General features: G+C 35.5%; 1 protein-coding gene, 5 long non-coding RNA genes and 2 pseudogenes across 16 annotated transcripts in view; 5 read left to right on the top strand and 3 right to left on the bottom strand.

Annotated features, from left to right (window-relative positions):
- The window catches only part of LOC146905763 (uncharacterized), a 13,426-nt gene extending 12,532 nt beyond the window's left edge, over positions 1-894 (bottom strand). The window contains exon 1 of the long non-coding RNA XR_015017510.1: positions 1-894. This exon is cut by the window's left edge and continues 1,162 nt beyond it. This is a non-coding gene — a long non-coding RNA (uncharacterized LOC146905763).
- A 17,929-nt stretch (positions 895-18,823) lies between these two features.
- LOC146905765 (uncharacterized) lies at positions 18,824-29,772 on the bottom strand. The gene is made up of 3 exons (XR_015017512.1): positions 29,632-29,772; positions 19,942-20,027; positions 18,824-19,124 (listed from the first exon to the last, which is right to left on the bottom strand). It is a non-coding gene; the product is annotated as an uncharacterized LOC146905765 (long non-coding RNA).
- LOC146905766 (uncharacterized) lies at positions 21,693-24,196 on the top strand (annotated as a pseudogene).
- LOC146905767 (secreted RxLR effector protein 161 pseudogene) lies at positions 25,708-26,492 on the top strand (annotated as a pseudogene).
- Positions 29,773-31,942: 2,170 nt separating the features above from the next.
- On the top strand, positions 31,943-40,256 carry LOC146905768 (uncharacterized). Its single transcript, XR_015017524.1, has 2 exons — positions 31,943-32,365; positions 40,059-40,256. It is a non-coding gene; the product is annotated as an uncharacterized LOC146905768 (long non-coding RNA).
- On the bottom strand, positions 33,059-37,970 carry LOC146905769 (uncharacterized). Of its 11 annotated transcripts, none has more exons than XR_015017517.1 (6): positions 37,633-37,958; positions 37,399-37,477; positions 36,504-36,586; positions 35,090-35,163; positions 33,819-33,953; positions 33,059-33,395 (listed from the first exon to the last, which is right to left on the bottom strand). XR_015017517.1 is itself a non-coding variant. In XM_085722603.1 (4 exons), exons 1-4 carry the CDS (start codon positions 36,055-36,057, stop codon positions 33,261-33,263), a joined length of 372 nt encoding a protein of 123 aa, XP_085578729.1. In that variant the 5' UTR covers positions 36,058-36,095; the 3' UTR covers positions 33,059-33,260. The 11 variants fall into 11 exon arrangements, 1 of the variants encoding a protein (XP_085578729.1); XR_015017515.1 differs by having other exon boundaries at positions 33,059-33,708; positions 37,633-37,957; XR_015017522.1 differs by lacking the exon at positions 35,090-35,163 and having other exon boundaries at positions 33,059-33,285; positions 37,633-37,968.
- Positions 40,257-43,047: 2,791 nt separating the features above from the next.
- Positions 43,048-46,341, top strand: LOC146905770 (uncharacterized). The gene is made up of 2 exons (XR_015017525.1): positions 43,048-44,370; positions 46,144-46,341. It is a non-coding gene; the product is annotated as an uncharacterized LOC146905770 (long non-coding RNA).
- Positions 46,342-55,627: 9,286 nt separating this feature from the next.
- LOC146905771 (uncharacterized) lies at positions 55,628-57,898 on the top strand. Its single transcript, XR_015018357.1, has 3 exons — positions 55,628-55,841; positions 56,012-56,123; positions 57,688-57,898. It is a non-coding gene; the product is annotated as an uncharacterized LOC146905771 (long non-coding RNA).
- The last annotated feature ends 14,191 nt before the right edge of the window (positions 57,899-72,089 follow it).

The raw sequence follows: 72,089 nt of genomic DNA on the forward strand, positions 1-72,089 counted from the left end.
GATTGAATGTTTCAAAACAAATAACATGTTTATAAAAAATTCACAAAATTTAAAAACTATATGATATTTAATCACATCATCTTATTTTAACATACAATACACTAGTTATAACATATGTAACTATCTACTATCGAAGCATATACCAACCAATGTTTAGATTATTTCAAAATGTTTACACACAATCATTGATGATCGGCTTTAAGCATGTCTACCAAATCGTTTATTAAGTAATAAAGTGATAAGTAGAGTATCATATTCACAGGGATTGTCGTTTCAACAAAACGATTCACGTTACTTATTTGGGAACAATAAAATAAATAAAATATAATAGGTTTGAAGGTTTGGAATAAAGTTTGATCTGTATGGATTGCAAGTCATGGCGATACCTTTAAATTTACGAGATAAGAAGACACTATAAATTAAACTCTTTTCTTTCTTATTTCATTTTAATGTCACCATCTTAGAGTACAAAAATATAACTTCAAGGTACATGAAATTTCTCAAACAAACAAAAAAAAAGGTATGTGAAATTAGGAATAAAATTATTTGGTGCACGCACAGTAACTATTCATCTCAGTAGAATATTTCAGACCCCTACACAATAACCTTTACGACATTTACCAACATACCCGTTTTTTTTAGGACAATCCTTATCTGTCATACAAGGAATTGGCATTAAGGGAAATGAAGAAGTGGGTACTATCATGGCAAGAAATATTGAAAGAAATACAATCAAAACATAAACAAACTTTAGAGTTTCAACCATATCTTTCCCTTTATAATTTGTATATAATAGATAGTATATGATTTTATCTCTTTATAGTGTATAAATTTCATGGTCTCGTAAAAATGATCAAATATTATAAGATTTTTTAATAACCCATCATAAAATTAGAACAATCATCAAGTGTCCCTTAGGTATATCATATGTTGTTTTTGTCCCTTTATCACTGATAGGAAAGAGCCCTTAGGTATATCATATGTTGTTTTTGTCCCTTTATCACTGATAGGAAAGAGGCAAGATAATAAACTTAATATATATTATATATAAAGAAAATAATCACTTTCGACTCTTTTGAGTTGGCTTTTTCTCCTTCCAAAATTACTCTCAACTTTCAAACAAATAGATAAGAGTAAATTCAAATATTAAAACAAAATGTAACAAATTGTATATGTCCAATTTATTTCTTTATCATTTAAAAAAGATAATTTATGAGAGTGAATTCAAATATTAAAAAAAGTATAACAAACACAATATTTTTTTATTACCACACAAAATATATCGCGTAACAAACACCATATGAGTATATTTCCAAGTTTTTCCTTTATCATTAAAAAAAGTGTAACAAACTAGATCAAAAATATGTCACTGTAAATATAATAAATAAGAAAAGGAAAATTATCATCGATATGCTGAGATAAAATAATTTCAAAGGAGAAATTAGAGAGTAAAATAGTGACTCTTATCATATTCATCCTCTCAAAGTTAAGTCCTCTTAACATATGTGAGATAAACTAATTATTGTTGGATCATTGATTATGGAATCAAGTTGTCAAAACAACTTGATTCATGTTCTCTTCATCGCTGTCATTATAAAATCCCAAAATAAAAAATATAATTATAGAATAAACAATAGATGATCATTATTTTAATTTTAATTTATATACATGCAAATCAAGATACGTCGAGTTGATAAATAATTTCGTTACAAGCTTTGACAATAATTTGTAGATAAATTGATGTACGAATAATTTCCATTAATATTTAAAAATATAAAAATTTTGATTTCAATTTTTATATTTTTTTCCTAAAAAAAAATATAAAAATTGAAATCAAAATTTTACAAACACACATAATAAAATATACAGACATGTCCTCTAGTTAGGCATTTATGTTTATTGTCATTTATCCGTTGTTGGATTTTATTTGTTGAGACTATGGTTATGTATTTGAAATCTAAGATATGATATTGATATTTTATTACTCATGTATTTGAGGATTATTACATGTTGATGAGATATTATGTATGTTGAGTTTCCGCTCCGAGTTTTATGAAACTAAAATAATGCATATCTTGAGAAAACGCAGTTGTAGTATCTTAAGCTCTTTGATTCAATATAATTAATTGCATGATTTATTCAGCCACGCAGGGCCAAGGGCAATTAAATACCATGCTAGCGACGAGAAAGATAGTTGAATTAAAGAAACCATTAGAGAAAGATACATCGTGAGAAGAATGAATATCGTGAACAATCACCAAATTTCTAAACACAGAATGCGAATCAAGTGTGATTAACAATTGGAATTTTGTTGGAAACAGTGCGAACAACACAAAGTGAGAAAAAATAAAGTGAAACCCATTTGATAAGATCCCTATCAAATCAACACCGTTCAAAAAATGAAACACACAATGACAATTTCTTATGAATGATAAAATTAACGTAAGAACAATGATCAATTGTTTTTGAGTGATAAAAAGTGACTTGAGGATTGAACAATGGCAGCGGCGACGCTAATCATGCTGAGAAAACATTAGCAGAGAGCACATTCTCTTTTTTTCTCAACAATAACATACATTACGTTTATTTAATACATACTTTTTATTTTATTTAAACATTGGATCATAAAGAATGTGTATTTAAAAATTATTATTGCATAGTTGATTCCACTATCTCGTTCACTTCAATTATGTTATTCGTATTTATTTAGAAAGTAAAGTGGTATTAAATGTAAACCATAACTAGTTGATTCATATTTATGTGATTCATTGCCTCTCATGTGCTTAGGGAAGGGAATCAATGTGCTGAAACTTTGACTAATGTAGGTCTAGTGTAACAGCCCGATTTTCAAAACAAGAGTGCATTTTTTTTTAAATAACTCAATGCCATACACTAAAGGATTTAGGATCGTCTTTAATTTATAATCAGGGTAAGTAAAACATTTTGAAAGCATTACCAACAATACAATATGAATCAAATGTCACATTTTATAAAACAATATTAGGCAACGAGCTTTTAATATCAAATCATGCACTGCGAAAGTATAAATTAGTGTTCGAGTATTCATTTCCCATGGTAGTATCATTTACAGCGGTGCCCAAACAAAAGAAGTAAAAATACATAAACATAAGACACCACAAGTAAAACATCTAAGCTGATCCTTAACTCTGAACTGGGATGACATGGTACAAGATCCCACCAATGGCATCGAGCTTGACTTCCAAACTGCTACACCTCCAAAGCCTTTGATATTCCCGCAAAGCACACTCCCTATTTGTATATGGGGCAAAGCCCGATCCATGGATTAATGTAAAGGGTCACGATCTAAAAATAATATAATTACAAAAATACTGCAGGCATAACATACTAGCATGGTAAATTACGTCAGCATAAACATTCTTCACATAAAATATAATGATGCACAATTAGCCTAGAAAATGCAGACTCTACATGTGTGATACAACCTCCACTGGCTTATCACATGCAAATGATTCCGGAATAATCCACTCCGCAGAGGGTAAGAAATTCATGATTCTCATACTGACACATCTGAGGTAAACCCCCCACAATGGTCGAGCAATCATGTGGTTCTCTTTCTGACACATCTGAGATAAACCTCCCACAATGGTCGAGCAACCAAGACTCAATAATCTCATATATTTAAGGTGGGTTCCTTCACGGCAGTCCACACCCCGCGCGTCCGTGCGTCTCCACGGACTACCGCGTACTATAAGACCCGTGCGTCCAACTGACTAACACGTACCATGAAGTGCATGAGCATATATTGTCCACTCAATATGTGCAAATTCAACTCTTACACATCATTCAACATATGTAGTATAAAAACATGCCTCAAACGGCAGTTCACATGTTATCTTTCAATTCATATCAAACAACATTTCATATATTTATTCACAAATCATATGAAAGCAACGCACATCAACATATCATAGTCACATTGATTGCAAACAAATCCCACACTGGGCAAACACATTCACAATACACACAATAGCACATAAACCATCCAGGCATTTAGGTAACTATGATGTTTCAAGAAAGTGCCCTTACCTGAGCAAAGCATTCCTTACAACGTACTGCTCTACACTCGTAAGCATCTACAATAGGAACGTATCTAAACCCTCGAGCTAAGTATCCTAGCAGATACAGTGACTTAGGTAAATATCGGCTCTAAAGCATTCTACCCATTCTAGGCGAAATTCAACTCACTCGGAAATATGATCAACTTCAATAATTCCAAAAAAAAACTTAAATAAAATGTTTTCCAAAAGAGCCTTCGTCTCAAAACCTCTCAAAACACTTAATCACCATAACTTTGACAAAAGTAACTATGGAGAACTCTCTCTCTCATCAGAGACTTTTCTTTCGAAAATTTATCTACTCAAAACATTTTGTTCTTTCGATCGCATTGCGATCTCCTTGCACCCGAATCAAAGGGTAACTCATATAGCTTGACATGAAGAAGTGAAATCAAAATACCCATTCGTTATTGCATTGAACACTCTCAACACAAATCCGTGCGTCCCGTATGATATTGGTACCATACGGACATTATTGTTTCCATAACGTGTGCATACTTTCAAGTGCCACTTGTTAAATGATAACGATACGTGTTCTAGCATCTTGCTTTAAGAAATTTCTTAAACATTGGTATACGGGTTCTTGGAATGAATAAATACATGACTAAAAAGATTTATCATTCCAAAACTGAATCTGTAATGGTACCACAGAACCACAGGACGAGTCTCTATATTTTGAAAAAGATTTTACAACTCGCCCCAAACTTGTCCAAAACAAGTTGGTCCTGAAGTTCGTACATCTTAAGTGAGTTTACTTACTTACGACGTATCTCTTCAGTTTTGATAATGTAAAATTTCATGTTTTAAAATAAGCATCGTTCCCAAGTTCCTTAATACCAATTTTAGCTTTAAAAGTTACAAAACCATGGCTTGACATATCTTATCAAGTATCGTTTTCACTCAACAAGTGTTGCATACGAGGGTATGAATTTCATTACACAAAACTCAAGAGTTGCTTCTCCTTTCGTGATAACATGCTTAACTTCGAAGATGGGTTCTTCCCTTTTTAACCGATATACATACTCGCAACCCCGCTTACATATCCGTAGGAAATCCTTGGACCTCTCGACATTAACTTGTTCCTCTTCTTCGGAACACTAAACTTGATTCTCCACATCATCTCATTCGGTTATCGCTTGGGCGTTAATACCTTTTCCGAAAACCGGTCATCATTCTTGATGCTTTGATTCTTTACTTGAGTCACGAAAGGTAACCTTCTGAACCTTACATACTTTCCATTATCATCTTTCGTGCATCCTGACCAATTCATATACGGCAATTCTTGTCCTTTTCATCTTACTTAGGTGACGGCACATACTTAAAACTTTTACCTTAGCCAATGCTGACTATATAAACATCTATATATACTTATCACATCGAGAACTCTTCGCTTGTCTTATGATGCTTCTTGTTAAACTTGTGTTACCAACCGAATATTCTTTCATACTAAACTTCCATGTTTCATGATTAATCGATTAGCTTCCGTGGCGTTACTCTGATTCCCACCGGTTGGCTTAAATTAATACTCTAATCCATTAGAACGATTGAGACATCACATTCCGACTTACCACTTGAATACTAATTTCTTGAACTGTTCTCAAAATCTTCCATGTTGCAACCAACATCACAACCTTACACTTGTCTTGTAAATTTCAAACTCATGATAACTTATCTTATGCTCATAATACTTAACTTGGGGGTAAACCTTACGTCTTTGCTGGTTGGATTTACCTGCTGAGTTATACATAACATACTTGAACTTGTTTCCAAGCAAACTCGTATCCCTTTGACAAACTCAACTAGCACTTAAACATATCTTTCTTGAACCTCTAGCCTTGTACCTACGCATTCTCGTATACTATATTTTGCTTAATCATACCAATGCTTGCTCGTTAAATTTTTCTTTTAAAGAAAACTTCGTAAACTAGCGCACGGGTCATTGACGTTGATGATTTTCTACTATATACAAATACTGAGTTTAGGCCCCGGTCGTTACTCTAAAATCATAGAACGAGTTGATAACACATACGTGTCATCAAATCTAGACCCTAATAAGTCTAGCCCGCTCTACGAGTGTCGTAGCAAACCGGTTCTTAGAAAATCTCGTGAATTTTCAAAATGTCAACTTCAATCACCCATACGCGTAAATCTTTCTAAAATTATTTAAACTTATGATTCAACATCATATCGAGCCTTAGCAAGTCTATTATGCAAAACATAGGTTCGAGAGATACGTCATATTTCCACATAATCCGTGAACCTTGTGATTTCTTATAACTTTGCACCGCTTTGACTTCTTACTTCATACCTCATGCGAAAACATCGGTGACTTTCCTTCTAAATGACGGAACTCATATACCCTTGATCTTGGCTCGTTCTTGACTCTTAACAGTTTAACTTCCATAGCTACCTTAAACTGTATTGATTTCGTTGATGGTTGCCCATGCCCCTTGGAAACTTTAGGATATGATATGCATTCGTTACTTGATGTCATAAAAGATTTTCGTCACATAAAAGTTTATTGTGAAGACATCTCTCCAATAGTCATTGCAAACCATTGAGATGAACTAATAGTTTTCGTAAACACAGAAAGTTTCATCTTAGGTTCGCTATTGGTGAGCTTCTCCAATTTCTATTTTTCAGAAAACATTCTTTGCATGATTTTTTTTTCTCAAGCATCCAATGCACATCATTCATTCCTATCATCGTGAAATATTCTATAACATATGCATGACAACATCAACCTTTTTCGATACAATTCTTGGCACATCGGTAATCAATGCCTTATTCCTGATAACATAAAACTTTCTCTTGAATCCTTAACTTCCTCCACTACGAATAGCTTACCTCATTACGTTGCCACTTACACAACTTTCCGAACATACATGTCCTTAACTTCACTCACATATAATGTTATTCCTGAGAGCCCGCTGACTCCGTCAACATATGTCAACTTCTCACTATCTTGTAGCCTTGTTCTGACATTCCAGAATATCATAAATCCGTTCCAACCTCTCTTACCAAAACTTTCGGTCATGGTTAGATACATATATCCAACTTCTTCACTAACGGGTATGTGAAGTATCACTAACATCTTACCCGACATTGTCGAAACGTTTCTTCTTAACATGACTTTATATCCCCGGAGGATTCCCACTTCTACTTGCTTTGTTCACCGACCACCTTTTGGCACGATCGAACTTCTTCATCACATACTTCGTTCCTCCTGGGTCCTATTCAGCTCTCAGGCATCCGTTCTATTTGTCGAATGTTAAATTGAGTTGATCAGGCTCAACTAACATCAACAAATAGAACATTTACCCGGAACCCAATGGTCCCACTACCTTTGTTGTAACTTAATGACCCAAGGTACGGTCTGAATCGACCTGCTCTGATACCAAATGTAAAACCCATACCAGACGTATGTAGAAAGTCTAGCATGTGAGTTAGTTTAGTACTGGATACATTAAAAATTTACAACATAAAACTTCGAATGAATATATTATACAACAAAACGAGTTCGTACATTATCCATACAACATAACTTGTCTAAACTGTAATAATGACATCCTTGAGATCCATGATCATCATGCTGCGAATACGAACTAGTTCTTGTTGAATTATCCATCCGGCTACCACCTTGACGTCTAACCTGATATCTGAAACAAATAAGGATTGGGATGAGACATAATGTATCAGTGAGTTCCCCTAAATCCTAGGCTATAGGTAACCTCAGGGGAAACCTACGGTCACCACGTGTCTACAATACAACCTGACGGTTGATTATACGTGTGTGGTCATGCTTTCCTAGACGGTAGTGCATGCTAGACCCGTCATAGGCTTATCTTACTTGTTATAGGCTTCACTTCCTATACGTGTCATGGCGGTCAAGGGGGAATCTAAGACCGCATTGCCAAGAATACGCTCTACGTATCGAGGCCTAAACATATCATGATCATGGCACGATTCTAAACCGGACGATTAGGGGAAACCTACGATCGTCATCGGTATCATGTTCATTACTTGCTCTATTCATGACTTGCACTTGTCTTATAACATCTAATGCTCTTGTTCTTGAACCTATTCATGCATGGAATCATTCTTGCATATCATAACATAATCAGAGCATAAGCTACACTATCGTGCATAAGTTCATTCATTGTTATGTTAGCGTTGAACAAACAATTATTATCTTGGTTCATTTTACGGAGAGCCTCGGGTGGAGTAACCCCGAGAACAATCCCATCATGACCGATGTACGTACATCGGACTCCCTCGGTGTCGTGCGGGTCCCTTACGGCTTGAACCGTTCCCCTTGAGTCGAGAAACTCTCGCATCCCCCTGACGTGGATAACAAGAGACACGAGCACCGCCATGCGATTATAATCTTAGTCATATCATCGTGGAAGATTATACCTATTCATGCTTACATGTTTACCTAGGAACCTTGATCGAACCGATTAGCGGTAATTCATACTTGATCATATGCGAAGTGAACATACTTCGCGTCTTATCCTACATAGGATTCTTGCTTAACTTCTAGTTCTCGACAACTAGTCGAGGCTCTAGTTCATTCCCTTACTTATAGAATAACTTGCTACCCAATCGTGAATCGAATATTTCTCTCATATGTCATGCTTTCCAATATATATAAATACTTGCTTTGCTTTTGATAAAATATATATAAACCTATGCCTTGGAATCTGGTTATGAGGGATTTACTTGTGTAAAAAGACTGCATAAACGAAAACCGTACCAAAAGACGCCAAAAGGGATGAGACGAGCAAACAAGCAGAAGGCCATGTTTACTCGCCTCGCGAGTGAGATTACTCGCAGTGGCGAGCTTCAACTCGCAATGGCGAGCTAGGGGGCGAGCAACACCCCCAGTTCTGCCATCCTGCTCGCCTCGCGAGCTCCTTGCTCGCTGTGGCGAGTTGATGCATAACAGTATTGCACAAAACATATTTTGACCCAAAATCCTCAAATCCAAGTATCCTAAGGCATACCATGACTCTATGGATCATTTAGAACCTGCAAAACAGTCTTGGAACAAGTATTTACATATATTGTAAACATGACAAGAAAAGGGGTAACTAATCATAATACTTAAAAACATAGAATTTCATGTTATCCTTACAAGACATAAACATATCCCAAAAGGTAGGATAAACTATCTATGGAACTCACCTCTAATGATCATTTTTGGGAATCTTTAATCCTCATTGATGCTTCAGCTTAATCCCCGTAATCACTTCTGCATTCGTCTTCGCAAAACAACTCATTCTTCAAAAACATGCCAAAACCCGTAAGCTGTTTTTCTGCAGAATTTACCAACTTCAATGGCGTTTTCCGAACTCGTTTCAAAAAAGAATCATACAAAGTTTGTGTCCAAACTGTAAGGAATTGAATGAGGAATCCAAAACTTCAACAATCACTCTGATATGAGTTATACAGCAAAAGCAACGGCGTAAATACCACAGACAGTCCATACAGATTTTAACCATCATCTCATAAAGTTCAACATAAACACCTCTGCCATCTTCCAAACTACCTTATAACACCATTCCAGCAGCCACCAAAACCTCAACCTCTTAATCGTAAACCATCCCTAGCTTACATGATCACAACTCTCAAGAATCCAAAGTGAAGAAAGAGTTTTAATCCAAACCCTAGAACATATAACTTCTTTCAAAGAATATCAAGTCTTTGTAGAGGTTGGGGCTAAACCATTCTTGATAAAACTTCATGCATAAGTCTTCAATTGATCCACTACCAATCCAAACCCTAACCCTAGAATTTCCATAGCAACCTTAAAGCCTTAAATCCAAAGCCAAAGTTGTGTCTTGCTTACAAAATGGCTAACATCTAAGCTTGGTTCATCTCTTAAACAACTTGGAAGAAATGATGTTAAGGAGAGGAAGAGATGGAATGAGTTTTCTAGAGAGGAAGAGGAGAGGATTAAACCAAAACCCATCTTCCATAAACTTATTAAATCATGAGGAAGCAAGAAAATAAGCTTGCCATGGAAGGAGGAAAATTTGAGAAGGATGAAAGGAAAGGGAGAGATTGGCGTGAGAGAAGAGAAGAGAGAAGGAGGAGAATCCTTGCCAACATAGAGAGAGAGAAAGGATAAGGTAAATAAGATATTTTGGGACCAAACCCACTTAAATATCCTTTTCATGCGAAATTACTTGCATGCCCCTGCCTTAAACCTGTTAAATCCAACACTGATGTTTAACCCGTAAATAGCTGACATCACATGATAAATATTTCCATTAATCTTTCTTTCCGAAATATTAATCCTCTGGCACGATCGACTGGTAATATTTCGATACTGACATGCGGGATATTACAGTCTCCTTTGTGTTTACATTGTATACCAGATCCTCTGGCTCAGTCAACCTGTCATAAATTCACAGACAAAATATTTTAACCGCTAAGCAGTTGAAACAATTAAAATTTGGATTCTGAAAGTGTCAACAATCACTTCCAGCACTAGCTCAACACAAATTATTTTAAGAAAATCCAAATAAATTCATCCGTTGTTGAAACGTTGCGAACCATAGGTCCATTTCGACTGTCTCAACGACGCGAATCCATTGGTCAACTCATTTTCACATTTCAACAGTTTTAAAATGACGAAAATGCCCTTGTACGGTTCAGCCCTTTCATCCGGACAACATTTTTCAAAAACTAATCGGTTGAATCAACTCATTTACTCGTCTAAAGCATAAATATCAAATAAAATTCACAGTCCAACACTTTTCCAAAAACACAAAAATTTTAAAATGATCCGATCTTAAATTTTCTTTAAGATCTATACTCATACGGACTTACCCAACAACATTAATACATAACATCATGCAAGAAAACCAAAACTCGACACTCTTACCCTTACAAACATCAAAACCGTGATTTAAAAGAAGAAAAAGGAGAGGAATGCCTCATCAAGTGATAGTGAATCACGCAAAAGAAGGTAGGATTCGCCGCTAGCTTCGTTTTGATATCTCGTTTGCGCGATTCGGACAAGGAACGAAGAAGTTATGGCCAAAACAAGATGAAGATGGAGGAGGGAGAGTGGTTTGCGGATTTGGATAGAGAAGAGAGAGAAAATTGTGTTTTTGTGAGGTTTGGACCACAAGTTTACTATATATAGTAAGTAGATTGGTTCGGATTAAACCGGACCCGGTTCTTGCGGTTCAAGATACACGTAACTGACAAAGTTCTATCCTAACTCTGATGAACTTCTAACCAGTCCCAAACATCTTAGAATTTCCTCTTCACTCAAAAACCACTATTCATTCTCTAATATTTTCTTTTTTCCGAAATTTACTCAACTCACCGTCTAATATTGCTAAATTGCCAAAACGACTAGTAAATTCCCTGGATGAATATAATGACTCCCAATGTCCATTAATATTTCATTTGCAGGTGAATTCATAATTGATTATACTTGAATCAACAGACTCACAAAAATGATCAATAAGATTAAGAAAACACATACTTATGCATTCCCCTTAACTCAAGTCACAAAAACATAATCATTCTTAACAAACATCATGAAAATCATACTCAATCACCCAGAATAGAAAAACAATATATGTGAGTCAATCCTAGACCTCACATAACTAAATTGCTCTTCAAGTTTCCATTCAAAATAATAGTTTTGGAATCAAAATAATTTTTCGACAAAATGTCATTTATTAACAAAGAAAACATTAGAACAAAAGACAAAGCCCTAAATTTAGTCGCAGCTAAATTATGAGTCTTACATTACTACCCTCCAAAAAGAAGTTTCGTCCTCGAAACTAAGATAATAGTAACAACTTATCTAGTCATTACTACTACCAACAATGACATGACAATACACCTACTGTGACCCTTTACAAAGTCGTATAGACTTCAAACTCTAGACACACATCTAGACATCACAACTCGAGTACTCCACTCAGGATCATCTCAAATAAGCACAAACACGTCACTAGGTCCCTTGGGAGCCTAGGTCCACAATCAAAATTCTCAATGTCTCCACATCTACCCTCCAAAAATTTCACACTACAACACTGGGTAAGGTTGATTTGTTCCATTCAACATGGTGTTCACTTTCTATCAACAACACATTAAGGATGATCAGTTCCCCAATTTGTCAATAGATAGCTAGCAGTCATGATGATGGCGTAAACCATCTTAACCAAACTGTAATAGTGTTTCTTGCAACCTGCACTCAGGTCTATCCCGAGGCAGAAGGAATATAATCATTCCAACATAAACATCAATTTCCATTAGTTTCTATAGTCATCTTGCTTCTTGCCGGTGAAGGACAACCTCTAACACTCGACTAAGAACCTCGCAATATTCTCAAAATTGCTTTATCAAGCCTCATACATGGTTAAGATCCTCAATTCAAGCGCTATACTCCTTTAGCCTTCCATATCTATCATTTTAATCACATCTCTTAACGTAAATTCTCTCTTGAATTTTTCTTCAGGCCTCATCATCCATTAGTTTTCCTCTCAGTTGAGTCCTCCAAACTACATAAACCTCTCGAATGGCTATCAAGTGTAGAACATTCGCCACGTCCAAGACAAAATACACAAACATTCACTGCTACTCCGACCACGAAGTTGATACAAGAACCACGAAGTTGCCGCCTCTATATAGAGAGTTTTTATCCCTTATTAATATTCATACCTCTTTGACTTACTCCAGTCACACCACTGTACTGATATCAATCTCTTCACATAAGAATCCTATTAAAAATTCACAACTTGTTGACAAGTTTAAGCAACCGTCTTCAATGGATCAAAATGTTACGACCAACGTCTTGCTCAATGCATAACAATATTTGCATTGAATTCCCGCACAAGATTTTCAATACTCACATTGTAACAGCCCGATTTTTCGCTAGATTTATTTTATTATTTATTTATGTGTGTTATATGTGCTCTTATGTGATTAATTGCCTCTGTGTGTATTTTTGGTCGTGAATTGTAGAATTCAGTGTTAGAAGGGTATTTTAGTCATTTTGGACTTAAGGGTATTTGGTCATTTTGAGAGTAGGGGTAATTTAGTAATTGCGTTGAGAATTATTTTTAGTACTTAGTAAGAGTGATTATTTTACTAAGTGCTAGGGAGTTGTAGTAATTTATTTTTGATTACCGGTAGTTGACCGTTAGTGTTACATTTTACCGTTAAGTGAGTAGTAACATTTATGGGTTAGAATAGAAATGGGTTAGGCCCATTAAGGTGTTGTGAGTTAAGCCCAATTAGGTGAACCTATATAAGCTCTAGTTGGTAGAGGGAATAGGGTTTTGCCAACATTTTCATTTTCAATTGAGAAGAGATAGAGATAGAGATAGAGAGAAGACAGGGGTTTGAAGAGGAGATCTAGAGAAGGCTAGAGGCAGGTCAAGCTTCAAGGATTGGAGCTAGGATTGGAGCTAAAGTGAAGCCTTAGTGTTGATTGTGAAGAATTGAGGTAAGGGGGTTAGGCTTTAATCATAATCCTTTAGTTTAATTCTACCCTAATTCTTTGCATAATTGTGGTTAAGTGCTTAATTTGATTTTGGTTGTAGAATTTCGTGCTTAATTTTGTTGACATGATTATGTACATGAATTGAATGTTAATTGTGTTGTTGTTGTTGAATTTGTATGTCAAAATGGGTAGATATGAACATGATATGTTTTTGTATGAAATTGATGATGAATGAAGTTGTGGTTGTTGAATTGTTGATGAATTCATGTTCAAATGTTATTGTTGTTGTTTTAACTTGTGTTGTTAATGAATTGATGCATTGGGTATCATGAATTGATGAATTGGTGATGAGAATTGTTGTTGTTGAAAGTTGTGGAAGTTGGTGATTTGATGAATTTTGTTGTGTTGATGTTTTAATCTCAAAATTTGTGTATGTTTAAGTGTTTTGAATGTTATATAACTTATAAACATCTTTGGGGTTAAGTTTTGGGGTTTGGAATGATCAAAATTGGGATTTTTGAGTGAAAATGGGTTGAAACCCGAAAGTTTAATTTTCTGAACCAGTTCAGAAGCTGAACCAGTTCAGAAGCAGTTCAGAAGCTGAACCAGTTCAGAAGCTGAACCAGTTCAGGAGCTGATCCAGTTCAGAAGCTACTGTGCTGACAGCACGCCCTATTTTGCATTCTTGCTTCTTTTTCTCACATTTCTGTTTTGATTTGGCTTTTTACGTAAACATGAAAGTTGTAGATAATTTTGTTAGCTTTCCAAAGGCTTTTGTTTGACTTGAAAATGACTTTTGGTTTGTTAGTTATGAGGAAAATACTCCAAGGAGGTCTTAGGGAAATTTAACGAAAATTCCGCATAACTATTTCTAAGTCAACCCAAACTTTATGGAATGTTTCTTAACTTCAAACTTATGTTCTCTAAGTTCAATTAAGGTGTTTTAGAGTATTCAACTGATGGTGTGATGGATCTAACTTGTTTTGATTTGAAAATGGAAGTTTCTTGAAAAGTGATCAAGTGAGACGAATTTTGTGATTTTCTTGATTTCGTCGCATTTGGCCGGTGAAACGTAATTGTATCATCTACTGTACTTATAAGTAGCCTAGAGGTATACGTAGTTGAGGCATTGAATCTTGTTTACTTGGTTTTGGTTTAATTGCTTCAATCATTTTGAAATGGTGAAATTAGAGACGAACTTTGATGAAAATGGTTTTAGGAGCCGAATGCTTTATGAATCATTTATGGATAGTTTGATATGATGGTAAGAAGATGTTTGAGTGATTATTAGATGAAAGATATGATGTTTGTTATCATGTGTTGTATTGGAATGAAGTTGTTGATACTTTATGATAAAGTTAAATGTTGATATAGCCGTTGCTTACAGCCGTTGGTTATAGACGTTGATTATAGCCGTTGAATTGTTGTGAACATATGCATTGTGGATTGAGTCATATGTTCATGCATGATATGTCGTGTCGGATGTTATATCCATATTGCCGTTGACCGGATACTTGTATCCATATTGCTGTTGATTATAGCCGTTGATAATGATGTTTTTGTTGCATCATAAGGTGACGACCTTGGAGGAGTCTGGTACCACATGCATCTAGAAGAGTCTAGAACATTGCATGCATTTGATTAGTTGATGAGTCGTGTCATATTTGAATTTGTGACTTGGTGAATTGTGCATTGGTGAAATTTGGAGAATGTTGTGATTATATGGATTGGTGTATATGTGCATTAGTGGATTTTGTTGATGGTTGTGAATAAATGATCTATGCTCTAATTGCATGTCTTGCCTATTTGTGCTTATACACTTGGTGAATCAATTGATGATAATTATTTTAGCAATAATGATGAGGTGAGATTTGTATATGTATATATGTATATGATGTGGTGATTTTCTTTGATGATGATGATTGCTTGCTTATAACTTTGAAATGATGGATTGTACTTGTTGAGTTAAGCATGCTAGATGAGTAATGAGGTGAGTATTATTTTCATTGATTGATGTTGATAAATGACGAGCTTATGTCTATGACTTGTTTAGAGATTGAATATGTCTGTTATGCTATGGTGATAGTGTGATAGCTTGAGATGCAAGTAATGGGGGGTAATAATCATATGATGCTAGTATTCCAGGAGGGATGTTTTTGTTTATGTGATATGCTTGAATCCTTGAATGCTTATGTTTTCATATGTTAATTCTGATTAATGTAATGCTAACCTCGGGTGGTTTTGACCGCCTACCTGTCTGTATGGATGGGTAGACGTTGTGCAGGAGTAGTCGCTCGGTGAGTTGCTTGTGGATGTTTGGATAGCGGGAGCTATCTCCGCTATCATTTTGGCGTTGTAATCTAGAGCTCTGATTAGGTTGAGTCGGTGTCCTAGTCTTGTTAGATTATTTTATTTTGAGATGTACTCATTGTTGAGATTTGGAGAATTTTATGTTGATGTTATTTGACCATGACATATATATTTTTGGAGATGTATGAATTATATTCCGTTGTGACAGTTGAGATATTATTATATATGCATGCTGTTTGTTGTTTAGATGAGACGTAGCGTCTATTTCTTGAATATTTGTTATATTTGCGTGTTTTATCGCTTTAATAGAAATAGGACGTTACACACATCATGCCTTAGCATCTTAAATCTCCAGATCAACACCTAACTTGTAGCCACATACCTTAACCAAATATGTTTCCTTCATCGGATTAACATTTATCCTCACAGGAAATCGTTATACTCTCCTTCAATAACCATGTGATGTCCCAAACAAGTCTTTCCACCCGTAAACTTCTAGTCTCTTTTCAATAATCCATATCAATCTTAACCCATTTCAACTTTCAGGATTCTCATGAAATTCCATATCCAAAATATATGTTGAAACACTTCCATTTTCATCAATGTTCAACTATCAATTTTGCCCACATCTCAAATCATTGGTTTCTTAACGTGCTTACATCACGTCTTGGTATACTTCACTAATTGTTTCATCATAGACGAAATTCTCATAACTGTACTTAGAACTCCTTCATCCTACTTTTCTGAAACTCGTACGTACAACTTCAACATCCTCATGGATTTCCTGCAATCATTCCTTACCAAACTTAAATTCTTCCATCTAGTACTCATAACACATCATGAACCTTGGCGGAGTCCATCACCGTAGTCCTTTAAAATTCCTTTTGATTCCAACATTACCTAAATTCTTACACTGCCTTTACTCTTACGTCCATGCCGACCACTAATATTCCTAGTCACCACTTTTTAGGTATTACCCTCTTTGCAGATTCCCTAACTTCATACTTTTTGACTCCCTGGTGAAAATCCAACACATTAACGTTTGACAGTTATCTTGGGTTATTTCATAAACGTACATGATCCAAACTTCTCTTTTCTTAACGATTATTGTCATAGCGGAATAATCTTGTAATTTTCCAATTTCACTTGAGTCATCAAGACCTAACCAAAGATCATGGAATCATTTTATCCCAAAAGAATCATCTATTATGCATAGCTTTTGGTTACCATCATAGACACACTTCACCAATTGATGAGCTCCCATCTCATAAGCACAACTTTTGGTTACCATGACATATACACTTCTTCACTCATCGATGAGATTCCATCTTACTCTCATGACCTTCATCCAAAATTAGTTTCCTTATATTCCCAAATTTCAAGTACACACTTTCTTCCGTTACATCTCAAAATATTACTCGGTCCAATCTTGAATTTTGTCGCGTTCTCTTAAACTATTAGGTTCCTCTCAAAGCATACCTAACTCCAAAAATTTACTTTACGGCTTTACGTCAAAGTACCGCCGAAATCACATACTTCACTTATCTCACACACAATTGAAACACATAACCAAAATCCCAACAATTAACTTGTTCAAGAACAACTCATCCAATCACGAAACAATCTGATAAGTGAAACACATTGTTCACGCTTAGTCATGGAATAAATCCTATTTAAGTTCCCATAACATTCAATTCACTTCCATATAATCTAAGAAGAATCATTACATCTTAAGTCCAAGGTATCTCCTGGTTCACCACTCCAAATCTAGCTGATAAAATCTCTAACTTAAGATCCAACCATCTTAGGGTTATCAATTAACCATCACTCTAACACCACCCAAACATTCTGAATGTTCAGACTCTCCCGATGCTCAACAGTCTTAACAGTCTATAGACTTGGCACTACAAAAATTTACAAATATTTTCTTAATTAATACTTCCAATCCTTATCCAATAACCATAAGATAGCTCATAGATCCAGGGTTGACTCCTAAAGTTTATACAGCAACATCCAACAAGTTACACTCGCGCAACTGCACAATGCCCCAACGCTCATTCTCAAACAACTTCGATACTTCCTATTCTCTTAGATCGTACAGAGGTCAACACCCATCTGCACAACACTTAGTTTCAAACCTTTCTCCTCTAGATGTCCATCATTAAAACGCCAAGTCCCAAATCTAAACTAGCTTGGGCACCTTGTCTCACATTCCAAGGCAACTACTACCTTCAATCCTTTACTTCGTATTATGAAGTCCAATAACTTCAACATGCGGCACCCCTTTAGCTCCAAAACAAGCACCTTCGCTCATATCCAAGACTTCACATTTTTCACAAATGACAGCTTTGCTTAATGCACCACCATTGTGGTCACATCACCTCACCAATTACCAACTCCATTCTCTTTCATCTTGAAATTCACTGATCTCAACATAACACTCGTGGCTGTCAATCAAGGTAGCTCCTAAACCTTGGTACTGCTCTGAACTCTTCTAAGTAAAAACTTATTGCAAACTTATCCTCTCTGGACCATTGCATCTAAAAGGGATCGGAAACAATCGTCGACCACAATCGACTAATGCTTTAGGTTCTAGCTACTACTCCTACTAAGATGCTAAAACAAATTTCTCCACATCAAGGAATAAACAACTACATAAGCATATCATACTTGGCCCAAAGCAAAACACAAAGCACAAAAGGACACCAAGCACTTATGTGTACTAAACCCGACTCTTGATCAGCTTAGGACACCCGACTCACAGCCCTTGAAGTAAATCTACTACCATGCTCAGATACCACAATGTAACTGCCCGATTTTCAAAACAAGAGTGCATTTTTTTTTAAATAACCCAATGCCATGCACTATAGGATTCAGGATCGTCTTTAATTTAAAATCAGAGTAAGTAAAACATTTTGAAAGCATTACCAACAATACAATCTGAATCAAATGTCACATTTTATAAAACAATATTAGGCAATGAGCTTTTAATATCAAATCATGCACTGCGAAAGTATAAATTAGTGTTCGAGTATTCATTTCCCATGGTAGTATCATTTACAACGGTGCCCAAACAAAAGAAGTAAAAATACATAAACATAAGACACCACAAGTAAAACATCTAAGCTGATCCTTAACTCTGAACTGGGATGACATGGTACAAGATCCCACCAATGGCATCGAGCCTGACTTCCAAACTGCTACACCTCCAAAGCCTTTGCTATTCCCGCAAAGCACACTCCCTATTTGGATTTGGGGCAAAGCCCGATCCACAGATTAATGTAAAGGGTCACGATCTAAAAATAACATAATTACAAAGATACTGCAGGCATAACATACTAGCATGGTAAATTACGTCAGCATAAACATTCTTCACATAAAATATAATGATGCACAATTAGCCTAGAAAATGCAGACTCTACATGTGTGATACAACCTCCACTGGCTTATCACATGCAAATGATTCCGGAATAATCCACTCCGCAGAGGGTAAGAAATTCATGATTCTCATACTGACACATCTGAGGTAAACCCCCCACAATGGTCGAGCAATCATGTGGTTCTCTTTCTGACACATCTGAGATAAAGCTCCCACAATGTTCGAGCAACCAAGACTCAATAATCTCATATATTTAAGGTGGGTTCCTTCACGGTAGTCCACACCCCGCGCGTCCGTGCATCTCCACGGACTACCACGTACTATAAGACCCGTGCGTCCAACGGACTAACACGTAGCATGAAATGCATGAGCATATATTGTCCACTCAATATGTGCAAATGCAACTCTTACACATCATTCAACATATGTAGTATAAAAACATGCCTCAACCGGAAGTTCACATGTTATCTTTCAATTCATATCAAACAACATTTCATAAATCAACAAACTTTTCATATATTTATTCACAAATCATATGAAAGCAATGCACATCAACATATCATAGTCACATTGATTGCAAACAAATCCCACACTGGGCAAACACATTCACAGTACATACAATAGCACATAAACCATCCAGGCATTTAGGTAACTATGATGTTTCAAGAAAGTGGCCTTACCTGAGCAAAGCATTCCTTACAACGTACTACTCTACACTCGTAAGCATCTACAACAGGAACGTCTCTAAACCCTCGAGCTAAGTATCCTAGCAGATACAGTGACTTAGGTAAATATCGGCTCTAAACCATTCTACCCATTCTAGGCGAAATTCAACTCACTCGGAAATATGATCAACTTCAATAATTCCAAAAAAAAACTTAAATAAAATGTTTTCCAAAAGAGCCTTCGTCTCAAAACCTCTCAAAACACTTAATCACCATAACTTTGACAAAAGTAACTATGGAGAACTCTCTCTCTCATCAGAGACTTTTCTTTCGAAAATTTATCTACTCAAAACATTTTGTTCCTTAGACAATTTCAAAATAACAATGTTTCTAAAATATTCTCCAATACTTCGACGACATTGAATAAATAACTATTTTTCTTTAAAAGCACTCATGAAGACATTTTTCTCAAATACTTTAGGTCTATCAAAAGACCTTAAAAAAATCAAAACAATTCATAAAATGTTTATTATTTTCGAATGAATCTCAACTTATTTTCCGTTTTGAAACATCCTTTCAAAACCACCCCAAAACTAAGAAAATGATTCTGACGAATTTTCGACAGAGTCTCCTTTGTGTTTACATTGTATACCAGATCCTCTGGCTTAGTCAACCTAACACAAATTCACAGACAAAATATTTTTACCACTAAGCAGTTGTGTTGGGTATTTGTGTTGGCTGCATTGTTGCTAAAACAAATATCTTTGCTCTGTAAGTTGGAACCAATGTTCCAGCATGTGGTTAGGCAACTCTGTAAGATGTTGGATACAATGTTCCAACATCCTGGCACGGTTCAGTGTGCCTGGGTTTCTGCCTTATCTGTACGCGCGTATTTTATCGTTTAAGGAAACCATATTTCCTTTACTTACTGACCAAGTAACGTGCATATCTTATAAGAATCAGCTGTGGAATATTACTAAAATAGATATTTTATTTTAGGAAATATTTGTTACGATTTGGAATGTTTCTAAATACATTCCGACATATTAGGACTTTCCAGAATTGTTTCTGATTCTGTTTTGCAGGTTTGCTGAACCGATCTGCAAGTTTACTGAAGCCCAATGAATTATTTAGCCCAAGCTGCTTCAGTATAAAAGGAAGACTTCAAGACCTAATTGCTCATTCAAGCCGTCATACTAAAAAGTTTAGATCTTTAGGGTTTGAGTCTTCATGTATTTTGTTCTTGTATCGTTTGTGATGCAAGTCTAGAATCTATACTGTGTACCTTTCTTGTGTGGGTTTAGATACTTGTTTAGGACTGGTTTTGTGAGTATTGATACTCTTGTGCATCAAAACGAAGTTGTGAAACAAGGTTTGGTTGTTTGTGTTGGAAGGTAACTTCTATTTTGTTGTGTTTGAGGTCTGATAGGTCACTGGGGCAGTGACTGACCATTAGGATAGTGAGATGGGATCTCAAATCTAGGAGTTCCTAGGTTGAAGTCTTGATGGGTAGGTCCTAGGTCATATAGTGTAAACGAGGAGTTTGCCGAGAGCTATTGAATAAGGACTACACTAGTGGATTTCCTTCCTGGCTTGGTAGCCCCTAGATGTAAGCGTGTTGTGCTGAACTGGGTCAACAAACTCACTGTGTTATTTACTTTTCTGTCCTTTACTTTCTTGTTTTTATTTTTGTTTTATCGCTTGATGTTGAAACACTGACTGGAACATTGGAAACGTTAAAACATCTGACAGAACTTTTAAAAACAAGTGCACTAGAATTTCAATTGGTATCAGAGCAGGCACCCTGCCTGTTTTAGGGTGAGCTCCAGGGAGTACTATTCTAGCACTATGGACAAGGAAGGTGGTTTTGTAAACAGGCCCCCTCTGTTGGATGGGTCCAACTATGATTACTGGAAATCACGCATGAGTGCCTTCCTCAAATCTATTGACAGCAAAACATGGAAGGCAGTTCTGAGAGGTTGGGAACATCCTGTGCAACTTGATGCTGATGGCAACAGGACTGATGTGTTGAAACCTGAAGAAGAATGGAGTGCTGATGAAGATGAATTGGCTTTTGGAAACTCAAAAGCCTTAAATGCTCTGTTCAATGGTGTGGACAAAAATATGTTTAGACTAATCAAGCAATGCACTGTGGCTAAGGATGCTTGGGAGATTCTCAAAACTGCTCATGAAGGCACAACTAAGGTAAAAAAATGCTAAAATTGAACTTCTTACCACTAAATTTGAGAATCTGAAAATGTTAGAAGATGAGAGCATTCAGGATTATCACTTAAATATCCTAGACATTGCAAATTCTTTTGAGTCCCTTGGGGAGAAAATCTCTGATGAAAAGCTTGTAAGGAAAATTCTCAGATCTCTACCTAAGAGATTTGTCATGAAAGTTACAGCTATAGAAGAAGCTCAGGACATATCTAGTCTAAATGTTGATGAATTGATAGGATCCCTGCAAAATTTTGAATTAACTGTCAACAGCAAGTCTGACAAAAAGGGGAAAGGTATTGCCTTTACTTCTAGTGTGAATGCTGATAATGCACTAGTAGATGTTGAAGATGATGAAGACATGGCAGAGTCTCTGGCACTACTTGGGAGACAGTTCAAGAAGATCTTCAAAAGATTTGACAGAAGGTCCAGACCAAATGGGCAGAACATCCGACCCGACATTGACAGTCAACCAAGTAAAGAGAAGATGACAAGACCTGACGAAGTAGATTCTCACTACAAAGGGGTACAATGTCATGAATGTGAAGGCTATGGTCATATCAGAACAGAGTGTGCCACTTTTCTAAAGAAACAGAAGAAAAGTTTGGTTGTGTCTTGGTCAGATGGGGATGACTCAGATGATGAGGTGAAAGCTGAATCTGCTAATCATGTCTCTCCCTTAGCTGGTAGAATAATGTCAGACACTGAGTCTTGTGAGGAAGAAATGTCTTATGAAGAGCTTGCTATATCCTATCATGACCTGATGGCTAAAAACAGTGAACGAACTCAGAAACTTGAAGAGTAAGCAAGAGAGATTGCACAGCTGCAGGATGAAAGGTTTGATAATCTGGCTCATATCTCAAAACTTAATGATGAACTGGCAAGGTTGAACCTTCAACTGAACCAGATTATTGAACAGACTGGAATGAAGTCAACAGAGTCAATGTTCAAACATTCTGAGGAACATCTGACTAAGAAGAAATCAAAGATATGGGTTTGTGATCACTGTAGAGAGAAGGAACACATCAGACCCTACTGCTTCAAGCTAAAAGGTGAGTTCATGCACCTTCAACAGAATCTATCCAGGAATGGGTGGAACCACAGAAACACCAAGGCTGGTCTGATTGCTCATACATCCCTTAGAGCATCATCTAAAGAAGACTGGTATTTTGATAGTGGTTGTTCAAGACATATGACTGGTGTTGAAACTTATCTGGAGGATGTGAGACCTTATGTAACCAGTTATGTCACATTTGGTGATGGACCTAAAGGCAAGATTATGGGAATTGGAAAGCTGATAAACCATGGGTTACCAAGACTTGATGATGTGCTGCTAGTCAGAGGACTAACTGCAAACTTGATTAGCATTAGCCAGTTGTGTGATCTGGGTCTGAAAAAAAACTTCACAAAACCAGAATGTCAGATCTCAGATGAGAAAGGAGAAGTTCCTATGAGAGGTACAAGATCCAAAGACAATTGCTATTTGTGGGTATCTCAGGAAGAATCATTCATCTCAACATGTCTCTTGACCAAAGAGGAAGATATCAAATTGTGGCATCAAAGGTTGGGACATCTGCACCTGAAAGGGATGAGGAAGGCCATGTCATCTGAAGCCATCAGAGGTTTACCAGATCTGAAGATTGTTGAAGGCAACATATGTGGTGAATGTCAGATTGGAAAACAAATGAGGATGTCTCATCCAAGGTTTGAACATCAAGCAACCTATCAAGTTCTTGAACTTCTGCACTTGGATCTGATGGGACCTATGCAAGTTGAAAGCATTGGTGGAAAGATGTATGTTCTTGTTGTAGTTGATGATTTCTCTAGGTTCACTTGGGTTAACTTTATTAGTGAAAAATCAGACACCTTTGATGTATTTAAAGAATTGTGTACACAATTACAAAGAGAAAAGGGATGTGGTATTGTTAAAATCAGGAGTGATCATGGAACTGAATTTGAAAACACTAGGTTTAGTGAATACTGTGCTGAAGAGGGTATTAAACATGAATTTTCATCACCTATAACTCCTCAGCAAAATGGTGTGGTGTAAAGAAAGAATAGGACTCTTCAAGAATCTGCAAGAGTCATGCTTCATGCTAAACACCTACCATATCGGTTCTGGGCTGAAGCTATGAACACAGCTTGCCACATTCACAACAGGGTGACACTAAGGACTGGTACCACTACAACTCTTTATGAGCTTTGGAAGGGAAGAAAACCTACTGTTAAATACTTTCATGTGTTTGGTAGCAAATGCTATATTTTGTCTGATAGAGATTATAGAAGGAAGATGGACCCTAAGAGTGATGAGGGAATTTTTCTGGGTACTCCACTAACAGCAGAGCCTACAGGGTCTACAATTATAAAACTGAAACTGTGATGGAATCAATCAATGTACTGATTGATGTACTGATTGATGTGCCTAAAGAGAGGGTTCCTGATGTTGATGATGATGTTGCAACACCTACTAGGGAAACTAATGCACCTACTCAGGTAATTGAGTCTGAACCAGAGAAAGATGAAAATAATGATACTGAGCCAGATCAAATGTCCACTAAGAAGGGTCCTTCCACACGAGTTCAGAAGAATCATCCATTAGAACTTGTTATTGGAAATCCTGATGAAGGTGTCTCAACCAGAAGATCAGTTGGAGTCATTGCCAACTCTTGCTTTGTGTCCAAGATTGAGCCTAAAAATGTCAAAGAATCTCTGACAGATGAGTTCTGGATTGAAGCAATGCAAGAGGAACTGAATCAGTTCAAAAGAAGTGAAGTGTGGGATTTAGTTCCAAGACCTGAAGGTGTAAATGTGATAGGAACCAAGTGGATCTTCAAGAACAAGTCTGATGAACATGGGATTGTGACCAGAAACAAGGAAAGACTAGTAGCTCAAGGCTACACCCAGATAGAAGGTCTGGATTTTGATGAAACATTTGCTCCTGTGGCTAGACTGGAGTCTATAAGATTACTGCTAGGTGTATCTTGTATTCTTAAATTTAAGCTGTTTCAGATGGATGTTAAGAGTGCCTTTCTGAATGGATACTTGAATGAGGAAGTCTATGTTGAACAACCTAAAGGATTTATTGATCCTAGCTTTCCAAATCATGTGTACAGATTGAAGAAAGCTTTGTATGGATTAAAGCAGGAATCTAGGGCCTGGTATGAAAGACTCACTCAATTTCTTGTAGGTCAAGGGTACAGGAAAGGAGGTACAAACAAAACGTTGTTTGTAAAGTATGACAATGGGAGACTGATGATTGCCCAGGTTTTTGTTGATGACATTGTTTTTGGTGGAATGTCGAACAAGATGGTTCAACATTTTATTCGTCAGATGCAGTCAGAGTTTGAAATGAGCTTAGTTGGTGAATTGACTTATTTTCTTGGACTTCAAGTCAAACAAATGGAGGATACAATCTTCATTTCTCAGAGTAAATATGCCAAGAACATTGTGAAGAAATTTGGCTTGGATAATGGTGGTCACAAAAGAACTCCAGCTGCCACTCACTTGAAGCTGACAAAGGATGAAGGAGGCATATCTGTTGATCAAAGCACGTACAGAAGCATGATTGGGAGTTTACTATACCTTACTGCAAGCAGGCCAGACATCACCTTTGATGTAGGTGTGTGTGCAAGGTATCAAGCTGACCCAAAAATGAGTCATCTTACTCAGGTGAAGAGAATTCTGAAGTACATCAATAGAACCAGTGACTCTGGAATTTTGTACTCATCCTATGAAGATACTAAGCTGATAGGATATTGTGATGCTGACTGGGCTGGAAGTGCTGATGACAGGAAAAGTACCTCTGGATGATGTTTCTTTCTAGGAAATAATCTGATTTCCTGGTTTAGTAAGAAACAGAATTGTGTGTCTTTATCTACTGCTGAAGCTGAATACATAGCAGCTGGGAGTAGCTGTTCTCAACTTGTTTGGATGAAGCAGATGTTGCAGGAGTATAATGTGGAGCAAGATGTTCTAACATTATACTGTGACAACCTAAGTGCTATCAACATTTCAAAAAATCCTATTCAACACAGCAGAACAAAGCACATTGACATTCGACATCATTTCATCAGAGATCTTGTTGAAGAAAAGGTTGTGACACTAGAGCATGTAGACACAGAGGAGCAACTGGCAGATATTTTTACTAAGGCTTTGGATGCTAAACAATTTGAACAACTAAGAGGCAAGTTAGGAATTTACCTACATGAGGAAGCCTAATCATCTGCAGTGTGAGGCGTGCTGACAAACTTCTATTTTTGCACGTCTTTGTAATGTGGGGTATACAATCAATGATGTACTCCTGATGCTCTGAACATTTTTACTTGGCATATTTTGTGGCTAAAAAGGGGGAGAAAAATTGATGTTTCCTTGCTTATACTCCCCTATGCATATGTGCTCTCTGCATATATATGTGCCTATATGTCTGTTTTTATGTATGCCTGGTTGTTTATCTGATATTCATATAATATGTTGTTGCATTTATTTTGAAACTTTTTCAGGCTTGTGTGTATATGTTGGCTCTCATGTTGCAACATCTTGATGGTTTGATAGGTCTTCATGTTAATCTAAGAATCTGTTCTCGGTAATTTTGTTTGTACATGTTCCTTGCTGACATTCTCTGATGTGTTGGGACATGTCTATGAAGACTGGTGTAGATGTTAGCACTTGTGCTAAAACATCTCTATGCTTATGAGATTATGGTTTTCTCAGATGCTGTACATGTTCCCTGCAAACGTTCAATACAAGGTTGGAACATGTTTATGAGACTCTGTGCAGATGTTGGCACTTCAGCTGCAACATCTTGATGTAATTCTGAGAATCTGGTTTTTCTTAGAATTCTAAGTGTACATGTTTCATGCTACTTCCTATATTATGGAACATATCTGATGACTTCTTAAAGTCTAAGTTATGTGTGTGACCTTTGATAGGTCTGCTAGCATGTATCTGCTGATGGTTGCTAGTTTGTGAATATTCCTTGAATGTCTATGTCCAGATCCTGAATCTTTTATGTCTATGCATTAGGAGTTTATCTGTTCAGATTTTCTGTATGCATGTATTCAGGGGGAGTAATGGAATATTCCTGTAAGTAGTCACTCATGAGATCTTATATTTAGGGGGAGTGATACTTCTATGTGTGCTTGTGATTAATCCAAGTTGGGTGAAGGATGTTGAGTCAGAAGTTTAAACATCTGTATCTATCACTTGTAAGTTTGGTAATTTGTGTTTCCTGACTTCTTTATGCTGCTGGTGATAGTTCTCTGAAGACATCCAAGTTTGTCACATGTACGTATAGGAACTTAGTATTCTGTGCTTCTACGACTGGTTGGTGACAGTACTCTGTAGGTATGGGAAATTTATTTTTTCCCTTGCCTCTATGTGTGGCAGGTTCTCCTGTCTGATGTGCTGAAGGATGTTGGAACATCCTATGTCTGTAGCATTGGAAACTCATTTTTCCTCTGCTCTTGAGAGATCTTGCTTCTCTCCACTTCTGTGTTGGAAGTTATTTTCCTTGATTGTAGCACATGAATTTATTTTTCCTCTGCTCTTGAGAGAAATTGTTTCTCTCTCTCTGTACAAGAACTCATGTTCCCTAGTTGTAGCTTAGGAATTTATTCCTCAGCTCTTGAGATTATGCTACTGATCTGATCCGCTGCTGCATGTCTCTGATCCAGTGTAATACCTCTGCCAGCTTTAGCTGAGATTGAAGATACGTGAGGTATTCTATGTATGCACACTTTTGCTTTCTCTAGAGTGATACTATCTGCTACTTCTTCTTCTTGAATATGTGTTCGTGATGACTTGCGAAAGTGTATATATGGTGTCTCTTTGGATTCTGTGTGCTAGCTGTTTCTTCATTAGTGCATGCTCATGCTCTGGGAGGAATGGTATTTTTGTATCCCTCTGTTTCATAAGTATTGGCCTTGATTTGTTTTAGCCAAAAATTTGCCAAAGGGGGAGATTGTTGGGTATTTGTGTTGGCTGCATTGTTGCTAAAACAAATATCCTTGCTCTGTAAGTTGGAACCAATGTTCCAGCATGTGTTTAGGCAACTCTGTAAGATGTTGGATACAATGTTCCAACATCCTGGCACGGTTCAGTATGCCTGGGTTTCTGCCTTACGCGCGTATTTTATCGTTTAAGGAAACCATATTTCCTTTATTTACTGACCAAGTAACGCGCATATCTTATAAGAATCAGCTGTGGAATATTACTAAAATAGATATTTTATTTAGGAAATATTTGTTACGATTTGGAATGTTTCTAAATAGGTTCCGGCATATTAGGACTTTCCAGAATTGTTTCTGATTCTGTTTTGCAGGTTTGCTGAACCGATCTGCAAGTTTACTGAAGCCCAACGAATTATTTAGCCCAAGCTGCTTCAGTATAAAAGGAAGACTTCAAGACCTAATTTCTCATTCAAGCCATCATACTAAAAAGTTTAGATCTTTAGGGTTTGAGTCTTCATGTATTCTGTTCTTGTATTGTTTGTGATGCAAGTCTAGATTCTATACTGTGTACCTTTCTTGTGTCGGTTTAGATACTTGTTTAGGACTGGTTTTGTGAGCATTGATACTCTTGTGCATCAAACCGAAGTTGTGAAACAAGGTTTGGTTGTTTGTGTTGGAAGGTAACTTCTATTTTGTTGTGTTTGAGGTCTGATAGGTCACTGGGGCAGTGACTGACCATTAGGATAGTGAGATGGGATCTCAGATCTAGGAGTTCCTAGGTTGAAGTCTAAACAGGTAGGTCCTAGGTCATATAGTGTAAACGAGGAGTTTGCTGAGAGCTATTGAATAAGGACTACACTAGTGGATTTCCTTCCTGACTTGGTAGCCCCCAGATGTAAGCGTGTTGTGCTAAACTGGGTCAACAAACTCACTGTGTTATTTACTTTTCTGTCCTTTACTTTCTTGTTTTTATTTTTGTTTTATCGCTTGATGTTGAAACACTGACTGGAACATTGCAAACGTTAAAACATCTGACATAACTTTTAAAAATAAGTGCGCTAGAATTTCAAGTTGAAACAATTAAAATTTGGATTCTAAAAGTGTCAACAATCACTTCCAGCACTAGCTCAACACAAATTATTTTAAGAAAATCCAAATAAATTCATCCGTTGTCGAAACGTTGCGAACCATAGGTCTATTTTGACTGTCTCAACGACGCGAATCCGTTGGTCAACTCATTTTCACATTTCAACAGTTTTAAAATGACGAAAATGCCCTTGTACGGTTCAGCCCTTTCATCCGGACAACATGTTTCAAAAACTAATCGGTTGAATCAACTCATTTACTCGTCTAAAGCATAAATATCAAATAAAATTCACAGTCGAACACTTTTCCAAAAACACTAAAATTTTAAAATGATCCGATCTTAAATTTTCTTTAAGATCTATACTCATACGGACTTACCCAACAACATTAATACATAACATCATGCAAACATCAAAACCGTGATTTAAAAGAGGAAAAAGGAGAGGAATACCTCATCAAATGATAGTGAATCACGCATAGGAATGTAGGATTCATCGCTAGCTTCGTTTTGATTTCTCGTTTGAGCGATTCGGACAAGGAACGAGGAAGTTATGGCCAAAACAAGATGAAGATGGAGGAGGGAGAGTGGTTTGCGGATTTGGATAGAGAAGAGAGAGAAAATTGTGTTTTTGTGAGGTTTGGACCACAAGTTTACTATATATAGTAAGTAGATTGGTTCGAATTAAACCGGACCCGATTCTCGTGGTTCAAGGTACACGTAACTGACAAAGTTCTATCCTAACTCTGATGAACTTCTAACCAGTCCCAAACATCTTAGAATTTCCTCTTCACTCAAAAACCACTATTCATTCTCTAATATTTTCTTTTTTCGAAATTTACTCAACTCGCCGTCTAATATTTCTAAATTCCCAAAACGACTAGTAAATTCCCTGGATGAATATAATGACTCCCAAGGTCCATTAATATTTCATTTGCAGGTGAATTCATAATTGATTCTACTTCAATCAACAGACTCACAAAAATGATCAATAAGATTAAGAAAACACATACTCATGCATTCCCCTTAACTCAAGTCACAAAAACATAATCATTCTTAACAAACATCATGAAAATCATACTCAATCACCCAGAATAGAAAAACAATATATGTGAGTCAATCCTAGACCTCACATAACTAACTTGCTCTTCAAGTTTCCATTCAAAATAATAGTTTTGGAATCAAAATAATTTTTCGACAAAATGTCATTTATTAACAAAGAAAACATCAGAACAAAATACAAAGCCCTAAATTTAGTCGCAACTAAATTATGGGTCTTACATCTAGCTTCCAATCACTTAGGAATGCATAACTTTATTAGAGAAACTTTTGTACAAAACAAGTTAGGAATGCATAACTTTAGTTTTGTAAATTACTAAGGAGGTTTTGGTTTCGTCCCCTTTTGTTCTTTGTTTTCTCTGCTTCCTTTTCGTTAATACATTTTGGTTGATTGGCTCTTTGCTAGGCTAGCCTTCCTTATGCTTAAAAAAAATAAACATAACTAGTTTTTTAAATTATTCATGTTTATTATAGAACCATTAGTTTTTCGCCTAGGTGGCTACAAAACCCTAGGGTTTGGGGAGGACCATTATACATCGGATTACTAGCAAAATTTGGAATTTGATTTGCTTTATTTTAAAAACTATTAATATACTAAGATTGAATGTTTCAAAACAAATAACATGTTTATAAAAAATTCACAAAATTTAAAAACTATATGATATTTAATCACATCATCTTATTTTAACATACAATACACTAGTTATAACATATGTAAATATCTACTATCGAAGCATACACCAACCAATGTTTAGATTATTTCAAAATGTTTACACACAATCATTGATGGTCGGGTTTAAGCATGTGTACGGTAATATCCCGCCTGTCAGTATCGGAATATTACCAGTCGATCGTGTCAGAGGATTAATATTTCGGAAAGAAGTTTGATGGAAATATTTATTATGAGATGTCAGCTTAATACGGATAAAGTATCAGTGTCGGATTTAACACGCTTGAGGCAAGGGTATTATGGTAATTTCATGGGAAAGGATATTTATTTGGTTTTGGCACCAAAATATCTCATTCCCCTTATCCATTCTCTCTCTTAGGTTGTTGGTATGGTTTTCTCCTCCTTCTCTCCACTCCATCGATCTCTCTCTTCTCTCCCTACTTCACCAAATCATCAAATCTTCTTCCTCATGGATATTAGGTTGGTGATGGATCATACATCTTGGTTTTCTACTTCTCCTCCCTCAAGAACAACTAGAAGCTTTGGGTGATTTCACTACTTCTTCTCCTCACTAATAGAAGTTTATGAAGCTAGGGTTTAGTTTTTTGGTTAAGAAGAAAGGGAATGGAAGCTTATGTTAAGCATGTATTATGGAATGGTTGAATCAAGATCAAGAAACTAGGGTTTTGAAAGATGAAAAGTGGAAGAGATGCTTAGAAGTTTTGGGGTGATGTTACTACTCTTCCTCACAAAGAAATTTCTTTAGATATTAGGGTGTTGGTGAAGGAAGCTTTGAGTTGGAATAGAGATAAACAAGCAAGGATCAAGGTGTCTTAGTTTGCAAGAAAGAATGACAAGATTGAAAGTTATGATCAAAGAAAGCAAGTGTTCAAGAGCTAGGATTATGGTTACTCGAGCTAGAGACTTGGAGCTATCACAACAACTTGTTTAGGTGAGTTCCTAGATAGTTACTGTAACATCCCGCTCGGTAGCTAATGGAAATTTTACCTGTTAAATGTATCAGAGGACGAAAGATCATGGAAAGTAAGTATAATGGAAAATGTTAAGTACGAGGGAAGTTAATATTATGCGGTATCAGTTGAGTATGGACTTATGTATCAGAGTCAATCAAACACGCTTAAGGCAAGGGCATGTTGGTAATTTCACGCAAAAGAGATATTTATTTGGATTGGACCCAAAATTATTTCATTTCCAATTCTCTTTCTCTCTCTAGGTTAAGAGAAGAGAATTCTCTCCTCCTTCTCTCTATAAGGCCGCCCATCTCTCCCTCTCTAGGCCATCAAAGCTTTCCAAAATCATGCAATTGGTGATCAAGCAAGGATCTTAGAAGCTTCATGAGCAAAGAACAACAAAGGGAATGAGTAGAAGCTTGGAATTAAAGTTAGGGTTTGAACATGAGAAGCTTGAAGCTTGAGGCAAACACAAGGAACAAGCTAGGTGAGTTCCATAGATAGATTACCCACCTTTGGGATTGATTAATCTTGTAGTTAAAATCATGATTTATGTTAGTTAGTGTTTATGGAACTTTAGTACCCACTACAAGAAAACTGTGATTTAGCGTCGGCCTAAAACCCACTCTAACTGGGTAAAAACCGACGCTAGTACTAATTTAGCGTCGGCTTAGCGTCGGAGTCGGGGCAGGCTAAAAAAGTCGAAGCTACCAGATAGCGTCGGATAATTACCCTCCGAGGCTATTTTTACGTCGGTTTGACCGAGTTAAAAACCGACTCTTCATAATCCGAGGCTAATAAATCCAACATCAAAATAGTCAACCAAATATTTCGAGTGGGCTAGACCGACTCTAATTATAACAAATTAGAGTCGGAAATACTAACGCTATGGTCAACATACAGTCAACTATTTCTTATAGAGTCGGCCCTCAGATGCTAAAGTCAATATTAAATAAGTCAACAAAATCATGTTGCGTCGGCATGGCCGACTCTAAAATCAACATTAATATAATCTAATATTTCTACTCTTTTCACATTATTATATACAGAAACCACATGAAACGTATTGCATGAATAACGTGGAAACTCCGAAAAAAAAATCCAATATCTTTCTAATTGCATACATAAAAAAACTTCATAAAAGAGCATATTGGAACGAAAAACATCACTGCTTGCCCCGTAAACAGAGAAATATACATAACTTGTTAGCTTCAATCATTTGTTTGTCTAATGTTACTTCATGACTATATGTTTTCTAATTGTACTAATTATGTGACATTTATCCCTCACATATTCTAAGAACTAACATTTGTTCTACCTTTCTGCTATGTGAATTTAATGAAAATCTGAAAGCAATGAAAATCTTCAAAAATTTGCAAAATTTATACATTAACGAATGCTACAAATCTGCAAAACAAAACCACAAAACTGAACTACAATACTGAACCATAAAGCTGCAAAATAGAGCCACAAACCTGCAAAACAGAGCTACAAACCTGCAAAACAGAGCTACAAACCTGTACAAATAAGAGCCACCCAACAATAATGAATGTGGAACATAGAAATCACCGAAATAAACAAAAACAGGCTCATGAGTATATGCTTTCTAATTGTACTAATTATGTGACATTTATCCCTCACCTATTCTAAGTACTAACATTTGTTCTACCTTTCTGCTATGTGAATTTAATGAAAATCTTTAAAAATTTGCAAAATTCATACATTAACGAATGCTATAAATATGCAAAACTGAACCACAAAACAAAACTACAAAACTAAACCACAAAGCTGCAAAACAGAGTCACAAACCTGCAAAACAAAACCACAAACCTGTCCAAAACAGAGCCACCCAACAATAATGAATGTGGAACATAGAAATCACCGAAATAAACAAAAGGAGGCGCAAGCAACAAAATAATTTATATTTGGTAAATACTTACTCCAAATCGTGCAAACCATTCTTCTTTAACTTTAGCATAAGCTGGCTCGGTGGTGAGTTGACCTTAAGAATAGATAGGTTTATAAAATTGTGTTCGTATGGCATAGTTAATGGAACTTCACTAGCTGGAACGAGTCTGCAAAGTATCAAAAGACTCATCTAGAGTTACCAATCAGTCATGAATAGAGAAAGCATTTGACAAGTCATGATGTTGTGATTTCAAAATTCGTATTGATAAGTTTACTTATAGTCAAGCATAATATGTATAAAGCTCAATTGATACTACTGCAGTCATTGGCGGAGCCACATAGTGGTCAGGGGGTTCAACTGCACCTTCTCAACTTTTCAAATTTACACCTATTTTTCTATATTTTCATTGTTTTGAACCCCCTCAAAATTAAGCCTTGCACCATATTGCATTGACTGTCTCCTCTCACTAGGAAAAAGTTGGCAAAGTTGGGTCTGTGCACACCCTGTGACAGTAATGCAATGCAGATTGCCCAAAGTTTAAGTCAAAGTAAAAAATATCATTTTATATTATAAATTGATGATAGAATGGAATCAAAACAAAATACCTTGAATGGAAATTAAATCTGGCTATAATAACGAACATGATATCTTTTTTTTTTTTTTTTGAATCGGCAAAAACGAACATGATATCTGTAGTTTCAAGGATATATAGCATAGAAAATGTATAGGATATTTAGCATTGTGTTTTCAAATTTTAACTAATAACTATTCTATGTTGGAAAAAAAATGTTAAGATGTGGAAATTTTTCTTAAATAAATATAAATATATTTTAATATTTATAATTTTACTACATTCATCTTTAAATATTGAACTTTTCTATTGTTTCTAAATAGGCAAACAACTATTTTGATCCCATGTATGTATGAGACACTCTTACTGTACTCTTTAGATGTATCGAAATTGCAAACACATTTATAGTGCATCTTTTTTTTGGTAATTCTAAGATAAAATTAACTATGTAAAAACTAATTTGATGATCAAAATGATTACTATTTTTGATACATTCAGAGAACAATTTGATAACGAAATACACATTTAAGGTAAAAATTTGGTAGTTCGAAATTTTGAACCCCCTGACTCAGGGTCTTGGCAACACCACTGACTGCAGTAACAATTACATGTATTGCATATGTCTGGTAAGTTCACTCACCTATAGTCAATCAATACCACAGTAAACATGTGCATAATATATGCTTAACTAGATTATAACGAACAAGCTCAGGAAAAACAATGAAGATTACCTGAGTTGAAGTCGACGAAGGGCAGGACAACAATTGAAGATCGGGTGTTGTAGAGCAAGAGTTGCGAGCGGGAGCTGAAACGACAAGCAAAGAGGATTACATTTTAATGTTGATAACATGACCCTTTTCAACAGAAATTGATAGAATTAATCCTTGGCATTACTAATAACTAGTTCCTAAAATTTGCTTATAAAAAAGTATATATATGCTAGTACTTTGCAGGCAGGCAACATGTTAATGGGGTCTAGCATGAATTCTAAGATCATGGTTGTTTTTAACTAAATTAAACCATGACTAAATGCCGTCTAGCATGATTTCTTAGATCTTCTTTCATCTTTTTAATGAAATCTTCAAATTCTTGAACTATCCTTGTTGAAATAGAGTATGTTCTTTACGCAATTTGAAAGCTAATAAAAAACCTGCACCTCTATTATTCATTATTTAATTATTTATAAGAAAACCAAATTTGACCTCTAACATAGTAAAGTCTGCTATAAATTTGACACATTTCCATTCTAATGAGAAAGTACCATAAAGTTTGACCCATTTACTATTTTTTTTCCACACATTTCCTATTATCTAACAATTAAACCATGGAATCGGCAACGAAATCATATCTGCAACAACATAAATATTCACAGATTCTAGAGATTTAGATTTGAAAATGCTTGCCGAAGTTGTAATCATACTGATCCATTAAAATTAAGAACTTGCTAACTATGTAACACAGACACCTCAGATTGAATGCAAGTCTGATGTCCGACATCGACACAATTTTGACAAGTGACACATGTTTACATTCAACTACTTCCATCTTTGAAAATTATTACCAATGTTGGCATCTCATCCGATTTTCGTCTGCGTTTCATTGCAGACTCACATGGATAGAGAATTGAATTTTTCACTCTTAAGAGACTCCAAGTTGGATTTTTGAAAGTTTTTTCTACTCTGCACATTATGAAATACATAAGGGAAATGTTAACGAGTGCCCCTGGGGCACTCTTTAAGCACTTTAAATAGTAAGCTTTATATGAAAAGTTGTGTATTAAATGCATTGGAAATTGTAATGGTTGACTTTTTAAAAGAATAATTTCTGAATTTGAGATGCTTAAAGAGTGCCCCGGGAGCACTCGTTAACAAGACCCAATACATAATAGTATAAGGCTAATATGCATAAAATTAAGAAAACCAATGTAGGGATCCTATAAGATAAAAAGCCTATTATTGAAATTAAGAACAACATAGAAATTTTTTTTGTTCAAAATATAGTATAACATGGCAATAATGTCATTCATCAGACAGACTATACTTAGATATCAATATCAGTATGCATGATACTATATTCAAAATACATGTGTGTATGGGTGTGTGTAAAACAATAATTTAATAAAAATCATAGGAGTTTAGTACCCACCTCATCTAGTGAAACATATCAACTAGTTCTCAGCGTTGTTTCTTGAGATTTAACTGCTTCTTATTGCCATCATCGTACAAAATCTATTGAATATTATTAGAGTATAGTGAATAAACCATAATTAGCTTATATGTAAACTATGGTTAGTTGGTTGGTTAGATAGTTAGAAGTTAGTTAGACGAACTCACCCCTATAAATAACTCTCAACAATTGTACTCTCATTCATCTTTTATAAAATCTAATTCATTCTACTATGAGTCTCTATGGGTATCTCCCACATGAATACTCTTATGCACTCTTTCTAGTCGATCACTATGACCTTTATCCTTGGAATTCCATGATTACTAACAAATATTGACAGGGAAAATTAACAAACATGCTTATCTGATTCAATATTTTATGCTTCTCAAGTTAAGGCCTTTTTGTTTAACTCATGTACTTAATATTCTTCTTCTTCTTCTACGTAATATTCTTCCTTTTCTATTTTGTTTTCTTCTTCTTCTTAGATCAGGAATTTACATTGAAAGATGAAGAACCCTTATCCAACATTAATGTCGATAAAAAAAAGACCAATAAATCAAATGCATATATAGTAGAAAAATTCATGATTCAGATTCCCATTCAAAATAAATAACTACACAAAACACAAAAATTTCATATTGAGATTTGATGGTTGCTTTTCCCATTTAAAAAACCTTAAATTTAATTTGTTTTCCATCTCTTAATTAAAGTTTGTAACTTCATCATCAATATTAAAACCCAATAATAAAACAACACAATAGGAGCTCCTAATACACTATAACAAGCCATGATTGATAAATTATATATATATATATATATATATATATATATATATATATATATATATAAAATCATAATTTGTCAAAGGTCACACCTTTGTTGTTATACTTTGTTGTTATAAGCTGAGAATTTAGGAAATTGGTAATCGACCCATCTCTTCTTCTACGTTAAATCTGCAAAAACAAACATCAATTCAAGTCACACCTTCAAACAATCACTTCCTATTTCAAAAAGAAAAAATAAAATTACACCTTCAAACAATCACAATCAGTTCCCATTTCAGAAGAAAAAAAACGAATAACAATCACTTTGTAATAGGAAAAATTACCTTCAAACAATCACTGTATGGGAGAGAGGCAGAGAGGTAGAGAGATGAAAAACACTCACCGGGTTAAAGAGTACGAGAACGATGGGTGAGAGAAGGAGATGAGCGAAGGATTGAATCTGAGTGTTGGGTGAGAGAAGGAGAAGAAGAAGGAACGAAGGATCGAAGGACAGGGTGCAAAAAATTTGGGCGATTGAATCTGGAAGGTGTTTTTTTATTTTGAGTGAAAGATGATCTTTTTTTGTTACAATTTAAGATGATAAGCTTTGTAGATGAGTGGTGGAGATTTTTTATTAAGTAATTTTATTTTATTTTTTTATTAAATGAAAAGAGGTGAAACGTGTTGAAAAAAATTTAATTTAGGGTGATATATTTGATATACATATATATATATATATATATATATATTTTTTTTTTTTGAAACAAGGGTGATATTTTTGTTGACTTAATAAAAAAAGCTTCATAATTTGTAAAAAAAAAAAAAAAAGCTTCATAATGATTATAAAGAAATTAAAATTTTATCAGCAAAAATAATAGAGTCGGATAGGCAGACGCTAAATTTGTTCTTAAGTCATATGTGGGTCCGCTCAACATATAGCCTCGGCTGCGCCGCCGCTAATAATTTCTAAAAATAAAGAAAAATTATATATTGGTGTAGAGTGGGTCAGGCCGACTCTAAGCGACCGCTATTAGCGTCGGTGTCGGGGGCCGACGCTAAAATCTGAAGCTAAAAACATGTTTTCTTGTAGTGACCCCAAGCCAGTCCTAGGTGATTATATGTTAAAATTGCCATGAGTTATGTTTAAATAAGTCTATATATGTTGTTGGATGTATTTGGTGCATTACAGGGTCGAATTGGATGAGGTTTGGGTCGAAAATGGCGAAAACCCGCAGCCGGAACACGCGAAAACGCAAAATTCGCAGCGCTGCGCCTGAACAAGGCGCTAGGCGCCCACAATTCAGGGAGCCAGCGCTAGGCGCCCTCCCTCTGGCGCCAGGCGCCCCAGACAGGACAACGTTCGCGTTGTTCTGCGCTCGGGTGCTTGGGGGCAGTCGCGTGGGGGTCCGTAGCGATCGTTTCGGTGTGTTCTTGTACTGTTTTCACTTGTTTTTCTACTGGAACAAATATGGTTTTATCAAATCTTAAGAACTTATAAACGGCTTGTAATTCGGGTTTTCGGCACGTCCGGTCTTTAGTAACTATTGGAAATTTGCACAACTCGTCAATTGATCCTTGCATCATTAATCATGGCAATGTTAGCATGAATTACAAGGATGGCTCAAGAGAGTTTAAGCATGATGGGGTAGTAATGAACTAAGAAAGGGAATGTATGTAGAGCCTCGGCTTAGCTAGTCGAGAACTAGTATGTTTAGCAAGAATCCCTAGAAAGATAAGACGCGAAGTGTCATCTCTTCGCACAAGAGCTAGTATGATTTAGCAAGTACGTAAGCCGTGGTTTGACTAGTTAGTCCCTCCACCATGATTAGGTATGAATATGAACAAGTAAGAGTTTACCACTAATCGGTTCGATTAAGGTTCCGAGGTAAACACTCAAGTATGTATATGTTTAACTTATGCACGACAAGACCATGACTAATAAGTGTAGGTGACATGTCTCTTGATATCCACATCAGGGGGATACAAGGGGTTCTCATTATGAGAACGATTCAAGCCGTAAGGGACCCGCATGTCACTGAGTAACAAGACGTAGGTGCTCGTGTCTCTTGTTATCCACGCCAGGGGGATACGGGAGGTTCTCGACCTAAGGGGAACGGTTTAAGCCGCAAGGGACCCGCACGACACCGAGGGAGTCCGATGTACGTACATCGGTCATGTATGGGATTGATTTCGGGGTTACTCCACCCGGGACTATCCGTAAAATGAATCAAGATAATAACTGTTTGTTCAACGCTAACCCATGAATGAACTTAGACACGATTATGTTTATGATGATGATTATGTTATGTTTATGCTCATGATCGAGCCCATGTATGATATGTTTAAGAACAACAATAAGAGCATGAGATGCTATTAGGCGAGAGCAAAATATGTATAGGACAAGTAAAGAATATGATACCGATGACGGTCTTAGGATTCCCCTAATCGTCCGGTTTAGAATCGTGTCATGATCATGTTATGCTTAGGCCTCGATACTTAGCGTGTATTCTTGGCAATGCGGTTCTAGGTTCCCTCTCGACCGCCATGACACGTATAGGAAGTGAAGCCTATAACAAGTGAGATAAGACTATGACGGCTCTAGTATGCACTACCATCTATGTATGCAAGTCCCCACACACGTATAATCAACCGTCAGGTTGTAATGTAGACACGTGGTGACCGTAGGTTTCCCCTTGAGGTTGCCTATAGCCTAGGATTTAGGGGAACTCACTGAGACATTATGTCTCATCCCAATCCTTATTTGTTTCAGATGAGCAGGATGATTATGTATGTGCGGAGCCGGATGGATATTACTTCAAGAGTTCGTTAGTAAAGCTGCAGGACATTATGGACATCAAGGATGTGTTTTTATGTATGGTTGAGTTGTATTGTATTATGATTTATACGAACGTATCTTGATGTAAATAATATTCATTCGAAGTTTTTAATTGTTGTATATTTTAATGTATCCAGTACTAATATTAACGCACGTGCCAGACTTTTTAGATACGTCTGGTATGGGTGTTACAATTGGTATCAGAGCAGGTCGATTCAGACCGTGCCTTGGGTCATTAAATTACAACTAAGGTAGTGGGACCATTGGGTTCCAGGTAAATGTTCTAGTTGTTGATGTTAGATGAGCCTGATCAACTCAATTTAACATTCAGTGATTAGAATGGATGCCTGAGAGCTGAATAGGACCCAGGAGGAATGAAGTATATGATGAAGTAGCTTGATTGTGCCAAAAGGTGGCCGGTGAACTAATCAAGTAGAAGTGTGAACCCTCTGGGAATGTAAGGCATGTTTAGAAGAAACGTTCCGACAATGTCGGGTAAGATGATAACGATATTCCATGTACCCGTAAGTGAAGAAGTTGGATATATGTAACTAACCATGACCGAAAGTTTCGGTAAGAGTTGTTGTTGGAACGGGTTTAAGATATTCTAGAATGTCTGAACAAGGCTACAAGGTAGTAAGAGGTCGGCGTATGTTGACGAAGTCAACAGGCTCTCAGGAATAGCATTATATGAATGAAGTTAACTATATGTATGTTTGGAAGTTGCATAAGTAGCAACGTAATGAAGTAAGCCATTCTTAGCAGATGAAGTTAAGGATTATGTGGAAATTTTACGTTAAGAGACGTGATGACAAGATATCAGTTTCTAATGTGCCTTGAATGGAACCGAATGATGTTAATGCTTGCCATGCAAATGTTATAGAATTGTTTTAAGATGTTTGGAAGGAATGATATGCATTGGGATACTTGAAGAAATAAGATTTTTATGTGAAATACAATTTTTATTTTGGAAAACTGAGTTGAAGAAAATACGCCAATAGCGAAAATTTCGCTAATAGCGAAATTACTCCAGAGGATTTCGCTAATAGCGAACCTGGATCGAATTTTTCAGTTTTTCGAGAACTGTTATTTCGTCTCTAGGGTCAGTAGTAGCTATTGGGGGTTGTTTTCACAATCTTTTATATAACCAACACTTTCTATAACATCAAGTATCGAATGCACGTCATATCTTAAGATTTCTGAGGAAGAAAATGCATGGACAAGTATTAACGGAAATCAATCCGGTTTAAGGTAGCTTTGGAGGTTAATGTGTCAAGAGCCAAGATCAATAGTACAAAGTTCCGGCATATGACTGGATAAAGTGAATGCGTATGCATGAGGTAGGAAGCGAGAAATTTAATTGGTGCAAGTTATAAGACATCACAAAGTTTTCGGATTATGTGGAATTATGGCGTATCTCTCGAACTTATGTTTTGCTTAACGGACATGCTAGGGCTCGATATGATGTTGGATCATTAAGTTTACGCGTATGGGTGATTGAAGTTGACATTTTGGAAATTCACGAGATTTTTTTTCTAGGAACCGGTTTGCTACGACACTCGTAGAGCGAGCTAGACTCATTAGAATCTAGAATTGATGACACATATGTGTTATCAGCTCGTTCTATGATTTTATAGTAACAGCTGGGGCCAAAACTCAATATATTTATAAAGTAGAAAATTATCAACGTCAATGACCTGTGCGCTAGTTTACGAAGTTTTCTTTAAAAAAAAAATAAAAAATTAATGAGTAAGCATTGGTATGATTAAGCAAAATATAGTCCGCGAGAATGCGAAGGTACAAAGATTAGATGTTCAAGAAAGTTATGTTCAAGTGCTAGATGGGTTGTTAATGGAAATTGAGTTTACACAAAAATAAGTTCAGATATGATATGTATGGTAAGTGCAACCAGCAAGAAAGTAAGGTTTACCCCCGAGTCAAGTATTATGAGCATAAGATAAACCATCATGAGTTTCGAATTCACAAGACAAGTGTAAGGTTGTGATGTTGGTTACAACATGGAAGATCTTCAGAATAATTCAAGAAGTAAATAATCAAGGGATAAGCATGAATTGAAGTCTCAATTGCTCTAACGGATTAGAGTATTAGTTTGAGCCAACCAGTGGGAATCAGAGTAGCGCTACGGAAGTTAATGGTAATCATGAAACGTGGAATTTTAGTATGTATGAATCTTCGTGAAGAATGTTCGGTTGGAAACACAAGTTTAACCAGAATGCATCATAAGACATGCAAGGAGTTCTCGATGTGATAGATAAGGATGAATTCTTATTCAAGCATTGTTGGCTAAGGTATAAGTTTAAGTATGTGTCGTCATCTAGGTAAGATAAAAAGGACAAGAATTGTCGTATGATAATTGGTCAAGATGCATGAATGATGATAATAGAAAACATGTAAGGACCAGAAGGATTCGTTTCGTAACTTAGGTAAAGAATCAAGCTTAGTGTTTCGAAGAAGAGAAATAAGTTTATGTTAAGAGGTCCAAGGATTTCCTATGGATATGAAAGCGGTATGACAAGTATGTATATCGGTTGAATAAGAAAAGAATTTATCTTCGAAGTTAAGTATGTTATCATGAAAGGAGGTGCAACTCTCGAGTTGATGCAAAGAGAATCATACTCTCGTATGCAATATTTGTTGAGTGGAAACGATACTTGTTAAGACATGTTAAGTCATGATTTTAAAACTTTTAAAAGTTAAGATTGGTATTATGGAACTTGGGAACGATGTTTTTATTTAAACTTATGGAATTATACATTTTTGAAACTGATGAGGTCCGTTGTAAGTGGACTCACTTACGACGTACAAACTTCAGGACCAACTTGTCATGGACAAGTTTTGGGCGAATTGTTAAATCTTTTCCAAAAATATTGAAACTCGTCCGGAGGTTCTGTGGCACCTTTATACAATCAGTTTTAGAAATGATAAAAATCTTTTTAGTCATGTATAAATTCGTTCCAAGAACCCGAATACCAAAATTTAAGAAAGATTTCTTTAAAGAAGATTTTAGAACACGTATCGTTATCATTTAACAAGAGGCGGCACTTGAAAGTATGTACATGTTATGGAAACGACAAGGTTTGTATGAAGCCAATGTCAGGTAGGATACACGGAAATGTTTCAAGAATGTTGATGTAAGTACAAGTGGAATTTCTAGCAAGTTTCAAGAGCATGTGAACCGCAACGTTGGCTATTAGATTGTCAGATGACGTGGCTAATCGATATCACTTTTTCATGCCAAGCAATATGAGTTATTCCTTAGTACGGGTGATAAGATGCAATGAGACCGAAAGATTTCCTAAGACTCGGAAGAGATAAGTGATATGTGGAATTGTTTATATGAGTAATACAAGTAAACATTGCAGGGCAAACCTGGGCTCTGGTAGGATTCCAGTTAAAAGGCAAACCCTGAGTGTTCATGTCTATGACAGGATACCATTAGGCATGGATTATGTTAAGCGGGTAAGATCCGAGTCTGGGACAATAAGTTTATGTCTAGCAAGGTAAGTTCTGAGTCATGATATGCTAAGAAGTCTCTAATTTTGAGTGATGTTAGGATTAAGAAGGCTTTGTTCAGTTACATGCGAGTTAAGAAACAAGAAGAGAATATGGTGCGATGGACCCTTCCGATATGTACGAATGGAGAGCGTTTGGCTCAGACCATAGATGGTAAGTTTTTGTCATGAGGATTGGTAGTTGGTCTCTAAATTTCGAGGACGAAATTTCTTTAAGGGGGGTAGAGTGTAACATCCCGCTCGTTAGCTAATGGAAATTTTACCTGTTAAATGTATCAGAGGACGAAAGATCATGGAAAGTAAGTATAATGGAAAATGTTAAGTACGAGGGAAGTTAATATTATGCGGTATCAGTTGAGTATGGACTTATGTATCAGAGTCAATCAAACACGCTTAAGGCAAGGGCATGTTGGTAATTTCACGCAAAAGAGATATTTATTTGGATTGGACCCAAAATTATTTCATTTCCAATTCTCTTTCTCTCTCTAGGTTAAGAGAAGAGAATTCTCTCCTCCTTCTCTCTATAAGGCCGCCCATCTCTCCCTCTCTAGGCCATCAAAGCTTTCCAAAATCATGCAATTGGTGATCAAGCAAGGATCTTAGAAGCTTCATGAGCAAAGAACAACAAAGGGAATGAGTAGAAGCTTGGAATTAAAGTTAGGGTTTGAACATGAGAAGCTTGAAGCTTGAGGCAAACACAAGGAACAAGCTAGGTGAGTTCCATAGATAGATTACCCACCTTTGGGATTGATTAATCTTGTAGTTAAAATCATGATTTATGTTAGTTAGTGTTTATGGAACTTTAGTACCCCAAGCCAGTCCTAGGTGATTATATGTTAAAATTGCCATGAGTTATGTTTAAATAAGTCTATATATGTTGTTGGATGTATTTGGTGCATTACAGGGTCGAATTGGATGAGGTTTGGGTCGAAAATGGCGAAAACCCGCAGCCGGAACACGCGAAAACGCAGAATTCGCAGCGCTGCGCCTGAACAAGGGCGCTAGGCGCCCACAAGTCAGGGAGCCAGTGCTAGGCGCCCTCCCTCAGGCGCCAGGCGCCCCAGACAGGACAACGTTCGCGTTGTTCTGCGCTCGGGTGCTTGGGGGCAGTCGCGTGGGGGTCCGTAGCGATCGTTTCGGTGTGTTCTTGTACTGTTTTCACTTGTTTTTCTACTGGAACAAATATGGTTTTATCAAATCTTAAGAACTTATAAACGGCTTGGAATTCGGGTTTTCGGCACGTCCGGTCTTTAGTAACTATTGGAAATTTGCACAACTCGTCAATTGATCCTTGCATCATTAATCATGGCAATGTTAGCATGAATTACAAGGATGGCTCAAGAGAGTTTAAGCATGATGGGGTAGTAATGAACTAAGAAAGGGAATGTATGTAGAGCCTCGGCTTAGCTAGTCGAGAACTAGTATGTTTAGCAAGAATCCCTAGAAAGATAAGACGCGAAGTGTCATCTCTTCGCACAAGAGCTAGTATGATTTAGCAAGTACGTAAGCCGTGGTTTGACTAGTTAGTCCCTCCACCATGATTAGGTATGAATATGAACAAGTAAGAGTTTACCACTAATCGGTTCGATTAAGGTTCCGAGGTAAACACTCAAGTATGTATATGTTTAACTTATGCACGACAAGACCATGACTAATAAGTGTAGGTGACATGTCTCTTGATATCCACATCAGGGGGATACAAGGGGTTCTCATTATGAGAACGATTCAAGCCGTAAGGGACCCGCATGTCACTGAGTAACAAGACGTAGGTGCTCGTGTCTCTTATTATCCACGCCAGGGGGATACGGGAGGTTCTCGACCTAAGGGGAACGGTTTAAGCCGCAAGGGACCCGCACGACACCGAGGGAGTCCGATGTACGTACATCGGTCATGTATGGGATTGATTTCGGGGTTACTCCACCCGGAACTATCCGTAAAATGAATCAAGATAATAACTGTTTGTTCAACGCTAACCCATGAATGAACTTAGACACGATTATGTTTATGATGATGATTATGTTATGTTTATGCTCATGATCGAGCCCATGTATGATATGTTTAAGAACAACAATAAGAGCATGAGATGCTATTAGGCGAGAGCAAAATATGTATAGGACAAGTAAAGAATATGATACCGATGACGGTCTTAGGATTCCCCTAATCGTCCGGTTTAGAATCGTGTCATGATCATGTTATGCTTAGGCCTCGATACTTAGCGTGTATTCTTGGCAATGCGGTTCTAGGTTCCCTCTCGACCGCCATGACACGTATAGGAAGTGAAGCCTATAACAAGTGAGATAAGACTATGACGGCTCTAGTATGCACTACCGTCTAAGTATGCAAGTCCCCACACACGTATAATCAACCGTCAGGTTGTAATGTAGACACGTGGTGACCGTAAGTTTCCCCTTGAGGTTGCCTATAGCCTAGGATTTAGGGGAACTCACTGAGACATTATGTCTCATCCCAATCCTTATTTGTTTCAGATGAGCAGGATGATTATGTATGTGCGGAGCCGGATGGATATTACTTCAAGAGTTCGTTAGTAAAGCTGCAGGACATTATGGACATCAAGGATGTGTTTTTATGTATGGTTGAGTTGTATTGTATTATGATTTATACGAACGTATCTTGATGTAAATAATATTCATTCGAAGTTTTTAATTGTTGTATATTTTAATGTATCCAGTACTAATATTAACGCACGTGCCAGACTTTCTAGATACGTCTGGTATGGGTGTTACAGTTACCCACCCTTTGGGATTATGTTTATGCCTTGTAAGAATAACATGAAAATTCTAGGGTTTAAGTATGTGATTAGTTGCCCCTTTTCTTGCCATGCTAACTAAACATGTGAATACTTGCCATATAAGTGTTTTACAAGTATCATATGATCATATATGCTCCAATATACTTAGAGACACTTGGTTTGAGGTTTTTGGGCTTAAAATACCGTTTTTACAAGTTCTGGACTGTCACAACTCGCCACAGCGAGCTAGTACTCGCCATGGCAAGTAAACAGCACAGAACCAATGTTTTACTCGCCTCGCGAGCAAGTTTACTCGCCTCGCGAGTAAACAGTGCAATATGCCCTGTTTACTCGTTTCAGGCAGATTCGGTGTTTTTCATACCGGATTTTCTTGTGCAGTCTTTTATGAAAGTAAACCCCTCAAACCAAGGTCCTAAATGATACTCTTTGAAAACAAGACTCTCTTGATAATGAAGCAAGTATTAAGCATATTAGTAAGGCATGGCAAACAAGAGAACTATATGTTATGAATCGGGTAGCAAGATAATCATTAAGCAAGGGAAAGAATATAGAGCCTCGACATAGCTTGTCGAGAACTAGATAGTTAAGCATAGAGTTAAGCAAAGTATCAATTTATGCTAAGATGTGGATGATTAGATATCTATTCACAAAGAAAGATAAGTAAGCATTAAGTTTACCTCTAGTTGGATCGTTTAAGGATTTGAGGTAAAAGAGATAGCATGTTTAAGTTTAACTTTCATGTATGCATAAGACCAAGAATTTTTAAGATGAAAGTGTCATGTATCTTGATATCCACACTAGGTTGGATACAAGGGGTTCTCCGAGGGGAACGGTTAAACCGTAAGGGAGCCGCATGTCACTAAGTAGTCAAAGTTAAGGTGTCGTGTCTTTTGTATTCCTTCCAAGGTTGGATATAAAAGGTTCTCCAAGGGGAACAGTGTAAGCCGTAAGGGACCCGCACGTCGCTAAGGCAGTCCGGTGCGCCCTAGCTAGGCATTTCACCGGTAGTAAGGGATTAACTTCCGGGGTTTCTCCACCCGGGACTAATCTGTAAAATGAATTCATATAATGTTTGTTTGTTCAACGCTAACATAATCAAAGAATATGACTATGCATATTGATCATACATTTTTATGTTATGGCATAGAGCCTTGACGTAGATCGTCAAGAACTAGTAAGATAGCAAGAATCACTTTTGTGATAAGATATGAAATGTTGTTAGATACAACATATTCAAGCAAGTAGAAGTAAGATAAGAAAGATATGTCGAAGACGATCTTAGGTTTCCCCTAATCGTCCGGTTTAGAAGTGTGTCATGATTATGTTATGCTTAGGCCCCGATACGTAGAGCATATTTTGGCATTGCGTTATTAGTTTCCCCTTGTCCGCCATGACACGTATAAGAAGAGAATCCTATTACATGTTAACAAGTACCTATGACGGGTCTAGTATGCACTACCGTCTAGGAAAGCAAGTCCCCACACACATATAATCAACCGGCAAGTTGTATTGTAGACACCGTAGGTTTCCCCCATGGTTGCATATAGCCTAGGATTAGGTGGAACTCACTGAGACATTATGTCTCATCCCAATCCTTATTTGTTTCAGATATCAGGATGGATTAGCAAGCTAGTAGCCGAATGGATGATTCAGCAAGTGTTCGTTCGTACCCGCTGCAGGAAGATGTGGATATTCAAGGATGCATTTGCTATATATTAGAAAAGTTGAGTTGTATCATTATTGTACGAACACATATTGTTGTAATAATATTCATTCAAAGTTTTATTGTTGTAAGTTTTTAATGTATCCAGTACTAAACTAACGCACATGCTTAGCTTTCTAGATACGTCTAGTATGGGTGTTACATTTGGTATCAGAGCAGGTCGATTCAGATTGTGCCTTGGGTCATTAAGTTACAACAAAGGTAGTGGGACCATTGGGTTCCGGGTAAATGCTCTGGTTATTGTTGTTAGTTGAGCCTGATCAACTCAATTTAGCATTCGACGATTAGAACGGATGCCTGAGAGCTGAATAGGACCCTGGAGGAACGAAGTATGTGATGAAGATGCACTGGAAAGTGTGAACTCAGAAGTAAGAACTCGGATGGAGTATTAGTAAGAAGTTGATCGTGCTAGAAGGAGGCCGGTGAACTAAACAAGTAGAAGTATGAATCCTCCGGGAATGTAGGGCAATGTTAAGAAGGGACGTTTCGATAGCGTTGGGTAAGTTGTCAGTGATACTTCGTATACCCGTAAGTAAAGGGTTTGGAAAATATCTGAGTATGATATGAAGCTTCGGTAAGAGTCGTAGTTGGAACGGGTTAATGTATAGAAAGGAATGGTATTCTGGAACGCTAGTGCAAGGCTGCAAGATAGGGAGAAGTCGGCATATGTTGACGAAGTTAGTATGCTCTCAGGGATAGCGTTATGTGATTAAGGATGTGGACTTGTATGTTCAGATTGGTCAAGGTTCTAGTGTTCGAGAAGTTGCGTTAACCGGCAACGTATTGAGGTAGGCTACTCGTGGTAGAAGAAGTTAAGGATTTAAGTGAAAGTTTTATGTTATCAGGACTAAGGCATTAATTTCAGATGTGCCGAGAATTGTATCGAAATAGGTTGATGTTGCCATGCATATATTATAAAATATTTTAAGATGTTAGGAATTATTGATGTGCGTTGGGTTACTTGAGAGGTGAGATTTTTATGCAACGAATGTTTTTCGGAAAATTGAGTTGTAGAAACTCGCCAATAGCGAACCTAGGGCGAAATTTTCAGTTTTTCCAAAAACTGTCAGTTCGTCTCTAGGGTTTGCAATAACTATTGGGGGGTTGTCTTCACAATCTTTTATGCGAAGAAAACTTTTTATAATATCAAGTGACTAATGCATATCACATCCTAAAGTTTTCAAAGGAAAAAGGCATGAGCAAACATTAACGAAGATCGATTCAGTTTAAGGTAACCTAGGAAGTTAATGTGACAAGAGATAAGAAGGAGCTTAGACCAAGAGTTTAGAGGTTCTGGTATTTAGAATGGACGTCACGGATGTGAAGTCATGAAGTAAGAAGTTAAGTGGTGAAGAGTTACATGGGATCACAAGGTTCTCGGATTTAGTTGAGTTATGGGTATCCCTCGAACCTATGTTTTGCTTGATTGACTAGCTAAGGCTCGCTAGGATGTTGAATCATAAAGTTTACTTGAGTTTAGAAAGATATACGCATATGGGTAATTGAAGTTGACATTTTTGAAATTTAAATGAAAATTTTTGTAGGTACCGGTCTGTTACGACTCGCGTAGAGTGGGCTAAACTCACTAGAACCAAGATTTGATAGCACGGTTGTGTTATCGACTCGTTCTGTGATTTTAGAGTAACGACTGAGGCCTAGGTTCAGTATATTTTTATAAATATATATATGGTAGAAAATCATTAACGTCAATAACCCGTGTGCTAATTTCTGAAGTTTTCTTTAAAAGAAAAATTAACGAGCAAGCATAGGAATGATTAAGCAAAACATAGTATGCGAGAATGCGAAGGTACAAGGTTAGATGAGTCTACCATGGGAAGTTGCAAGAACGATTCATGGAAATAGAAAGTATGTAGTAACAACGATGTATATTATGAGTCAAGATTGCTCGGAAACAAGTTTAAGTATGATATGTATACATCAGCAGGTAAACCCAACCAGCAAGAATGTAAGGTCTATCCCCAAGTAAAGTATTATAAGCATATGATAAGTTAACGTGAGTTTTAATCGTACAAGCAAAGGGTAGAGCAAGGGTGCAGAGTCGATTGCAACATAGAAAGTCTTGAGAAGAGTTCAAGAAGATATTAAAGTAGAGATAGAAGGAGTGTGAAGTTCACTCGTCTCATCGGATTAGAGTATTGGTTAAAGTCAATCGGTGGGAATCAGAGTAGCGCAACGGAAGTTAAACAGTAACCATGAAACATGGAATTTGGTAGTAAGAATCTTCGTGAATAATGTTCAGGATAGTAATACGGATTTATCAAGAAGCATCATAAGACGAGCGAGGAGTTCTTGATATGATAAGTGGGTATTGACGCTCATACAGTCAGTGATGACTAAGATAAAAGTATAAAGGATGTATTTTCACTTAAGAAAGACGGGAAGGACTAGAGTCACCGCAAATGAAGTAATCAGGTTGCCTAATTGGTGATGTCGGATGCGTAGAAGAACTGTTGGTTAGTCAGGAAGAGCATGTGTTATGATAAGGGAATATGGTTCATGAGATTTACACGAGGAAGTACATACCCTCCTATACCAAACTTGTTAAGTAATAACGATACTTGCTAGAATAATTTTAAACCATGATTTTATAACTTTTAAAGTTAAGATTGGTATTAAGGAACATGAGAACGATGTTGTTTAAAATTATGAAATTTTATATTGTTGAAACTAATGAGGCGCGTCGTAAGCGAGCAAGCTCACTTAAGACGTGCAGACTTCAGGACCAACTTGTTATAGGCAAGTTGGGGCGAGTTGTAAACCTTTTTCAAAATATAGAGACTCGTCCTGTGGTTCTGCAGTATTACAGACTCGGTTTTAAAATGATATTTTTAAGTCATATATCCAATCGTTCCAAGAACCTATATACCATGTTTAGATATTTCTAGAAGCAAATGTTAGAACGAGTATCGTTATTAACTAATAAGAAGCGGTATTTGGAAGTATGCAAGTACTATGGAGATAAGGTTTTGAGAGGAAACGACAATGTCTACGGGATACCAATAGCATACAGAATGCACGGAATTGTGCTAAGAGTATTCAAGTGCAAATGCACTTAGTAGAAAGTTTTAAGAACAAGTGAACCACAAAGCGGGTTAATAAATTGTTGGATGAATCGGTGTAATTGATTTCGCTTTTTCATGCCAAGTTAGACAAGTTACCCATGGATTCGGGTGCAAGAAGATTGTAAAGAGATAGAAAGGTTTTCTAAGACTCTGAAAAGAGATAAGAGGTTTGTAGAATCATCAAGAAAAGTAACATGAGTAAGAAGTATAAGTCGCAAGGTGCGGTAAGAAAGATTGTGTATGCATAATAAGATGTATGCATGATAAGATGTTTTAGATGCAAGTAAGCACTGCAGGGCAAACCTGGTTTCCGGTAGGACTCCAGTTAAAAGGCAAATCCTGAGTGTTCCAGTTAATGAAAGGTTATTTATATGAGTAGTTCATACTAAGAGGATAAATTATGGATCTGAGACAACCAGTCCACATGTAGCAAAGGTGAATTACAAACATGATGTTCTAAGATAGATTTGGGATTTTGAGAAAGATATCAAGATTGAAGAGACTATATTCGTTTATACGGATTAAGAAAGAGTATGAGTTACGTGTTTAATAAGGAAAGTATACATTGAACTCTTTGGAGTGGTTTTTGATCAGATATTGTATAGCTGAAACCAAAGAAGGCAGAGTTTTACTCGCGGCGATTAGTAGTTGATTTCTAAATTTCGAGGACGAAATTTCTTTAGGGGGGTAGAATGTAATATCCAGCCTGTCAGTATCGGAATATTACCAGTCGATCGTGTCAGAGGATTAATATTTCGGAAAGAAGTTTGATGGAAATATTTATTATGAGATGTCAGCTTAATACGGATAAAGTATCAGTGTCGGATTCAACACGCTTGAGGCAAGGGTATTATGGTAATTTCATGGGAAAGGATATTTATTTGGTTTTGGCACCAAAATATCTCATTCCCCTTATCCATTCTCTCTCTTAGGTTGTAGGTAAGGTTTTCTCCTCCTTCTCTCCTCTCCATCGATCTCTCTCTTCTCTCCCTACTTCACCAAATCATCAAATCTTCTTCCTCAAGGATATTAGGTTGGTGATGGATCATACATCATGGTTTTCTACTTCTCCTCCCTCAAGAACAACTAGAAGATTTGGGTGATTTCACTACTTCTTCTCCTCACCAAGAGAAGTTTATGAAGCTAGGCTTTGGTTTTTTGGTTAAGAAGAAAGGGCATGGAAGCTTATGTTAAGCATGTATTATGGAATGGTAGAATCAAGATCAAGAAACTAGGGTTTTGAAAGATGAAAAGTGGAATAGATACTTAGAAGTTTTGGGGTGATGTTACTACTCTTCCTCACAAAGAAATTTCTTTAGATATTAGGGTGTTGTTGAAGGAAGCTTTGAGTTGGAATAGAGATGAACAAGCAAGGATCAAGGTGTCTTAGTTTGCAAGAAAGAATGACAAGATTGAAAGTTATGATCAAAGAAAGCAAGTGTTCAAGCGCTAGGATTATGGTTACTTGAGCTAGAGACTTGGAGCTGTCACAACAACTTGTTTAGGTGAGTTCCTAGATAGTTACCCACCCTTTGGGATTATGTTTATGCCTTGTAAGAATAACATGAAAATTCTAGGGTTTAAGTATGTGATTAGTTGCCCCTTTTCTTTCCATGCTAACTAAACATGTTAATACTTGCCATATAAGTGTTTACAAGTATTCTATGATCATATATGCTCCAATATACTTAGAGACACTTGGTTTGAGGTTTTTGGGCTTAAAATACCATTTTTACAAGTTCTGGACTGTCACAACTTGCCACAGCGAGCTAGTACTCGCCATGGCAAGTAAACAACACAGAACCAATGTTTTACTCGCCTCGCGAGCAAGTTTACTCGCCTCGCGAGTAAACAGTGCAATCTGCCCTGTTTACTCGTTTAAGGCAGATTCGGTGTTTTTCGTACCGGATTTTCTTGTGCAGTCTTTTATGAAAGTAAACCCCTCAAACCAAGGTTCTAAATGATACTCTTTGAAAACAAGACTCTCTTGATAATGAAGCAAGTATTAAGCATATTAGTAAGGCATGGCAAACGAGAGAACTATATGTTATGAATCAGGTAGCAAGATAATCATTAAGCAAGGGATAGAATATAGAGCCTCGACATAGCTTGTCGAGAACTAGATAGTTAAGCATAGAGTTAAGCATAGAATCAATTTATGCTAAGATGTGGATGATTAGATATCTATTCACAAAGAAAGATAAGCAAGCATTAAGTTTACCTCTAGTTGGATCGTTTAAGGATCTGAGGTAAAAGAGATACATTGTTTAAGTTTAACTTTCATGCATGCATAAGACCAAGACTTTTTAAGATGAAAGTGTCATGTCTCTTGATATCCACACTAGGTAGGATACAAGGGGTTCTCTGATGGGAACGGTTAAGCCGTAAGGGAGCCGCATATCACTAAGTAGTCAAAGTTAAGGTGCCGTGTCTTTTTTATTCCTTCCAAGGTTGGATATAAAAGGTTCTCCAACGGGAACGGGGTAAGCCGTAAGGGACCCGCACGTCGCTAAGGGAGTCCGGTGCGCCCTAGCTAGGCATTTCACTGGTAGTAAGGGATTAACTTCCGGGGTTACTCCACCCGGGACTAATCCGTAAAATGAATTCAAATAATGTTTGTTTGTTCAACGCTAACATAATCAAAGAATCTGACTATGCATATTGATCATACATTTTTATGTTATGTCATAGAGCCTTGACGTAGATCGTCAAGAACTAGTAAGATAGCAAGAATCACTTTTGTGATAAGATATGAAATGTTGTTAGATACAACATATTCAAGCAAGTGGAAGCAAGATAAGAAAGATATACCGAAGACGATCTTAGGTTTCCCCTAATCGTCCGGTCTAGAAGTGTGTCATGATTATGTTATGCTTAGGCCTCGATACGTAGAGCGTATTTTGGCATTGCGGTATTAGTTTCCCCTTGACCGCCATGACACGTATAAGAAGAGAAGCCTATAACAAGTTAACAAGTACCTATGACGGGTCTACTATGCAAGACCGTCTAGGAAAGCAAGTCCCCACACACGTGGTGACCGTAGGTTTCCCCCGTGGTTGCCTATAGACTAGGATTAGGTGGAACTCACTGAGACATTATGTCTCATCCCAATCCTTATTTTTTTCAGATATCAGGATGGATTAGCAAGCTAGTAGCCGAATGGATGATTCAGCAAGTGTTCGTTCGTACCCGCTGCAAGAAGATGTGGATATTCAAGGATGCATTTGCTATATATTAGAAAAGTTGAGTTGTATCATTATTGTACGAACACATATTGTTGTAATAATATTCATTCGAAGTTTTATTGTTGTAAGTTTTTAATGTATCCAGTACTAAACTAACGCACATGCCAGGCTTTCTAGATACGTCTAGTATGAGTGTTACATGTACCAAATCGTTTATTAAGTAATAAAGTGATAAGTAGAGTATCATATTCACAGGGATTGTCGTTTCAACCAAACGATTCACATTACTTATTTGGGAACAATAAAATAAATAAAATATAATAGGTTTGAAGGTTTGGAATAAAGTTTGATATGTATGGATTGCAAGTCATGGCGATACCTTTAAATTTACGAGATAAGAAGACACTATAAATAAAACTCTTTTCTTCCTTATTTCATTTTAATGTCACCATCTTAGAGTACAAAAATATAACTTCAAGGTACATGAAATTTCTCAAACAAACAAATAAAAAGGTATGTGAAATTAGGAATAAAATTATTTGGTGCATGCACAGTAACTATTCATCTCAGTAGAATATTTCAGACCCCTACACAATAACCTTTACGACATTTACCAACATACCCGTTTTTTTTAGGACAATCCTTATCTGTTATACAAGGAAATGGCATTAAGGGAAATGAAGAAGTGGGTACTATCATGGCAAGAAATATTGAAAGAAATACAATCAAAACATAAACAAACTTTAGAGTTTCAACCATATCTTTCCCTTTATAATTTGTATATAATAGATAGTATATGATTTTATCTCTTTATAGTGTATAAATTTCTTGGTCTCGTAAAAATGATCAAATATTATAAGATTTTTTAATAACCCATCATAAAATTAGAACAATCATCAAGTGTCCCTTAGGTATATCATATGTTGTTTTTGTCCCTTTATCACTCATAGGAAAGAGGCAAAATAATAAACTTAATATATATTATATATAAATAAAATAACCACTTTCGACTCTTTTGAGTTGGCTTTTTCTCCTTCCAAAATTACTCTCAACTTTCAAACAAATAGATAAGAGTAAATTCAAATATTAAAACAAAATGTAACAAATTGTATATGTCCAATTTATATCTTTATCATTTAAAAAAGATAATGTATGAGAGTGAATTCAAATATTAAAAAAAGTGTAACAAACACAATATTTTTTTATTACCACACAAAATATATCGCGTAACAAACACGATATGAGTATATTTCCAAGTTTTTCCTTTATCATTAAAAAAAGTGTAACAAACTAGATCAAAAATATGTCACTGTAAATATAATAAATAAGAAAAGGAAAATTATCATCGATATACTGAGATAAAATATTTTCAAAGGAGAAATTAGAGAGTAATAGTGACTCTTATCATATTCATCCTCTCAAAGTTAAGCCACTTAACATATGTGAGATAAACTAATTATTGTTGGATCATTGATTATGGAATCAAGTTGCCAAAACAACTTGATTCATGTTCTCTTGATCGCTGTCATTATAAAATCCCAAAATAAAAAATATAATTATTATGGAATTATTAACATTGGTGCATGTTCTTAGGGAACAATATAGGTGTGCAGATTTTATGGCTAAGGAAGGATCACATGCAAGGTGCTCTGCTCGCTGGAACTTCCCTCCGCCTGGCATGGAATCTCTCATTCTGAGAGATAAGGTTGGATCTTAGTTTTTCCTCTTCATCTTTTTTTTTTCTTTTTCTTTTTGCCTTGTTACTTTGTAACACTACCAAAAAAAAAATTCCCCAAAAAAATCTATGGTCCATACTATTTCGGACATTGAGATTTGTCCAGTTTTTAGAAAGTTCGATGATTTCAATTTCATATATGGATCCTTTTCCAGATATACTTTATATATATATAAATATATATATATATATATATATATATATATATATGTTGTTATTCTACAATTTAATGATTTATAACCAAGATATTTGACTATTACTAAAAAAAAAAAAAAAAAAAAACTCACATTCATGCATTGATAAGAAAATTTAAAATTCATACATTCTTCGGTTAATAAAATTAAAGGTAAAGAATTAAAAAATCTCATATAACTTAATTTTTTTTAACTGAAGAATGCATCAATTATAATGTTGTAAAACGTAGAGCCTAAATATGGCATGTGTAATGGGACATAAATTATTTTGTTGTGGTTTGTTTATGAATATGTTGGATTTGGAAATCCTATCAGAAACAACGCTGATAATGTTGTTGTAAAACATAGAGCATAAATATGGCATGTGTAATGGGACATAAATTATTTTGTTGTGGTTTGTTTATGAATATGTTGGATTTGGAAATCCTATCAGAAACAACGCTGAAAAAGAGCATTCTTGTCCATAATTAAGTTAAAAACAAATACGAATTCATGACTTTCTTTTGTGCTTAGAAGAAAACAATTTTCTGTTACACTAAATTTTGCTATTACCGTAAATAAGTCACAAGAGAAGACCATTTCTAATGTTGGAATCTATCTCCCACATCATGTTTTCAACCATGGCCAATTATATGTAACTTTATCAAGAGGAGTTTCTCAATTTTAAACAAAAGTTCACTTTAAAGTAAGAAAAATACAAGGAGAGGAGAGAGACTTTACAGGAAAAGTAGTTTTTAAAGATATTTTTTTATCGCAATCGTATAATTTTTCCTTTAGATAAAAAGTCATTTATACATTTCTGTTATCATTTTACTAATTACTATTAGAATAAACAATAGATGATCATTATTTTATTTTTAATTTATATACATGCAAATCAAAATACGTCGAGTTGATAAATAATTTCGTTATAAGCTTTGACAATAATTTGTAGATAAATTAATGTACGAATAATTTCCATTAATATTTAAAAATATAAAAATTTTGATTTAAATTTTTATATTTTTTTCCTAGAAAAAAATATAAAAATTGAAATCAAAATTTTACAAACACACATAATAAAATATACAGACATGTCCTCTAGTAATAATAAAAAAAAATTATTTAACTAACTTTTCATTCGTTTTTCCTTAAAAAAATTTCATTATTTTTTTAACCTTTCATGATAGTAAAGGAAATTTTTTTTTTACCATGGTAAAGTTATCGACAATTATAATAAAACATTGGGGGTGAGAACATATTTATGCACAAGTACAACAAATGGTAGGATCAATATATTTTTTAATATAAGTTGATCAATATATTTATATCTCACTCCACGTTGATTTCATCTTTTTCAGGTATAAATTGTTTTAAAGTATCATCAGAAACTGGATCATAGTCAAAGTCTAGTTAGGACTATCTATTTATATTGTTTAAAGTTTTGTCACCTCTTATTAAGATTAAAAGTTAAGTTAATTATGTAATTCATAAACTTTGTTTTTTTTTTTTGGTACAAATTCATAAACTTTGTTTTATGTTGAAGGTTTTATAATTTATTTATATTTTAGTATATTAAAGTTAGTTCTTTGATAAAGGCTCTGGAATTGAGAAAATCATTTTAATCTATTCTCTTTTCAAAATGAGGTATTATAATTACTATGTGATAACAATGGAGCAATCACACAAGCTAAATAACCTAGATCTTACCAACAATCCAAACACTTACTTAGGTGCTTTCATCTCATTCGAGAAATCATCAATAGAGAAGATTTGAAAATATGTAGAGTACCAATATTAGACAATATAGTTGATCCACTAACTAAAGATTTTACTCAACAGAAGCATGATGGTCATACTAGATCTATGGGTATTAAGTTTATGTCTGATTGGCTCTAGTGCTAGTGGGAGATTGTTGGTGCAAGCCCTAGAGGCCAATAGTTTACGTTAGGCTTATGCTATGTATCATGACTTTTATTATTAAATCTAAATAAAATAAGGCATTCTTTATTATATTTTTTGTATGATTAATAAAGTCCCTAGAATGGATAGTTTATGTGATGGAACATTAAGTGAGACTTAATCGTGAGATTACGTTAACATAAAAAACACTATTCTTAAAAGTATATGTAGTCAAGCTTTAATATAAATTTGAAAAATAATAAAGCGTAGAGACTATTATGTATGTAGACAGATGACCATATCTTATTGGTCATGAATATGGGATATTAAGTTTATACATAGGTATAAATATTAAGAGTAACCCACCATGAGAATACTACACAGTATGTTATGAAAGTGTCATAAAATATTCTCATAGTTATAATATTGTATACCACTCTTAAACATGAAACCACTATGATCCCTAGATGTGGACTCAAGTGTTTTCTTGTCCTTCAAATGTTATTTGTAACATGACACTCACTACTACAAAAATGAGCTTATATAGCGCTTTTTTTTGCCTTTAGATAGCGCTTTTGAAGCGCTACTGTAAATGGCGCTGGTAAAAGTAATATAGCGTTTTTTTTATGTATAAAGCGTTAGCTAAAGCATGGTTTATATAGCTCTTTATGTCAAAAGCGCTAGCAAAGGGTCTCCTTAGATAGCGCTTTCAAAAAAAAAAAACGCCATCTAAGACAGGTTTAAAGACAACGTTTTTGTTTTAAAAGCGCTATGTAACATTATGTTTAGATAACGCTTTATAAAGGAAAAAAAGCGCTAAGAGAAACATTTATTTATTTTTTTTTTGTCAATTTTTTTTTCCTTTGCAGATAGTGTTTTTTTTATCAATTTAAAGTAAAATATATATAAAGTCAGAAATTTAAAGGGAAATATATATAATTTTGGCACATTATAATTGGGACTATTATTTATCAAATAAAACTTAACCATATCATAAAAAATGTATGTATATAAAGCATAAAAGTCAGAAATGTATAGCCTATAATATGGTAACATAGATATCTCTAGGAGTTACAACTAATTAGTTAACACAAACATCAAAATCTTCTATGGTATCATGCAGTCTTCATCTATCTTCTTGATCTTCTCAACATTTTTATCCAAAACAAGCAGGCAAATCATCATTCATTTCCAAATTTCGTTCACTCTCCACCACTTGAATCCTCCACCTGAATATATACCAGAAAACACCATTAAGCAATAATACTATATTATATTAAAGATAAATTCAAAGTACTACTGATCATGCGTACAAATTAAAGCACATCTTTAAATCACACATCTTCAAATAGTACATCTTTATATAACACATCTTTAAATCACACATCTTCAAATAGCACATCTTTATATAACACATCTTTAAATAATACATCTTCAATTATTTTATTATTTACACATTGTCAAATAATTTATCTTTGCTCATCATTTAATATCTCATAATTTCAATTTATCATTAAAAATATATTGACACACTCACCATCACTCGACACTAAACTCATCTCAAACACATTTAAAAATGGTAGAAATAATTTCAAATATAGTTATTTTATACATAAATCACTCTGAAAACTGAATATATTATTATGAACTAACATTATAATAATTTTCCATTGATCATTATATATACACACAACTATTTCAAAAGAACACAATCATAAATATACACTATGCCTAAACTTTGACACAAGATAGCTACATGTTGCATATAATTATCAAAAGGAACAATCATGAAATTGCAAGGAAAGTGGTGGAACTGTAGCAACTCACGAAACTAATAAAACAAGAGTTAATGAATTAGAAACAAAGGCACTGAACCAATAATTATACAAGGCTAACAAGTAGAAAATTAGTTCCTATCCAAAGTAAGGTGTACGCAGAACATGATCCATTAATGTAAAGGCATCGTTGAATTCGAGAAAACTAGAAAGCATCGATAAACAATTATCAATTAAATCAAAAATATAATTCCAATTAGCATTGATAAATAATTACAATTAGCATCGATAAACAATTATCAATTAGCAATTTAGCATCGATAATTAATAATGGTCATCGCAGATCTATATATCATCCCACAAAATAGAATTCTAATTCCAAACAAAGCAAAAGAAAGAAAATAAGGAGATGCCCATGAATTCAGAGTTAATAATATACTAAAACCACAACAATAAACTACAGTACTAATTTAACATGAATTATCATAAAAAAATGGAAAACATAAACCCTTCACTACCCACACCTTATGGTGAATAGAGACTCCCCCCATACCAGTTTGCAAAAGTGATGAATTTCTACGGTGAAATCTCTCTCTAGGTTCTTCTCGCTATTCCTCGTTGTCTCTTCTCTCCATAACCCTAGTTTTTCTTTTGCCGCTTTGTTTCTCTTCCTCGGTAACTGTTCTTCTCTAATTCTCTTCTCTATTTATAAACTTTAATTGAGTTTGTTATCAATCTTTTTAAATTACTATATGTCCTCTAAGTTTGTTACTAATCTTTTCAAATTACTATCTGCACCTCTCGAAATTGTTACTATTATTTCTGTAATTATACCGTCTTGCTATTCACACTCCCCTCTACTTAACTCATTAAAGCACTACTCATCTCATTAACTACACCTCTTTTCTACCCAAATTTACTAATCCCCCGTTAGCACTCTAATTTCTTATTCTCTCTAAAAAAAACTCTATTTTCTTTCTAAATATTGACTACTACACTTCCATTCAATTATTAAGAGTGTATGGGGTATTTTAAATTTTTTTTTTGCGAGGATATGCTTTATTTATGGAAAAGTAGGATTTAGTGGGATCTGGAAATTTTGATTTGTTTTTTTAGATTTGTTTTTTGGAAAAAGTTTGGATTTGTTTTTTTGGAAAAGCTTGGATTTAGTTTGTTATATATTTGATTTGTTTTTTTAGTTTGGATTTGTTTTTTTGGAAAAAGTTTGAATTTGTTTTTTTGAAAAAGTTTGGATTTAGTTTGTTATATATATAATATATATATGATAAAAATATTAAAAAAAAGGTGTGCTTTTTTTTTTTGATTAAAAAAAAGATGTGCTTTGTTACTGCAATCCATTTTTCGTTAAAATTCAAAAAAAAAAAATTTGAAATATGCTATGCAGGGGATCGAACAGGGGACCTGTTAGTTAATGTACATTAAATCACTTTATAAAATGGCGCTTTTTTTAACCTATAAGCACTATCTTTCTCAAGCATACAGTAGCGTTTTTTTTAACTTATAAGCGCTATTTAAGGTTGATTTATATATAGCGCTTTTCATAAAAAGCGCCATATACGATTAATCATGTTTTTTATTTAAATATCTATTATTTTTATTTAGCCTATACTGACGCTTTCAATACAAAGCGCTATATATACTTAAAAGGATAGATAGTGCTTTTTCAAAAAAGCGCTAGCTAAGACCTTCGTGTTTTAATTTATAGCGCTTTAGTGTTAAAAGCGCTATTTATGAGGCGCTATATTTTCCCACTTTTGTAGTAGTGACTATAAAGTTGGTTAATGGAAAGTTGATGAGTCATGATGAGGGACATGAGTGTCCAAGATGAGATTTTCCCTCATGCGTAACAGGAGATATATCTTTAGCTCTCTTGATGAAATATGACTATGTTGAATTAAGTCAGTATGAGATATTGAATTTATTCGTTACTCAGTATATTTTGGGATCAAGAAATATAAATATTGAGCTATAAGGGTGACACAATATACGCTTTGTATTCAATATAGATATAATAGGGCAAATGAGTAATTATACACATGAGCATTATCACGAAAAGGTTTCGTCATATCACTTGAGATTCTTGTCACTTAGGTAACAGTGATGTGTTGCTAGATACCGCTCACTGTTTGTAATATTTAATATAAGATTTAATAATATTTCCCACGTTACAAGAACCTATAGGGTCACACACAATAGAACGGTCAAATGATACATATAAGTAAGACTTTAACTTGGGGTGCAATTAGCAATTGAGGATGATTAGTTTGCAAAGGTTAACGAGTTACTGGGCTTATAGAAGCCCGATAGTGGTTACTTGAATTGTAGAGGGCGTAAGTAGTTTTATATATAGTGCATTTGTGCTAAAGTCAGAATGTTACTTTGGAGAGTTGTTCATGTGGACCAGTAGAGGCACTGATACGTTGTTTTGCTGTGGTCGAGATCTTTTCTTCACTTGAAGTGGTAACAATTTAATAACTGATTCATGTCAATTTTGTAATCTTCTAAGAAAAGGGAATCGAAAATTTTAATTTCCGTTGCCTTTATGATCATGATTTCCCTTCACATTTTTTTTAGAATTATTAAGATGAAAGGTTTAGTAGAGACTAGTTTAGGTGGCGATTTTATTTTGAAAAATTATCTTGCTTTATTTGATAAAGGATAAAAGATATATGCCTTTATGACACATGTGAGCAAGACTCACATATGTTTTCTTTCAAATGTAACTTTAACTAATACTATTAATTTATCTCAAAATATGAAGAAAAAAAATAGTGAACATATCTATTTACAAATGGCAGTTTAGTTTAGTATTAGTTATATACAAAATATACACACTTATTATATTAACAAATAGTATTAATGTAAAATGTAGAATTGTTGTTTATAAAGAAGCACAAAGAAAGTCTTGAATCATCTGCATCTACTAATCTTGTTTTTCTTTTTCTATAAATATTCACATTTTGTTTATTTTTCTTTTGTAATTTTATGAATAAATTACTTCTAAAAGATAATACAGAAGTCTTTTATATGTAATGGTGACACGAATGACATCATTATTTAGGTGGGGAAAACCAGCTTGAATTTTAGTACTCGCTAATTATAGAAAATGATAGAATATTGTTGTTGACATTCAAATATAGAAAATCATATCTCAATATAGTTGTCATAAAAGTAAAATTATTATTTTATCTCAACTATATATATTATATAGAAGTAGATGCACCTACCTACTTAATAGTTGTAGTTTTACGATAGGACTCATGAAATGAAGATGTTGTCATCCTTGAGATTTATTATGGCAAATCTTGTATATTGTTGTTTTGCATTCCAATTTGTCTGATGCACGAGGTTTTGTATTTGCTTTTACTTATTCTCCCATAGTTTTTTCTTTTTCCTTTTAAAATTATTTTGATAGTTTTCTTCATCACACAATATTTTATGAATTATATATAAAAGGATAAATTTTGCAAAGAAAGACTAATTGAATTAGCTACAAGAAATAAAGACAAAAAACTTTTAAAACATAAATGTGATTTTGTTCCAAAAAAAATCTATATGTGATTTTGTCACATAACATATTGTGGAATAAATTTAAGACAAACTTCATTTTATGCAGAGAATGTAACACCCATACCAGACGTATCTAGAAAGTCTAGCACGTGCGTTAAGTTTAGTACTGGATACATTAAAATATACAACAATAAAATCTTCGAATGAATATATTATACAACAAAATGCGTTCGTACATTATCAATACAACAATTCTTGTCCATGATAAGGTAAATGCATCCTTGTAATCCGTAATCACCATGCTGCGAGTACGAACGAGCTCTTGCTGAAATATCCATCCGGCTGTTACCTTGACGTCCAACATGTTTATCTGAAACAAATAAGGATTGTGATGAGACATAATGTCTCAGTGAGTTCCCCTAAATCCTAGGCTATAGGTAACCTCAGGGGAAACCTACGGTCACCACGTGTCTACAATACAACCTGACTGTTGATTATACGTGTGTGGTCATGCTTTCCTAGACGGTAGTGCATGCTAAACCCGTCATAGGTTCATCTTACTTGTTATAGGCTTCACTTCTTATACGGGTCATGGCGGCCGAGGGAAAATCTAGGACCGCATTGCCAAGAATACGCTTTACGTATTGAGGCCTAAACATAACATAATCATGACACGAACCTAAACCGGACAATTAGGGGAAACCTAAGATCGTCATCGGTATCATATTATTTACTTGTCCTATACATGTCTTGTACTTGTCTTATAGCATCTAGTGCTCTTGTTCTTAAACATAATCTTACATGAAAACATTCTTGAATAATCACAATCATATTCATAACATGCATGGTCGTACATAAGTTCATTCATTAGGTTAGCGTTGAATAAACAATCATAATCTTGATTCATTTTACGGAGAGCCCCGGGTGGAGTAACCCCGAGAACAATCCCATCATGACCGATGTACGTACATCGGACTCCCTCGATGTCGTGCGGGTCCCTTACGGCTTGAACTGTTCCCCTTGAGTCGAGAACCTCCCGTATCCCCCTGATGTGGATAACAAGAGACACGAACACATACGTCTTGTTTACTCGGTGACATGTGGGTCCCTTACTGCTTGAATCGTTCTCATTATGAGAACCCCTTGTATCCCCCTGGCATGGATAACAAGAGACATGCCACCTACATTACATTAATCATGGTCTTGTCATTCATGAAAGTTAAACTTGTTCATGCTTACATGTTTACCTCAGAACCTTGATCGATCCGATTAGCGGTAAATTCTTTCTTGTTCATTCTTAATCATAGTGGACAGATTAACTAATCAATCCACAGCTTAACATGCTTGCTATAACATATTACTTGTCATCTTATCCTCATATGTCATGCCTCTCTAATCTATCGTGATTCTTGCTTCCCAGTTTCTCATAAATTGGCTTGAAACATTGACAAGGAACCATTGGAATGGAGGGATTTATATTTAAATATAATCGTTGAAAATGAAACAGAATTCTGCCGCTGTTTGCTCGGACCAACACAATTTTCAAGTCACTTTCTGTATTTGTCGCCGTGGCGACACATTTCCCGCCGTGGTGACAGAAAGGCAGAAAGTCATGCTTTCTGTTTTTCAGCTTGTCGCCGTAGCGACAAATGGCGTGCCCGGCAGGCCATGACAGAACAGAACATGTAAAACAGCCATTTTCTTCAAAAACCTCCAATTTCAATGACCCAATGCATATTTCAACTCTAAAAATCACATAGACACTTAAAATAACATTAAGGAGGCAAGGATTAACAAGATTAGTGGACATGGCATGAGGAAGGGGAGAAATCATAAACTACAATCTCATGTTTTCTTTCATGGATAAACACATAGTCCCAAGGGTGGGAAAACTATCTATAGAACTCACCTAATCAGGTTCTTGTGACAACTCCAAGTTCCAAGCTCAACAAGCCAAAACTCTAGCTTTTGTCCCACTTGCAATCCTTTGATCAAAACATACCATCTTGTTATCCTTTCTTGCAAACTAAGATACCTTGTTCCATATCCATGAAGAAATCATCTCTTGAACCATCTTTGAATTTACAACATGCAACCCTAACTCTTGCTTTCAAAGTAAACCCATAGTTGATTCTTGCTTGCTTCATCAATCCCATGCAACATATTCATCAAGAGCTCCCAAAACAATAACCCAAAGCCCTAGCTTCTTGATCAAAACCAAACCCTAGATTTTTGAATCACTTCTTGAGAGGAGAAGTAGAGGAAATCAAACATAATACAAACTTCCCTTAGTTTAAAGATCAAGAGGAAACATAATCTTAAGGCTTGCCATGAGGGGAAGAAGTTTTGGAAAGGATTTGTAGAGAAAAGAGAGGAAGAGGGCGTGAGAGGTAGAGAGAAGGAGGAGGAATGTTTTTGCCAACATAGAGAGAGAAAGGATAAGGGAAAATGAGATATTTTCCACCCAAAAACATATAAATATCCTTTTCCATGAAATTACAATTATACCCTTGCCTCAAGCGTGTTTAGTTCAACACCGATACTTTTTCCGTATTAAACTGATATCTCAAGTAAATATTTTCCGTTACGCTTATTTTCCTTAAACTTTAATCCTCTGACACGATCGACTAGTAATATTTCGATACTAACAGGCGGGATATTACATTCTACCCCCTTAAATAAATTTCGTCCTCGAAATTTAGAGATCACCTACCGATCATCATGACAAATTCTTACCATCTTTAGTCTAAGCCATACGTGTTCTAATCATACATTCTCAAGAAGTTCATCGTATAATTTCCTCAAAACATGCATTTCGTCTTGTTTCTTAATTCACATACATACGTATACAACCTTCTCAATCTTGGTACCTTTTTCAAATTAGAGTTATCTCAGAACATCATGGTTTGGAACTTACCTTGCTACACATAGACTTATTGTCTCGGATTCATATCTTATCCACTTAACATAAACCATTCATATAAATAACTTATCATTAACTTGAACACTCAGGATTTGCCTTTTAACTGGAGTCCTACCGAAAACCAGGTTTTCCCTGCAGTGCTTACTTGCATCTGAAACATCTTATCATGCATACATCTTACTATGTATACATAATCGTTCCTACCGCACCTTGCGATTTATGCCTCTTACTTACATTACTCATATAGACGATTCCATGAATCTCTTATCTCTTTTAGAGCTTTAGGAAATCTTCCGATCTCAATGCACCCGAATTAAAGGGTAACTCATATAACTTGACTTGGAAAAGTGAAATCAACAATGCGATTCATCTAACAATCTAGTAACCTGTATTGTGTTCCACTTACTCTTGAAACTTCGTACTAAGTCCATCTGTACTTGCATTGAACACTCTCAAACACAAATCCGTGTATCCCGTATGATATTGGTGTCATACGGACTTTGTTGTTTCCATAACGTGTGCATACTTTCAAGTGCCGCTTCTTGTTAAATGATAACGATACGTGTTCTAGCATCTTGCTTTAAGGAATTCTCTTAAACATTGGTATTCGGGTTCTTGGAACGAATAGATACATGACTAAAATGATTTATCATTTCAAAACTGAATTCGTAATGGTACCACAGAACCACAGGACGAGTCTCTATATTTTGAAAAAGATTTTTTCAACTCGCCCCAAACTTGTCCACAACAAGCTGGTCCTGAAGTTTGTACATCTTCAGTGAATTTACTCGCTAACGACGTACCTCATCAGTTTCGAAAATGTAAAGTTCCATGTTTTTAAAATAAGTATCGTTTCCAAGTTCCTTAATACCTAACTTAATTGTAAAGGTTATAAAATCATGTTTCGACATGTATGAACAAGTATCGTTTTCGCTCAACAAGTATTGCACATGAGGGTATGAATCTCAAGAATTGCATCTCCTTTCGTAATAACATGCTTAAACTTCGAAGGTGGATTCTTACCTCCTTAACTGATATACATACCTCAGTCACACATTAAAGCATAACATAAACCATAGGAAATCCTTGACCTACTTGACGTTAACTTATTCCTCTTATCTAGGAACACAAAACTTGATTCTCCACATTATCTCATTCGGTTATCGCTTGAGCATTAATACCTTTTCCGAAAATCGATCATCATACTCTATGCTTCGATCTTTACTTGAATCACAAGAGGAAACCTTCTGAACCTTACATGTTTTCCAATATCATCATTCATGCATCCTGACCAATTCATATATGGCGACTCTTGTCTTTCTCATCTTACCTAAGTAAAGACACATACTTTAAACTTTTACCTTAGCCAACGCTGACTATATAAACATCCATACTTACTTATCACATCGAGAACTCCTCGCCTGTCTTTTGATGCTTCTTGCTAAACTTGTGTTACCAACCGAACATTCTTCCCGAAAATTCATACATACTAAAATTTCCATGGCGCTACTCTGATTCCCACCGGTTGGCTTAAACCATTACTCTAATCCGTTAGAGTGATTGAGACTTCACATTCCTGCTTTCCACCTGAATACTAGCTTCTTAATCTGTTCTCAAGATCTTCCATATCGCAACCAACATCACAACCTTACCCTTGTCTTTACCACTGCCTTGTAAAATCAAAACTCATGATAACTTATCTTATGCTCTTAACACTTGACTTGGGGGTAAACCTTACTTTCTTGCTGGTTGGATTTACCTGCTGAGGTATACATGTCATACTTGAACTTGTTTCCAAGCAAACTCGAATTCCTTTGACAAAATCATCTAGCACTTGAACATATCCTTCTTGAACATCTAACCTTCGCATTCTCACATACTATATTTTACTTAATCATACCAATGCTTGCTCGTTGATTTTTCTTTTAAAGAAAAACTTCGTAAACTAGCGCACGGGTCATTGACGTTGATGATTTTCTACTTTATATATATATATATATTGAGTTTAGGCCCCGGTCGTTGCTCTAAAATCATAGAATGAGTTGATAACACGTACGTGCCATCAAACCTAGACTCTAATAAGTCTAGCCCGCTCTACGAGTGTCGTAGCAAATCGGTTCCTAGAAAATCTCTTATGAATTTTCAAAATGCCAACTTCAATCACCCATACGCGTAAATCTTTCTAAAATCCTTCATAATTCAACATCATATCGAGCCTTAACAAGTCTATTAAGCAAAACACAGATTCGAGAGATACGTCATAATTCCACAAAATCCGAGAACCTTGTGATTTCTCATAATTTTGCACCGCTTTAACTTCTTACTTCATACCTCATGCATAAACATCTGTGACTTTCCCTCTAATTGCCGGAGCTTCTATACTCTTGGTCTTGGCTCTTTCTCGACTCTTGACACATTAACCTCAAAAGCTACCTTTAACCGTATCGATTTCGTTGATGGTTGCCCATGCCTTTTTCCTTGGAAATCTTAGAATATGATATGCATTCGTTAATTGATGTAATAAAAGATTATTGTGAAGACATCTCCCCAATAGTCATTGCAGACCCTAGAGATGAACTAACCGTCCTTTGGAAAAACAGAACATTTCGCCTCGGGTTCGCTATTGGTGAGCTTCTTCAACTCAGTTTTCCGGAAAGAATTCTTTGCATGAATTTTTTATTCTCAAGTATCCAATGCACATCATTTATTCCTAACATCGTGAAATATTCTATAACATATGCACGACAACATCAACCTATTTCGATACAATTCTCGGCACGTCGGAAACTAATGCCTTTGTCCTGGTAACATAAAACTTTCATTTGAATCCTTAACTTCCTCCACTACGAATAGCTTACCACTTAACGCAACTTCCCGAACACACATGTCCATAACTTCATTCACATAATGTTATTCCTGAGAGCCCTGCTGACTCCGTCAACATATGTCGACTTCTTACTACCTTGTAGCCTTGTACTGACATTCTAGAATATCATAACCTGTCATACCCTAATTTTGGACCTAAAAATACTTGTCCAAAATGTTTTTTCATCTCTGATATGGTCTTTGACCTTTAAAAGATTGCCAATTTGCTATTGTTTTACACTGATATTTTACCCTGCTTTGAAAATCTTTTCAATTGTGATTTTGTCTATGTTTTCTTGCATTTCAAGCCATCCAAAAGGTTTTTCTTGCATATCAAGTCATTTGAAATTGTCTCTGATCAATTGCATATTTCTCTGCATTTATTTCAATGTTATTTGCAAAAATTCATGAAAAATGGTATTTTAGTCATTTCCTGCATTCAAACTCATTTTAATCCCTGTAAATGGTCCCTGAGTCTTTTCAATTTGTTTGTATAGATCCTTGTTTCAATTCCATGATAGAATCCATTTCAAAAATTGCATTTGAGTCATTCTGAGTCAATTTAGTCCCTAGGGGCATTTTGGTCATTTCACATAAAATTTTTGACAGAGAGTTACTTTAAAGTACCTCATTTGGTAGTTGGTTCATTTTAGTCCTTTTGTTGATTTTATTTTTAGTTTCACTTTACATTATTTTCAATTTACCAATTTTAACCAATTTTATTTTAAATTTCATTTCAGTCCTTTAAAGTTGTTAAAATTGCATTTTAGTCCCTCAAAGCTTTTTAACTCTGTTTTTAGTTCTGTTGCAAATTGCAGTTTGGTCCTTGTTTTTAAAATAATTGCAGGTCAATCCCTTAATTTCCAGAAATTGCAAAAAAGGTCCTCAAGCCAAAATCAGTCCAAGTCCGAGCCAATTAGTCCAGGGACACATGTCACAAGCTCATTGGGTCTCAAGTACACATGGCAGCCTATATAAGGCCACATCACTGATTGCACAGTACCAATTCCATTCACAACACGCTAACTCAACAAACACCTTTCTCATTTCTCTCTCTTCTCCAAAAGATCAAAATCCTAACCGTTTTCAGAAATCATCAAGAACAATGAAGAACATTTCCAAACCCTAGAATTTCCAGAAACCAAAATCAAACCAAATTAAGTTGAATTCTTCACGATTCTCAGAGATTCAAACTTGAATCTTCATCATCGAACCAAAATCACTGCAATTCCAGCACAAATTCGTCACCAAAGCGACGAATTCGTACGATCACAGTTGTGAGAGTGAGAAGAGGAAAGATCGAAGCAAAGTTTTGAACCGGTGAAGAAGAAAAAGAAGAATCACCGATTTATTCTTGGTTCAAACCCTTACCAGAAGAATCTGAAGATTTCTTGAGGATCTTTTAGTTCGAATCTCCGATTAAAACCAGGTAATCACAAAGAACCTTCTCATTTTCATCACAAAGAACCTTCTCATTTTCCATGTACCTGCTGTGCCTTATCATGTGTCCTACGTTTTCAACCACTGGATCTAGGGTTTTGGAGGGATTGGATCAATCCAACGCCTCTGAGGCGTTTGGATGATCCAAGTCCAGCATTAACTTTGGGCTTGGGCCTGTGTTTGCTGTGGATTTCGTTTTTGCTTATATTTTTGCTATTTTGACACTGTTTCTTGATAATTAAACCACTGTTTGCCTAAAAACTTTGATAAAAATTCCTAAAAAATTTTGTTCAATGTTTTCTTGTTATTTTCAATAAATTTTGATGTGTTTTACATGTTAATCTTGATAAAAAATACATGAAAATAATTTGTTCTTTGTTAATTCAATTCTTTTTCATTTTTTGTTAAAAATCTTGTAAAAAAATTTCTAAAAATTTTGTGAACTTTCTTGCAATTATTTTTGACACTTGAAACTTGTTTCTTATGATATTTTGGTATATTGAAAATTGATAAAAATAAATGTGGAATTTTCTTGTGATTTTGTGTTACTTTTTGTTAATTTTTTTGTGAAATCTTGCATGTTCTTGACCTTAAATCTTGATACATGATGTTGAAATTTAATGTGTGGATTTGGTGATGAATATGCCTCTGAAATTGTGGTTTTGTTACTGTTTATGATGTGATTTGTTAATACCTTGTTTTACAAGTTATGTGAGCTTTTGTTTGTGAATAATAAGTGCAAAATATGCTTAAGAATGCACCATAGTTTCTTGGCTTGATACTTTCTTCTAATTCCCATGTTAAGACTGAAATAAAACCTTTGAGAAATTGTCATGATGTGAGGATTAGAGGTCATGTATTTGCCTTATTGTTGTGATGAGTTCTTAGGTATATTTTACCACTTTTTTTAGTCTTGCTACTTCTTTTTTGGTTAATTTTGGTTATTTTGCTATGCAATTTTTACTTGCTTATATTTCATTCCTTATGCCTTATTCTACTAACAATCTCATCTATTTTGTTTCATACATTCCATAAGCATCTCATCCTCCATCTTATATTCTTAGCCTTTATTTCTTGCACTTTAAATTTTGCCAAGACTTAGCATGTAAAGACTTAGGGATTTTGTAATGTTCTTTATGCTTTTAATTTCTTGCAAGAAGTAGTATGTAAACTAGGATCCGATGTAAAGGACAATGGACTCTAAAGATGTACACCGACACTCACCGACACATGCACACACATCACATGTATTATGCTTTAGATGTATGTTTAGGGAATGTATGCTTTAGATGTATGCTTAGGAATCACGATACTTAGAAAAATTCTC

The sequence above is a fragment of the Medicago sativa genome, chromosome 7 (genome assembly GCF_051527215.1).
Source record: "Medicago sativa cultivar Bolivia chromosome 7, Bolivia_mono, whole genome shotgun sequence".
Lineage (NCBI taxonomy): Eukaryota > Viridiplantae > Streptophyta > Magnoliopsida > Fabales > Fabaceae > Medicago > Medicago sativa.

What these genes read in the sequence shown, in the direction of transcription:
- LOC146905769 (XM_085722603.1), bottom strand. Translation starts at nt 36,057, where the DNA reads ATGTATTTCATAATGTGCAGAGTAGAAAAAACTTTCAAAAATCCAACT. An exon ending in CGGATGAGATGCCAACATTG is followed by an intron (nt 35,164 to 35,919) that starts GTAATAATTTTC and finishes TTGTCGTTTCAG; the next exon opens with CTCCCGCTCGCAACTCTTGC. An exon ending in CTTCGTCGACTTCAACTCAG is followed by an intron (nt 33,954 to 35,089) that starts GTAATCTTCATT and finishes GATACTTTGCAG; the next exon opens with ACTCGTTCCAGCTAGTGAAG.